The following is a 60,948-nucleotide window of genomic DNA, read 5'->3' as shown; positions in this document are numbered from 1 at the left end:
AAGGCAATGAGCGCAGCTTGGCTGTCACTGCTGACACATAAAGACCTGCCTTTCCATCTGTTTTCCACAACAAAGTTCATCGCATCTTGAACAACATACACCTCCGCTCGAAACACAGATGTATGCATTCCAAGCGCAAAGTGCAGCTTTGCCCCGCTGTATTCCACGTAGACCCCTGAGCCCGAGGCGTGCTCGGTCCTAGAGCCATCTGCGAAAATTCGAAAACAGTGTTTGCCGGGCTCATTTCCTGAGTTTGATCACAGTTGAGCATCTGGTAGCACCACACTCTATCTCTTGTCATGGGGCATGGAGAGAATCGTTGGATCGAAGGCTGTACCGATTCCCATTGTGTTTCCAGATGATCTTCAAGGCCTCTCCTTGGATGAAAACATCAAGTGGTGGTAGACTAATCAGAGCATCTAATGACGGGCCTGAAGTAGTCAGAAAAACTCCGATGCAACGGATGGCCACAGTGCGTTGCAGTCTCGATAAGGTTCTTCTGACTCCCGCGAGAGGGAGTCTACTCAACCAGACCACCGATGCATAGGTTATAATAGGTCTTACTATAGCCGTTTAGATCCATAGGACTTTGCTAGGACAAAGACTCCACGTTTTTCCAAAAACACCTTTGCATTGCCAGGAACCTGTCAGTGCTTTGGATATCTTTGTTTCAACGTGTGATCTCCAGAGGAGCTTACTATCGAGGACTTCTCCAAGATATTTAATTTCCTTGGATAGCTGGACTGTGACTCCTTTTAGCTTGAACAGAACGAGTCCATCAAGCTTCCTCCTTCTGGTGAAGAGGACAATACCTGTCTTGGTGGGATTTGCCGATAGCCTATTCTCACAGCACCAAATGTCAATCATATCCAGAGTTTTCGGCATTTTCCTGCAGATGTTCATAGCCGAAGGGACTGTTACCAAACAGGCAACATCGTCCCCATATGCTTATGCGTAGACTCCCGAGTCGTTTAAGGTAGTGAGCAGAGGATCAATCACCATGCACCAGAGCAATGGAGACAGCACACCGCCTTGGGGGCAACCTCTACTAACCCCGGATGACACCAGCAGATATTCCTATGCGCGCACCGAGACGATTCTTTTGGCCAGCGCCGAACGAATACAATTCACTAGCAACCGGTCTACGCCGTGTCTACTAACAGAGCTGCACATACTGTCAAAAGTGAAATTTTTAAACGCCCCCTCTATGTCTAAAAAGATGCCCACAGCGTAGTCCCTCCTGTCGTTGGCCAGCTTTACCCTAGCAATGAGGTTTTGCCGTGCCGACTCGCAGTATTTTCCACTTTGAAAGGCATGCTGAATTAGAGACAGAGGGTGATCCTTCAGCAAATTCTGACGTATGCACAACACCACCAGTCGTTCGAGACTTTTCAGCATGAGAGAAGTCATGCTGATGGGTCGAAAGCTTTTGGGGCTGGTGTAGTCATCTCTTCCAACCTTTGGAATCAAGGCGCTCCTCGCCATCCTCCAAGACCGTAGTATATAGGCCAGTGCCAAGCATGCAGGGAAGATTTTCTGGTCCGAACGACTTGGAGCCGCCAAAAGATTTATGGCAAATCGACCTCATTCCCCACAGATCTTTCAACGTAGCAGTCATGCCGAGAAGATGTAGCAGCTCTGACAATCGCCTCTATCAATAAGGGCTGTTGACGGCTGACGCTTATCTGATTACCTGGAAAGTGAGAGTCCATCAGCAAGCTGAGGGTCTCACTTTTTCTCTCCATGAAGGAGCCGTCAGATTTCCTAAGTGACCCCAGCTTTGCAGCTGGGCTCCTTTTCAGGATCCTAACCAATTTCACCGTGTTACTCAGAGATCGGTACTGAATCTCTGCAGAATTCCCAAAGGAGGCTCTTTTCGATTTCAAAACATTCAGTTACGGCAGCGTTGAGTTTCTCCTGGCAGCGTTGAGTTTCGCCTGTTCTTTCCGAAGTCTTGGTGGCGTCACGTCAAGGTCCCGCTACGCCCTCCTAAACTTCTGTCAGTCTGTTTTCTGGGTTTTCTAGAGGGTAATGGCATTTGTGCCTCCTCGCCACCCTGAAACTCAATGTACCTGTAGTCTGAGCACGAATCTTTGACAAGGACTCTTCGGTGTTTGATTGACCGCCCATGTTTTTAGTCCGATAGGGTGAGATCAATCACCTCCTGCCTTCTAGCAGTTACAAACATAGGCTGTGCGCCTCTGTTATATATTTGTAGCAAGAGGACGCAATAAATTCGAATATCCGAGAGTCCAGTTCATTGAACTTGCTGCTGCCCCAGATGGTATGCTGAGCATAAGCATCGCAACAGAGGATAAGGCTTAGATTGCGCCGCTCACAAAACCTCACGAGCCTAGTGGCTTTCCCAGGTGGTGGCCCTTCCAGAGCATCGTAAGGAAAATAAGAAGATGCAATCACAAACTTCGACCATCCGTGTCTACCCCTATAACACACCTCAGCCGATACCAGGTCATGACAACAGAATTGCTCAAGACCCGTCACAGTGAGATGGAATGATAATATAAGACCGGTCGTAGGTCTACTCAAACTCCTATCATATAGTAACGTGGCGCCTTTCAACGCGCTTAAGCCACAGAGGTGGCCCCTAAAGACCGAGGGTACTTGCACTGTTGTTATATGGGGTAATGTGTTTAGCTGGGTAAGCCTTCTACTTAGTAGTACAGTAGCTGCTTTGGATGCTGCAAGTTAATCTGTGTGACCGTCAAGGAACGGTAGCTACAAGAACCGTCCAAGCCAATCATTTGGGAAAGACGTGGAAACTTACCGTCCCAAAGAAGAAATTCAGACGGCTCCCGTACCGTGAGTCCATGACATCAGTACTGGCCTCATCCACTTGCACCACAAGAGCAGCCCCTTCCATTCCTTCCCGGTTTCTACTCTTGGTGTACGAAAGGAATCGCCAAAACCTCGTGGTGATGCCCGAGTTCTGGACACGTAGACAAGATAAGACATCCGCCGTAGACAGGTCTGGATCCGGAATCCAGCAGAAGGCCTTCCTGAGGGGTACGCTGTAGAGCGCGAAGCGAGTGGGCCCCATGGGGGAACGTTATTGACTACGGTCCCGATCCACTCGAAATTGGCCAGACTCGCGCACGTCACCCTTATGGTGCCGTCCTTTGTCTCATAGCCCTTCGCGTTGGCTTCAGGACCGGAGGCCATAACCTGACGAATCAATCGACTTTAGCAGTATTTGATTTCTGCATCCGTCAGCTGATAGTCAGGCCCCAGTTTTTCAACCACAGCCATAAGTCGTGGGCCAGCAGTCTTCTCGCTATAGGATGGCTTGGCCGCACCCTTGGATGTTCTTCGGTGAAGGTCCAGCTCCCCATCCTCCACTGACGAAAATTTTACCGGGCAGACAGCTGTGCTGGACTTTTTGTCTAGACGCCGATAGGGACGTGGCTCAACAGAATCTTTTCCCGACACATTGACTAGAGCTAAGACCACTCTAGTACTTTAGGAGGACGTGGCTCGGCCATTACCGGCAGCTGCAGGGCGGGGAGGTGTACTGCTTTCAGCCACCGTCCTTCTCCGCTAACCTCGAGAGCGAGACAGTTTGGGAGCGCTCGTGACCACCGAAGACTCGGTGGCTTCCGTGGGTGGCACTTCCGCCGAACGAGGTCTTTTGGAATACACAGACGCAGAAGGGCCGGCAGAGCCGCATGAGGATTTCTTCCTCATGAGCCTTGCCGCCGCTTCCTTATTTCCCTCCTTGCTACGCTCATCGATTTCCCGACTTCTTTGGGAGTTCGTGCAGCCACCGATGGGACCTCACAACTCAGGCTCTCCGAAACTGGGAAACGTATTTCAGTCTCTGAAGAAGAGGGGATTGCAATAGCAACCACCGTCTCCTCCAGGATGCGCTCTCGCTCATATAGCTTAGAGAATTTGGTAATGGTTGGGCCAGACTACATGACCGTGCCGCAGAAGCGGGTAGATTGCCACTTGTATGGGTCCAGCTGGAGTAATATTATTATGTTATCCATTACCCAGGATGGTTTTTATTCGGGACTCCTCCCAAGCCAGTTTGGTTCGGGGATGGCACTCTGATTCTATGCCAACTTTGAGTCATCACACGAGTGTTGAACCTACCCCATCAAGGAAGACCACTCTTGTAATGCCAGGGATTCCCTATACACCACCTGGGACGCGCCCGATGTGAGATCAGGCAACTCCTCTCGTGAAAAGAATATTGCGTGGTTACTTTGGTGGCCAAATTTTATCGTCTATCTATCTATTATATCTAAATTACAAGTGGTGTTCCACTGGGCTCGGTTCTCGGTCCATTACTGTGAAATATAATGTACGACGGTGTTCTTCGTGTCAGAATTTCAGAGGGAACTAGGGTAATTGGTTTTATCCACGGCATTGGCGGAAGAAAATACCAAAGCAGTCCTTATATCTAGCCGAAAAAACCCAGAAGAGATCTCTTTTAGATTCGGTGACTTCCACATATTGAAAGTTCCTGCAATCAAATACTTGGGAACAATGATAGATAAAAAGCTGTCTTTCAAAGCACACTTTGAATACGCCAACGAAAATGTATCCACCAATACGACGGCTCTGTCGAGGCTGATGCTAAACGTACGAGCACTAAAATAGAATCGCTGTTAGCTTCTGGCTAATGTCGTGAAAAGCCCAATTTTTATGTGATGCACCAATTTGGGCGAATAAAACGAATCATGTCTCATACTTTCGAGGTCTACAGTCTACCTACCGGTTGTGTGCACTACGCATATGTAGCGCATTTAAAGCGGTGTCCGACGATGCAGCCTTAGTAATATCTGGCATGTACCCGCAGGACATATTAGCAATGGAAGCTGCCCAAATAGCAAGAGCACAGAGGCCCATAAGCTCGCCTACTCCTGCGGCATTATGGGAAGGGCTTAGAATGCACAAATGCATTCTCAACCTAAAGCTTTGGCTAACCAGGTCACATGGAGAAGTGGAACACTACCTAACCCAGTTTTTAGTGGGCATGAATGCTTCGAAGCCTATTTATACAGGTTTAACCACGACGACAATCCCTATTGCTGTCACTCAATCCGAGCGGTTATCTTTTGATCTTATTCTGTGTTCTTTCAGCATTCTTACTCACGTGTTTTTGACAACGTGATTTCATAAGGTGTTAACTAAGTTATTTTTCCAAGTGGAACAAGTTACAAACTAAATTCAATTGTGTTAACTACTGTGCAACAATGGCCCAGGACATCCCCCCCTTGGGTCTCTTCATACTAATCGGTTTGCTTTTCTAGCCGATAGTTCGAGAGTCAAAAAAAAGAGGTAAAAACCTAAACAAAAACCGACAAAAAATGGATATCTCTGACTTCTTTGAATTCCCCAATTTACCTTCAGTTAAACATAATATAAATGACCTCAAATATATCACCATTGAATCGGCTGAACAAAATAAACCTATATTACAATACAATTTTACTGTTTTGCGATAACCAAGGCCATACCTTTATGTGCACTAAGCACTGAAATCAATACAGTGAGTGAGCTTCGGGATGGCAAAATTTTGTTACTAGTGTACCGACAAACTCGCTTGTTTTTCCGGCGGCAATGCTGAGAAAAACTTTATAAATCAATGAACTCCAAAAATATACTGTTTTATTTTGCATATAGATCTGCATGCTTATATACATACACACATACTTAATTCTAGAAGAAGGGGACCAAATCACCTGATGTTCATGAGTGCGGGAACTGCAATGCAGGGGCGGATCAAATGATGCGGATCAAAAGGGCGCATATAATATGACCAAACATCCCGGGCCCGTTGAAATGTATTTCAAGCAGGTAGTACAGCTATTTTATGAACTGGTCGGCGTAAGATTCCTCATAAAGTTTCAACATCAACGACTCTAATGCGATTATCACTGCCAACTATGCACTTAATGATACGTCCCATAGTCCATCGCTGCGGAGGTGCGTTCTCGTCTTAGATAATCATTAGCAATCCTTCGAATTGGTCCGCGCTTGCAAACTGTTTATATATTCATGTGGCCATCTTCGCCAAAACAACTGTTTGATCGCAACAGTGCGAGCTCATTTGCTAATATGATCCATGTTGGTGCACATTTCCTCTCGCTCTGGGATTGCTTTAAGAGAGCTGCCTATTAAAAAATGGCCTGGAGTCAGTGCTTCAAGGTCGTTTGGGTCTGATGACAAAAGTGAAATTGGCCGTGAATTTAGTATCGCTTCGATAGAAATCACCACTGTGTTCAATTCCTCAAAGGTAAGGCCACCATTCGCCACACTGCGATTCAAAATACCCTTTGCTGACATCACAGCGGCCTCCCATAGGCCTCCAAAAGGCGGAGCCCTAGGGAAAATAAAGTGGAAATTTATAAACTGAGTAGTAGATAATTTATAATTGACTCTTGATGTTTTTGATGAAATAAAAACATCTTCAACTTTTGAAGTTTCCTGCTGACACCTACAAAATTAGTCGCGTTATCGCCGTATATATCAGTTGGTAATCCTCGCCTGTCGATCATACGCTTCAGTGTGGCCGGAAATGCATCTGTTCACAGGTCAGATACTATTTCTATCTGCACTGCCTTCGTTGAGAAGCACACAAATATGGCTGTATATGTTTTGTATGGTGTTTTGCTTCGAATACGCATGTATGTTTCAATTGGTCCGCAAAAGTCTATACCACACCGTGCGAACGGCCGTGATGGCGTAAGACGTGATACAGGAAGATTGCCCATCGTCTGTTGAAATAATTTCGGCTTATATCTTACACAATGTATGCAAGATCTCACAATACGACGTGCCACATCTCTTGCATTTATGACCCAGAATTGAAGACGTAGTAATGCCACCAGTGCTGTAGCACCTGCATGGTAATGCGTGATGTGTAAATGTCGAATATAGAGCTCCACGAAGTGGCATTTTTCTGGCAATAAGATAGGGTGTTTATGAAAATCTGCGAAATCTGCCAGCTCAAGACGCCCACCCACTAGTAGTAGAAGGAAACCACCATGAATCTGCAGAAACGGGTTGAGAACTTTAAGTGGCCCAGATATTGTTTTGTTTTGGTTGATCAGCCGTATTTCGTCAGCGAAGTGCGGTTGTTGCACATTCCGAACAATGCACCACAGCGTTTGCTTCGAGTCTTGAGGCGATAGATTTCCTTGGTCTAGGTGAGTTTCAAGCGGCCTGCTTGTTAATTGATGAAAACGAAATAGCCAGGCTATAACTCGAAAGCAATGAGTGTATGTACTGTTTCTCTCAAGCACCTTCAAAATGTAGCTTTCTCCGATGACTGCTTCAAAATCTGACTTACGTTTTTCTCGAGAAACTCCTTCCATATCACGTTGGCCATACTGATTGCTGCGCCAGTTTTCGGGTTCAAGTTGTAAGAATGATGGTCCTGAAAACCAGTAGACGTGCCAACAGCAAGGCGCTACACAACTCGAGTTTAGGTAACGATTGCTTCTTAATTGGAGCTACATGCGACTTAGCAGTCAATAAGGGGACAGTAGGTTCCCCTTCTGTTGCTTTGGAGCGAAGATAAATAGCACAGTCATAGGCTCGAATTGACGAATCACAAAAACCACGCATTTGTAAAGAGTTGTGATTTGTTCATCCAGAATACCTTGGAACTGAGAGCGCACTGAGATGAGCTATGTCCTTGAGAAATTATTCCCAAGCCGTTTGTAGGTTCTGCGGCACCGGCTCGTCCCAATTCAGCTTCAAAAGCTGATACAATATTTATTGTAATATGATATTTGCAGTAATAATAACGGGAGCGAGAGTGTGTAACGATATAATCGAAACCGTAGTAGCAAGATGTATAGATCGTTCTGCAGAGTAGGCCCCACAGCAAGAATATCGTTGAGTGATCTTTGGGTTGTACTCTTGTAGGAGGCATCGAATATTACCCTGAGCTTAGTTTGTGTGCTAGTTGGCTTCAGGATATAACGATGAGGCACATAGTAATGTGGATTATCGAAATCCACAATTTTAACGATGCTCATATGTCCAAGGTGGGAGTACTCTTCCATAAATGCGATGTATTGTTTGTGAAGGTCAGGACAGCGCGTTATACGCCGCTCCTGAGCAATAAATTTCGAAGTGAAGTTGCGTACGACTGGCCAAGACAATGAGGGACCTCTTTAAATGGTAGCTTGACAACAACTCCCCTCTCGTTGTTTCTCTGCACGGTTTGCATGTAACTTTGTTCACAATTCCTTTGCTCAGTGGTCCACATGTCTGCCTTTGATGGTTCATCCAGCTTCCAGAGACGTTGCAAATTGGCATCCACTGACTCCTCAACCGTAAGTAGGCAAATTGATGATGAATTCTCGGTAGGTCGTTTATATCGGCCAGAGACGACCCAACCTAATAAAGTCTTCTGTAGTGACGGTAACCCAGGTGCTAACTTTATTTGCCCAATAGACAGAATGTCGGAAAAGATTTCTGTGCCGGTAATAAGATTTACTTGGGAGCAGGAGTCGAATAGCGCTCTACTCAATTGAAAACAGCCAGACGCATCTCGGATGAGCACCACTGCAGTTGCTAGTATGACTTGGTCTTGTGGCGATTTTTCTCGATGTGTGTGCGCTGCTGCAGTACTTACAGGTTACGTTGGTTGCTCAAGGGATTATGCAGAAAGCGATACTGACTGCATTTTGTTTGAAGTAGGAGCATGATGTTTACATCTGAATGCGGACGAGCAATGTGCTAGTTGGTGTTTATTAGACAAACAATTAAGCCACAGTCCTAAGCTTTTTACCTCTTTGAAGCGGTCAGCAATCTCCATTTGCTTGAAGCGAGAGCAACTGTCAATCAAATGGTCTGAATTAGAACATAATGCGCAAGAGCGATTTGTACATGAAAACGAATAGCCCTTACGTGGTGGCTTATTCCTCTTTGTTGCTGGATTTACCAGAATCACCAAACGAGAGGGAGCCCGATGCTGACTCTAAAAACTGACAGCGTCGTTCAAGGACCTTTGCGCATTGTTCCCAAGATGGTAGCGATGTGAAGTCTATCGACTCCCTTCACTTTTTTTGCGTTTCTTCATCAACGTTGTCCATTACAAGGGGAATGAGCAGTAAATGCGAACAATTGTCAACAGAGAACTATAAAGTGCAGACACGTTGTCGACCAAACTTTGTAACTGAGAAGCACCACCTTTTGCAGCAGAAGGCAGCTCGAATAACGACTTCGTGGTTTCCATGATGAGCGTGCTATTGTCGTAACGGGACTTTAATCTGTCAATTGCCTTTGAGTAGTTCTCGCTGGTGATTTGGAACGCCTTCACAGTCTCCAAGGCCTGTCCTTGTAAACAATTGAAGAGATGGTTGAACTTCTCAATATTAGACAGCGTTGACTCATTTCCGATGACGTGCGGGAATGATGCGATGAAATTTTTATACTCTGAGTACCTGGCACAGAATACGGGTAGCTATAATGATATTTTTTGTTGCGAGACAGGAATTGCTGCTGTTGATTCACGGAACGTTGAATTGTGTTCATCTTCACCGAGCTGCATTTCGAGGTTTGAACGGATGGTGACCTAGAGGTCTTCCATTCGAAAGTATTTTCCCAGTTTTACTTTCACTTGTCTCCACTATTGTCCTTATGCGGGACATATTTTTCCGGGTTAGTAAGCGGTGCTGCTTGACTTCTTCCAGCTATGATTCACCAAACAAATTTAACGAAAAGGTATGGATGTGTGATTTGCGAAACGACAAAATGATGAAAATGGTGAGCCGAAAATTATTTCGTGGTTGGTGAATCAGTGCAGCAAAACTTAAGTTTTATGCTAAACAGAAGAAGTTGAAAAAAATTCACTGTTGCGAAAAATGTAATTGCTGAAGCAATATTTAATCCGTTTATCAGCAATTGCCAGTAAAAATTAAAAAAAAACTATATGTCGTGCCTCACGTTGGGCGCCAAAAAATGTACGGACAAACTCGTTTGTTTGTCCGGCGGCAATGCTGAGAAAAACTTTTTAAATCAACGAACTCCAAAAGTATACTGTTTTATTTAGCATATATATCTGCATGCTTATATACATACACACATACTTAATTCTAAGAGAAGGGGACCAAATCACCTGATGTTCATGATTGCGGGAACTGCAATGCAGGGGCGGATCAAAAGGGCGCATATAATATGACCAAACATTTGCAGGGGCAGATCAAATGATGCGGACCAAAGGGGCGCATATAATATGACCAACCAACTAGTAGAGAATAAAAAAATAGCTGAAAGCTTCATTACTTTAAAACAACTTCCTGGAATTTGTTATATTAAAGCCAAATACCACGAAACCCTAAACTGCACGAAAGGCACAGTGTTCGCCCCTTTCTTATCTAACGACAGCGGAACTGAAATAGTGATTGACTTTAGTTCGCAAGGCATATTCGCGGCATATAGGTTTAAAAGAAAAAATGAAAATAACCAATTAACCACAACCGGAGTCGTGCTGCTAACGTTCGACTGATACAATTTACCCAACCAACTCGACATTGCCTGGCGGAAGGTTAACGTTAGACAATACATTCCCAACCCCATGCGCTGCAAAAATTGCCACCTTTTGGGGCATACTATCAAATATTGTAAAGGGAAAGCAGCCTGCAACAATTGAAATTTGCCTCCCCACAACCCAGAAACATGTACACGAGCTACATACTCTCTTACTTCTAAGAGTATGTCCAGTTAATAATAAATATGCCTACTTAGCCCCCAATCTGAATTTTATTGTAATTTTCCGTCTTTTGTTACTGTTGCTCTAACTAACTTAAGCTAGCCAATATTTATTCGATTAACGAGTAAGAGCATTATTAAGAGAACTTCCGCTGTTAAATACAAAGATTACTCTAGCTGCAAGTGTGTTAATATATAACATCGAATTTGAAATACTAGCTAACGCAACTTATATTTAGCTCTTCAGTTTCAGTTTTAGTAGACACACCTGTTAAAACAGGGGTGGCTTTCTGTAATTCGATATCGAGCAAAAACGATATTCGAAGTATATTCGAAGTATCGTTTTTGCTTTCTGTAACAAAAAATGTCGTAGCATTACATCGAACGTTCGATAGATACAGCTCGACATCACTTTTGCTCTCGTTTTCATTTTTCAGCTGTTTATTTTTTCAAAATGTAAGTTAAAAACTAAAATTTTTTTTTAATTTTAAGTTTTATATAGTTGTTTGCATAGGTCTCAACAAACAAACGCTGCTCAACTAAAGATAATGGTGGAATATATGGAGAAGCACGATTCATTAGCTAAAAATAGCTTACAGAGTGCAGCTAATGGCTGTTCGAAAAAGAAAGAGTTATGGGATAAGCTAACGGAATTGTTAAACAGTAACGGACCTCCCATGAAGCCAACAAAAGCATGTCAGAAAGTTTGTATTAACATTTACCATTACTTTTAAACATTTTCATTTGTGGTAATAAATTCTTGTAATACCCCTAGGTATGGACTGACTACCAATATATATAATGCAAAACGCAAGCTTACCCAGCGCATGAAAAGTATGACGAAAACGAGTGGTGGTCCATATGATGCGGTTTCATTGAACCATATGGAGGAACGGATAGTTGCCGCAGCCATACTAGGCGAGCACATATCGGGAGTACCAGGCGCAACTTCATATGGTTGCCATACAGACGGACCCAGCTGTTCTACTGCGGCTCCACAGGCAGACGATACTTTCGTTTGTGAATATTCGGCCCAAATCTCGAGCGCCGATAATTCTTCTAGTGACGACGAAGGCAAAACATCAAGGAAGTCTGTGCCTACAAAAATTAATATACGCGAGGAAGGGGAAATCGACGAGGTACAACCTGCTAAAACGAAAAGATGTTCAGACCCCAAAATCAAAATAATTGAAAAGCAAGAAAAATTTCAAAGTGAAGTGTTGAGGCTTTTCGAAGAGAGCAATGAAATCGCAAAGAGGAAACTGCAACTAAAGGAGACACAAATTGCAACTGAAGTGCAATATAAAAAAATGAAGATTCGAGTCTTAGAGCTAGACTTGGAAAAACTGAAATGTGAAATCGCATTGCTAAAACGAAAAATGAATAATTAATGAGTTACTTTATGTATGTGATAACTTTAAGCTTAGTTTTTTACCTTTTATAAAAAGAAAGACTGATACCTGAGAAATGAAGTACAATTTTTTGTTATACTTAAGAAATTTTATTTAATTTATCAAATGAAGAAATGAAGTACAATTTTTAGTTATACTTAAGAAATTTTATTTAATTTACCAGCAATAAAATGAAATTTTTACATTGCTGATTGAGAAAGATGGTCTTTTATTCTATTTCTTATCCTCTCTGATAATCGATTGTTTATGTCCAATGGTGTACATTCTAACAGTCCTTCTTGTCTTTGAGTTAGAGTTTCGTTGCTGAATTGATATGGAATATTCCTATCGATGCATACATTGTGAAGAGCGGCGCACACGTTTGCAATTTTTGCAACCAATGTTGGGTTGTACCTTGGCTTTCTATCGTCCGATAATATTCTCTAGCGGCCTAAAGTGAACAATGCAATTAATGTTAGTGTATTTACATTTGATTCAATAAATACAGGAACCTTTGTATACGCCAATGCTTCTTTCGACAATGCTTCTAGCCTTACTGTGGATGTCGTTGAAAATACATTTGCCTACGTCGGTCTCATTTTCGCGTAATCGATACGGGGTCATAAGCCATGGCTCAAGAGGGTATCCAGAATCCCCTAAAAATATACATATTTATTCCCGTATCTTAATTTTTTCCTATTTAACTACTCACCTAATAGCCACGAACTTGTATCTCCATTATTATAGCGCCGCTCCGTTACATTCCTCTCATTTGAGGCTTTCCAAACAAAGGAATCGTGCGCAGCTCCTCCGTACTGTGGGCATATAGCTTTTATTCTTAATTTATGGTCACATATCTGCAATAAAAAATGTAGAGCACGATAACTCCAAGAAAAAAGGATTAAGTGCTAGTGTAAGTATATATTTACAATCATCGCGTTTATACTATGTTTTCCTTTCCTGTTGAAGTATATATGCTCGTTCTCAATAGGCCTCAACAGCATTAAATTAGTACCATCTACGGCACCAACAACTGCAATGAATTAAAATAGTAAAATATTTAAATTTCGTTAATATTGCACTACTTACTTCCCGGAAAGTTATATTTTTCATGGAACCACTCTTTGCACGGCTGGAAGTTTTTTTCGAAAGATATCCATTGGTTGCATAGAGTTTCTTCCATCGACGATAATGTGCTGCGAAATATCTTCGACAGAGTACTATGCCCCATTGCTGCTGTGTGTGCGCCGCCAGTTTGCCACTGGTAACCGCCACCTGCTAATATCTCCAGCGTTGCAGCTAGCCTCAAAATTGGAGGTATATTTGTACTCCTAAGTCCTTCTCTAAGGTTTATTTCACAAAGGACGTACATAAAAACCTCCTTGATCAGTCGGTATTTTGTTTGGAAGCTGTGCAAAAGAAATACTTTGATATTTACTTAATGAAATTTGTATTAATCTTACTATAAATCGGGCAATACCATTGGATTCGACGCATCGCGTATTCTCCTTCTATTTATTGAAGAATTTTCTTCATTAAAATCTTCCAATATTAAAAAATAGCGCCAATTGTACATATTTACTTTTAATTTTTATTGCTTTCGTGCACTTTTTGACAACTATAAACCACTTTCCAAACACTTCCGAAAATATGAAAACGATAGTACAAATATCGAAATACGGGAACCAAAATGGGATCGTCGCGCATTCGATATCGAATTAAAGTGTCGAGCAAACGAGTGTCGACTATCGAATTACAGAAAGCCACCCCAGGTCAACACACAAATAATCGTAGTTAGGAAAATTGTTGTGGTTTTATTAGCTACTAATAAAGGCGATTAATAATTAATCGAATATCATCAAATACTTTTAAAAAAGTATACTTTGTGCTAAAACATTGTGCGGAATATATAGAACGTATTCCGTTTGTGGCGCAGTCGGCAGGATAGAAATTTTCAGACATTGAAAATAGTACCGCTTGCTCCGTTATAAGAAAAAAAAAAAATATATATGTATATAAAGCCACCAAAAAGCAAAAACAATTGATTTACTTTTGCAAGCACAATACATATGTGTTTATGAACAAAACGCGACAAAGTTGTTCGACGAAAATAGAGAATTACAATAATAAAAATAGATAAAATGATGGACGAATTGAATCAAAAGTTAGCAGCAATGGAATTAGCTATGAAACAACAACAAACTGTAATTATGGAACCACAACAACAAATAAGTATGCACAGACAAGAAGAAGTAGTGCAAAATCAATTTCTTCAACTAAGTACTAAGGACGTTTTACAACAATTTCGTCACATTAGACCGTTAGATGGCACAAAACCAGTATGTTCTTTTTTCAAGTCCGTTGAAAATGTACTACAGCTTTGTGGAAGCAATGTGGATTTGACACGTTTTGGAATTCAAATTATAAGAAACGAAAAAATTATGGGTGATGCTGGCAGGAGTATACAAGAGTTAGAAGATGCTGCTGACTGGAACCTTATCAAATCGCAATTAAAGCAGCATTTCAGACCCCGACGAACATATGGAGAAATTTTCAACAGTTGCAGAATTGTAAAAGTAATCACCCTTGTCACGTCGGTCTCCTTGCCGCGGGGATGAGGCTTAAGTGGTGATTTAAGTGGTGGTGAAGGGCAGCTCCATATAGGAATTGGGTATCCACCCATCCGCGGAATTGGTGGCCACCCAAGTACTATGTGGAGAGCACCGTACCGACAACCTGGCAATAGCTATAAAATGCATTTTTCTACAATGTGGAGATTAACGATGGAGGTTTCTGCACGAGGTAACCCATTTTCGGGAAATTCTACCTTCGAGCAATCGACGGCTCGGGCACCGGATGTGCAGGACCGAACCCCACACCCCCTATGACCGGAACTGACATCCAGGGTTCCGGAGGAAGCGAACTACTAGTGGGGAAACACGGTACATTTGCAATGCCAATGGAGAGCCGAGTGAGTGTGAGCGATACACCGTGTCCGAAATGATCCGAAGCAACTGAACAAGTTGTGGAGGATGTGGAGATGGCAGACAATCTCTCAGTAGACTCATATGGATCTCTGGTACCGAGTAAGTCTTTGACAACGGTTAAGCCTGGTGTGAATCAGGTAAGTACCGGTAAAAAGTGTGTAGTTATTGGAGATACGAAAGCAGGTGTTGGTCCATCCGCAAGGCAGATTAAACGAAGAAGACAGAAGGTGAAGAAAGCCGAAGTATCACCTAAGGTAAGTACTCAAGCTTCGTCAACTTTGACACCTGTAATAGAGACGGGAAAGCGTGGCAGAACAGAGGATTCGAAGTACGGGTGCCGTCCTCACCTACATCTGGGGCGGATCCATTTCTGTGTCCAGGATAAGGTGGACGCCAAGGCGTAAATATGCTCAGTCTCATGATTGAAGTAATATTTACACAGATAAATCTGCAGCATGGCAAAGCGTCTACGGCTCTCCTGAGCCGTAGGCATGCAAAACTGCAAACAAACCCACACATAATACTAATACAAAAACCAGGGGTATGTCACAAGCGTATCTGTGGTCTAGGTGCTATGTCGTGGGGACAAATACTTCATGGTGAAGGGAATGAGAGACCACGAGCATGTATTATCATGCTGAGGTTGATCGAACACACGATGTTAAAAGAGCTATGCTCCGGAGATATCGTTGCTGCAAAAATAAAGTACTTGAAAAGTGGGAGCAGTGTCGAAGCTATCATAGTTTCGGCCTACCTACCCTACGACTCTTTACAACCACCTCCTTCAAGGGAGCTAAGAGAAGTGGTCAAGTATGCAGAATCCAATAATCTGGGGCTAATAGTGGGCTGTGATGCAAATTCACAGAACATTGTGTGGGGAAGCATCAAATGGAACCCCAGAGGTCTCAAGTTACTGGATTTTATCCTGTCATCCGATTCGGTCATTCAAAACACTGGTAACAAACAAACTTTTGTGACCAGAAGGAGACAAGAGGTGATTGATTTAACACTTACCAATAGTTCAGTTGGAAATCAAATCAACGGATGGCGAGTTTTGGAAAAGGACTCTCTTTCCGATCATTGTCTTATCGAATTCTGATTGGAAATTCATACAATATCAATCCCTTCTGGTAGGAATCCTCGAAATGTGGACTGACACTGGTATGGTGAGCTTGTAACAGAGCGATTACCAAACCTGAAAAAAGTCAAATCAGTAGAAATGATTTAAGATACTACTAAGAAATTTGAAGGTACTTAAATCAAATGCTTTGAGGAACTGTGTCCACTCAGACAAGATAGACAGGGGAAAGCGGTTCCTTGGTGGAACCCTGAATTGTCGAAGCTTCGTGTACGGTCCAGAAAACTTCTTAATAAGGCCTTAAAGACCCAAACAGAGGAGGACTGGGCTAATCATCGACTTATACAGAGAGAATATAAGAAAAAAGTACGGAAAGCCAAACTTGAATCCTATAGAAATTTCTGCAGTAACGTCGAAGAAATGAGGGAAACAGCGAGACTCTGTAAGGTCCTTCATTTAGACCGCTCAGTAAGGCTGGATTCCATTCGAAAACCTGATGGTTCATACACTATTTCCAAATCGAAAACGTTTAATGCTCTACTCGAAACCCATTTTCTGGACAGTAGAACTATGTCTGAAGAAGAGAGTGGCATGAGCAATAACGGTAGCAACGGTGGAACCTCTAGGTACAGTTGGTATATTGCTAGTCGGATAGTGACAAAAGAATCGATAAGGTTTTCCTTGTCTTCCTTTGAGAACTTTAAGTCTCCTGGACCTGACGGAATATATTCAGCAATGCTTAAAAAAGGAGGAGACAGGCCGACTGTGGCCCTGAAAAGGATCTTCACAGCCTGTCTCGCATTTGGTTATATACCATCCCAATGGCGACGCGTAAGAGTAGTATTTATTCCGAAACCAGGAAAAGATGACTATTCCCTAGCAAAAAGTTTTAGACCAATCAGCTTGACATCGTTCACGTTGAAAAGTCTGGAACGAGTGGTGGAGAAACATATTCGAGTGGGGGTATTGCCGAGAAGTCCACTGAGTAGAAATCAACACGCTTACCAGAGTGGAAAATCATGTGAATCAGCCTTGCACGATCTTGTAGCAAGATTGAAGCCGGGCTGGAAGCTGACGAATACACAATGGGCGTGTTCGTGGACATTGAGGGGGCTTTTGATAATGCCACTTTCGGCTCGAACGACACGGAGTTAATCAAGCCATTATAAAATGGATATATTCCATGCTCTTTGAGAGGCTGTTAACCGCTGGTGGGAGCAGTGACGAACAAATCACAGTCAGGGCCAAGCAAGGATGTCCCCAAGGGGGTGTTCTTTCTCCGCTGCTGTGGTGCTTCGTCGTAGACTCTCTATTAGTGGAGATGCAGGAACTCGGTTTTCATGCCCAAGCATATGCGGACGATGTCTGTGCGCTAACATCGGATAAATCCCTAAGAAGGCTTTGCACGAAAGTGCAGAGGATTCTTGACAAAATCGATGACTGGTGCATGAGACAAGGTCTTTCCGTTAATCCGAACAAAACAACCATAGTCTTGTGTATGAGAAAACGGAAATTGGATGGACTCAGTCTTCCAACACTGAAAGGTGTGACACTTGGCCTTTCCAACGAAGTTAAATATCTTGGAGTAATCTTGGATAAGAAGCTGACTTGGGAGACGTTTCAGTGAAGGTGAGTCGTGCATTGAAAATTTTTCAGCAATGCCGTAGAGCCTTTGGCAAAACCTGGGGTCTGAAACCTGCTGTGGTCCTATGGATATACACAGCACTTATCAGACCAATCATCACTTACGCTTCTGTGGTCTGGTGGCGACGGAGCGTGGTTAAGTCCACAACCGGGAACTTTACAGGCTGCAAAGAAGTGTATGTTTATGCATCACGGGTGCCATGAGTACAACCTCTGGTGATGCCCTAAATGCTATGCTTGATTTGCTCTCCCTGGACCTTAAGATACAACAGGAAGCAATAAAAGCAATGTGTAGACTCCATAAATATGGTTTCTGGCACTAAGATGGAACTTCGGGACACAGAGAAATCTTTAGGTTGCTATCTGAGTAGTATCCTCTGTTTTTGGCACAAAAAGACGACCTGATACCCACAGTTTCATTTGGAAGAAAATTTGATGTCAGATTTCCATCGCGTGAACAATGGTGCAATCCAGAATGCATGCAGGGAGGTTTGACGGATATTTTCTTTACCGATGTGTCCAAGAATGAAATAGGGTCTGGAGCCGGATGCTACTTAAACGATAGTAATAAGTATCACTTTGCTATGGGGAAATGGCAACTGTTTTCCAAACAGAAGTTTTTGCCATCCTGAAAGTAGCCGAATGGATAATCGAGAGGAGATGGAGCGGGAAACAGATTGGAGTTTTCAGTGACAGTCAGGCTGCACTGAAGGCCCTGGAGAACGCTAAGCAAACCTCAATAATTGTTCAAGAATGTAAGAACAAGTTTAATTCTGTTGCAAGGCAAAGCAGGCTTGTACTTATAAGGGTTCCAGGACACTCCGGTGTTCAAGGAAACGAAATTGCCGATGAGTTGACCAACCGTGGATCAGGGGTTCCCCCACAAGCGCCAGAGCCAATAATCGGAATCAGTTCTGCAGGAATCATGAATTGGATGAGCAATTATGTAAGCAATCTGCATAAAGAACGATGGTCCGATCTAGAACGCTACAGAACTGCAAAGTGTTTTGAGACAAGTCCGAACAGAAAACTGTCAAACTTTCTACTAAAACTTAGAAGGAAATACATTCGGTTGATGGTCGGTATCATTACAGGACACAACCCATGGGGTCAGCATATGACCACCATTGGAATCATTGAGGACCCAGTGAGCCTGTCATGCTTGGAGGAGGCGGATAGCACTGAGCACTTTCTCTGTGAATGCCCTGCCTTTGCTAGAGCACGGCTACGAGTTTTGGGTTCCGATGTCATGAGAATGAGTAATATTTGTTCTCTAAAACTGGAGGATATTTCCAGATTTGCCAAAAAATCTGCAAAATTCTCACAGGACTAACTATCTCTATCTCTGTCTCTATTCTTTCCTATCTCTTTCTCTGATACTTTTCTCCTTCCCTCCTTGACTATCAACCCCCTTTGTAGAGCTTTAAATACAATGGGCTTTTTAGCCTGAGTGTTTTAGGAGCCACCAAATCTCCTAGTGCTCCTTGGCTCGACCTTTTCAAATTTCAATTTCAATCTCATTAAGAGAATTATCTTGTTTTTTTGAAAAGGCCAAATTTGACCTAAACGAACTATACGAGTTTGATGCTAAAAAGTCAAAACTTTTACCTCCTCAATGTATGAATGAGGTTATTGTAAGGTACACAAATTTAAAACTGCTGGACGATACCAGATGCATAGATTTTAGGCATAGAAGGCAACAAACAAAAATTAAAAGCAATTCGAAATAAATCTGCAATATGAGGGAGAAAATGTTAAACAATCGTTTTAAATAATAATAATATGTATACATTTCCTGTAAATAAAAGTGAATTACAACAACGCGATGCTCAAGTTAGAAACTATCAATATAAGCAACAAGATAGTCCAGCACAGCAACACCATAAAAACACGCATAAATTATATGATAATAGCAATTCTTCGCGGTTCTGGAATAGGGACTATTCAACCATGAATAGCAATAATCGTAATAATGGAGTTGAACCCATGGATATTGCTAATATAGACGAGGCTGTAAATTTTTGCGATGGCCTCGATATCCAAACTTACCCATACAGGGTTTGATTGAAAATAATGAGACTCATATATTTTTAAGCAGTTTTATAAAACCTTTTGGCTTATGCAACTATTATTTTTCAAAATAGGGCCCTTGAGCGTCAATACACCGCTGGTAGCGGTCATTCCACTGCAGGAAACATTTTTTAAACTCATCCGCCGGAATCGCGTTCATTTCGGCTGTCACGGTTTTTAGGATCGCTTCGATGGAGTCAAAACGCGTTTTCCGGTCACGATTTCCCGCACATTGTAATAAGTTAAATTTAACTCTTCACTGATCTCACGTAGACTAGCAGGACGGTTAATGTTCAAAAATTCACGAGCCCGGTTCACATCTTCGTCTGTTTGCGTCGTCGAAGGCCTTCCAGATCGCAGTTCGTCTTCGACGTCCTCCCGGCCTTCCTTAAACGACCTGTGCCACCGTTTTATCTGGGCTCTGGACAGAGATTGGCCCCCTAAACCTCCTTGAGTAGCCCAATGGTTTCGGTACTCGTTTTGTTTAGCTTTACGCAAAATTTGATCGAGTAACGTTGCTCCAACGATTGCTGCATTTTCGCCACTGCAAAATCCTAACACACTTTTAAAAAAGCTTTCACGCGCGGAGCGATGTTAACTGCACCGCTGTTGCCAGCGAACTGGGAGCGATTTCTAGTGGAAGGGGTCCAACGATCATTTTCCCCCATTTGGATCACCTTAGCAGTGAAGAGCACGAAAAGCTGGGAATGTACGAAGACTTATTTTATAAAGAAGGAGAGAGTCTGACGGCTACTCATTGCATCCAGCACAAAATAGTTACGCAAACTAACAATCCCATCTACTCGAAAATTTATCGATATCCCAAAGTTCACGAAGAAGAGATAAGTCGCCAAATAAGTGATATGCTTAAGTAAAATATCATAGCGCCATCTTCGTCCCCGTATAACAGTGTGGATTGTGCCCAAGAAAGAGAATAAAACAGGTTCGAGAGAATGGCGAATTATTACCGATTATCGGAAGCTGAACGAAAATACAGTGGCCGATAAGTTTCCAATTCCTAGTACAGACAGTATATTAGAAAAATTGGGAAGAGCAATATACTTCACTTCATTGGACCTTGCGAAAGGCTTCCATCAAATTGTAGTGAAACCTTAAGACAAGAAAAAGGCTGAGTTTCAACCCGTCATGGACATTTTGAGCTCATCAGAATGCCATTTGGGCTTAAAAACGACCCATCAACCTTCCAAAGGTTAATGAATGTATGTAGTTCTCCAAAAGTACATAAATAAAATATGTTAAACCACACACCACCTAGACCATATTTTGATTTTTAGTACCTCTTTGGAAGAACATTTAAACTTGAAACTTATATTTGAATCATTAAGAAAAGCCGGTCTTAACCCTAGAAAGATAACCTACGTCGCAGAGGCGTCTGCGAAATAAACATATTGCTATCTCTTTTTATTAGGCGCGCGTATTAACATGTCGTTCTCAGTCAGCTCAGTCGTCGGTCTACTCTGTCGCGGGACGGTTGTGTCTATGCTGTAAGTACCATAGTTCAGCGGCTATGACTAGTTGATGCGCTCGCGAGGCGTATGGTTATCTTTTATTTTATGGTTTTATGGTTATTTTTTATTTTTCTGTTTTTCTGGTGGCACTATAAGATCTAATAAACGCGAGATCCCTGAGGAGTTGAAAAACACTCGATCTCGACCAAACGGCACATCAATGTTCTGTTACGATGAATGTTTGACACTAGTGCCATACAAGCCGAAGCCCTCGAAGGTGGTTTATCTGTTATCATCGTGTGATGAAGAAGGTGTCATCAACCCAACAACCGGCAAGCCTGAAATAATAATGTATTACAATCAGACTAAGGGCGGCGTTGACATATTTGGTCAAATGTGCTCAACATCGTCCTGTTCGAGGAAAACGAATAGATGGCCAATGACCATGTTTTATGGTATACTAAATAGAGCATTTATCAATTAATTTGTCATTTACTGTCACAATGTTCTAACAAAACGTGATAAGACTTTGAATCGGAGAGAATTCATGAAAAAACTCAGTACTCAACTGACTGCACCGTGGATGACGCAAAGACTGGAGGCACCCACTTTGCCAAGGCATGTGCGAAGCAACATTGAAAATATTTTTCCAAAATCTGCTGTACAGGCTTCCACAGATGATGAAGAAAAACCCTCAGCCATAAAAAGGCGTTATTGCAGTCTTTGCACGTCTAAAAGAAAAAGAATGTCAAAGATGACCTGTGCCAAATGCAAAAAGTCAGTTTGTGGTGAACACAAGAAACACGTTTGTCATGACTGTCTCTAAAGAAATTTTTTATAATATTATAGTTTTTTTTACTCTGTAGTCTACTAGTTTGTAAGGATAAACCACTATTTTTTGTGATATTTTACGGGATTTATTTATTTATTTATTTATTTATTTATTTATTTATTTATTGTCTTTGAATGGATACATTCTTACAGACTATATTAAGCTAATGTACAATAGTTTATTAGTTACTAAGAAAAGAACGATTTAAGATGATTGACTAAGATGCCATACGGCCATGTAAAATCAGCACCAGAAGAATTGAAAAACATATTTAAATCTGAACATGCCCTAGGAATCGGAGCATTCATCCCATAGTTGGTTCTCGAGAAGCCAATTTTAAAGGTTTCGTACTGTCGGAGCCTCATATTGGGTATATTAAATTGAATTTTACTTAAGAGGGAAGGACAATCAATAGATCCAGAAATAATACGAATAATAAATGAGCACGATAGAATAGACCGTCTGCTATCAAGTGGTTTTAAGTCAATTAGTAAACATCGAGAGCGGTACGATGGTACAGGTTCAGAAAAGTTTAAAGATCGGAGCGCAAAACGAAGAAAGACTTTCTGCACTCTCTCAATCCGATTAGACAGACCTATTTGGTACGGTCTCCAAATAATAGCGGCATACTCTAATCTTGATCTAACAAAAGCACAATACAATGTTTTGAGAGTGTCCCATAAACCGAAGACTGTTGATTTTTGTTAATTTTTCATAGAGGTCTAGTAATTTAAGTTTAAAATTACTTTAAATATAAAAAAAATATAATATAAAAGCATTTTATTTTTACAATAATGCCAAACCTTTAACATGATGAAATAAATATCCATTGTTAGTATAAAATTGATGCCTTAGAAAAGCATGCGCCTCTGAAGCGTATGATTATCTTTTACGTACGTTGTCATATGGTTATCTTTCTACGGTTAAGATACAGATGAATAAATGTAATTTTTTATCTAAAGAAACAGAGTATTTACGCCATATCTTAACTCATGAAAGAGGGAAACCTACTGACAACAAAATTGATGTAATTCGAAACCTTAAATTACCAACTACTGAGAAACAGATTAGGTTATTCTTAGGTATTACCGTAAATTTGTAAAAGATTACGCGAAAGTAGCGTATCCGACGATTTATTATCTGAAGAAAGGAAGAAAAATAAATCCTAATGATTCAAATTATGTCTCAGCGTTGGAGAAATTGAAAATTTTAATGACAGATCATCCTATTTTACGCTACCCCAATTTTAACAAAAGGTTTAAAGTAACTACCGATGCAAGTAACTTGCTTTTGGGGCTGTTTTATCCCAGGATGGCCACACTGTGTGTTTTGCTTCGAGGACACTTAATGATCATGAGAAACATAATTCGACGGTCGAGAAAGAGTTACTTAGTATAGTTTGGGTGGTTCACTATTTTAGGCCGATTGTTTTTGGTAGAGAATTCGATCTGCAAACGGATCATCAACCGCTTAAGTGGTTACAAGTGAAGTATAGGGGTAAGGATATTAATCCACGTCTGCAAAGGTGGCTAGTCCTATTAGGAGAATACGACGCGAAAATCGAATATATTCAGGGAAAAGATAATAAAATTGCCGATTTTTTCAGCCGAATAAGTTCCAACACCAACGAAATTAATATGCTCAGTGAAGAAAATGACAATTTTTCAACCATGCCAACCATACATCCCCAAGACCACTTCCCAATATTAGACACGGTTGTGAACCGCTTTAAAACACAAATTATTTTATTAAAAGAAAAATCAATCGAAAAAGAGTACGTACTCGGAAATAAGCGAATATATATTCAAGAAAGTGATATCCCTGATTTTATATCCGACATAGTTAGGCGAAGCGTGCTATCGGGTAAAGTAGGAATACTATATATTGCGAGCTCAGTGATTCAGTTTACAATACCGTCCAGTTAAAGTTAATCGAATTATTGGAAAACAGTAAAAGTGAAATTTGGTCAAATGCTCATACATGGCTAAAGATGTAAAAAACTGAAGAAGAAGCCATACAGCAAATATCTGTTTTTCATACTAAAGAATCTGGCCATTCGGTCATAATCCCTAATTACGAAAGTTTAAAGCGAAAAATGTGTTACCCAAATTTAAGAAATATTATCAGTAAAGTAATAAATAATTGCGATATTTGCGCAGCATCAAAGTATGACCGAAATCCCATAAAGAAAAAATTCCATATCACGGAAACGCCTTCCGATAAAAGAGAAATAATACACATAGATACCTACGTTAATTCCAAACATTCGTTTATAATTTCCCTTGATAAATTTTCAAAACATGCTGTAGCTTTTTTCCTTGAAGACAGAAATAGTCTTACTCTTGTAGAAAAAATAAGAATGCACATTTCGGTCTTTGGTAAAATGAAAAAAATCGTTTGCGATAACGAATTTAACTCTATTAACGTAAAACAATTTTGTAAAGAGGAAAATATAGAATTGCATTTATAAAAGCTAAACAGCCTTACAGGCAATTCTGATGTGGAAAGGCTTAAGAACACTTTAACTGAAAGAATCAGAGCCTTAAATTTAGAAAGAGAGATGCCAATAAAAGACTAAGTAAGTAAAGCAATAAAGCTTTACAACAACACTTTCCATTCAACGATTGAAAATACGCCCAACAATGTCCACAACAACAAAGCGGACACGAATAAAGTAAAGGAGAAAACTGAACAAAAAAAAATTAAAGAAAATATCCAAAACAAATAAAAAAAGAGAGGAGTATGTAGATAATAGAAGTGAGGGTTTTGTCAAAAATGATTTAAATGTTCGACACAAAGAACAACCAAAATTTAGAAATATGAAATTAACGAATGTTCACGAATCAAACGGCCGTTTAAGCGAAGTGCAAGCCGATAAACAATTTATTACAAATTTAAATTTTTTTTTTGATCAGTACAATAATTTTTTTTTCTGTCCGTAAATATACTGCTGCTATAATTATTGAATTGCTATTTTTATTTAAAGTATCCCATATTTGACTATTTTGCACACAAATCGTTATATACTAAGTGCATATGTACATTTTACTTATTCATATATTGCGTAGTAATACATGCCTATTTGCCTTAAATATATCTATACGGTATACTAAAAATTCATAGAGCTATGTGAAATCATACATATATAAATACAAAACTTAGAATAAAGAAAAGTAAAAAGACTAAACGTAAAATCCCGGAGTATTTTGAAGTCATGGGAGGGAGGTGTTACATACTCTCTTACTTCTAAGAGTATGTCCAGTTAATAATGAATATACCTACTTAGCCCCCAATCTGAATTTTATTGTAATTTTCCGTCTTTTGTTACTCTTGCTCTAACTAACTTAATCAGTAAGATCATTATTAAGAGAACTTCCGCTGTTAAATACAAATATTACTCTAGCTGTAAGTGTGTTAATAATATATATAACATCGAATTTGAAATATTAGCTAACGCAACTTATAATTAGATCTTAAGTTTCAGTTTTAGTAGACACACCTATTAAAACAGTTCAACACACAAATAAACGCAATTAGGAAAATTGTTGTGGTTTTATTAGCTACTAATAAAGGCGATTAATAATTAATCTAATATCATCAAATACTTTTTAAAAAGTAGGTATACTTTCTGCTAAAACATTGTGCGGAATATGTAAAACGTATTCCGTTTGTCACGCACCTTTTGCGCTAGCTGCTACGCCGATCACCCAGCCTATTTCAACAAATGCCCCAAATATAATATATTGAAGCAAAAAAAAATGCAAACAATAAAAACAACAAAAAAAAAAAAATGCAAATGCAAATGTTATTAAGATAACCAATTCAACAGCATCGTTGCCCTAAAACCATCCATCTTTCTCCCGCACTGTTTCTCGCCCCGCAAACAAACATAATAGACTAGATAATTCAGCTCTAAGTGACATTCATTCCGTTCCTAATTCATCAAACTCATTTACATCTCTCAACACTCAAGATAACTCAGCTCCAAGTGACATTCATTGAGTTTCTAATCCATCAAATTCCTTTATCTCTTACAATACTCAAGATAACTCAGCTCCAAGTGGCTTTCATTCCGTTCCTAATTCATCAAATTCAGTTACATCACTCAACACTCAAGATAACTCAGCTCCAAGTGAAATTCATTCAGTTTTTAATTCATCAAACTCATTTACATCTCTCAACACTGAAGATAACTCAGCTCCAAGTGACATTCATTTAGTTTCCTATTCATCAAATTCCTTTATGTCTCTCAATTCTGAAGAATCCTGTAATATTTACACTCAAACAGCCATTAACACATTCACCACGAATCATTCATCAACGAATCAGCGACTCAAATTCCCGAGCTTTACTCGCATTCTCTCAGTACGCCGCAGCCCCGTGAACAAGAACCGAACTATTACTCACTCAACTTCAACAAACCTATCCTCCCACACTCAACAAAACACTCTTCGACTCCAGGTTAAACTCAGCGCCAAATACCTCTATCCATCTCTCGAATAACAACACCACTAATCCAATAAGCTCAAGTTGTGATAACACTTCTCAACACACTAACGATAATGTAATGTCAACAGAAGTTTACCCAGGTATGTCTTCTGATGACGAGTAACTACACAATAAACTAAATAAGAAAATGTATAAACTAAAGTAATACAAACTTCTCAACTCTCATTCGCTTATTTAAAATGTATTAAAAATCATGACTTAAATTTTACAATGAAACATGAAAGGAGTTTATAATAACTACCATGAGCTTCGGGGTCCGCTCCTTTGGTAAGCCTTTCTTGCAGCAAATTAATGAGATCTCAGGCATCGAGATAAAGAATTTGCTGCTATATTTAGACCTCACTAAATGGATCTGACTTAGAACGAAAACAAAAAAAAACAAAAACTTCATTATACGAAGACGGTGGTAGTAAAACAATGATGGTCACTAATTACGATTATTTCAGGGGAACTACTCAACCACTTCAACAACAACCATGAGCTTCAGCTCTTGGTGCAATCTATTTCGCCTTCAATAATCTTACTAAATGAAACCCATTTAGCGAGTAACACAACTGCATTACACTTCACAGCCTATGTCAGCATATTTCATAACCTCCCAAACATAATTTTAAGTAAGCAAGGTGTTGCTATTCTGATCAAGAAAAGCTTACCTTTTAAAAGGATCGCCATACAATCTAATATATCAGCTATTGGTATTGAAGTCAATCTTAATTTAAAATTGAATGTAATATGCGAACCCACATTATCCTTAGAGGTAATCTTAACGCTTGGAGCCAAATAACAGAGGAATACATGTTGAAGACACATTGCTATTTTCAGATCTAATATGTCTTAACAATGGTAGTGGAACACACTTGCTGCAACAAATATGGAATATGATATAAAAGCCTTCTCAGGAGGAAATAAACGGTATAGAATCGACTTTATTCACTCTGCAGAAGGACCTATCTAAAATCCACAAGACATTGCGGAAAACTTTTCTTCTAAGTTGTTTGGAAATTGTAAATCCAATATGACTGGAAAAATACCCGGTTCAGATGATATATCATATCATATCCTCTCCAAGAAACCTAAAATCCAGGCTTACAAATCTATATAATAGTATACTAGACCAAGCCGTATTTCCTCAAAACTGGAAAAGCACTTAATACCCTCTATGTCTAAAATTCTTGAAAAAATTGTTTGCAAGAGGATCGTTTGGTATGCCAAACAAAAAAGAGTGATCAGTCCCAACCAATTCTCATTTAAACCGGGTTTAGGTGTTATCAATTCATTGCTCTACTTTGAATACTGCGGTATAAACACAAAATCTGCCAAAAACCACTTATCCGTTCTTAGTCTCGACTTTGAGAGAGCTTTCTATAGAATAGGAGCCCATGTAGTACTACAGGAATTTAGAAATGGAGCATTGGGAATAAAAATTATAGTTTTATCAAAGCATTCCTTTCTAGCCGAAAACTCTCTGTAAGTGTGAACAATCACAACTCCACCACCTAAACCCTTCTCTCGATAACACTTTTTTTATAGCGTTTATCAGCCAGCTACTTACTACCCTCAAATCCATATTATGTAGACTATTTAATTTACGCTGACTATGTTTTAATTTTCTCAGCTTTGAAAGACTTGGCCCAAGTTAAAACTGTTTTTATTGTCAATATTGTCGATTGGTCTAAGACATCAGGGACCCAAATTTTCGCAAATAAACCCGCACCTTCCACATTTGCAAGAAAAGAAACTGTACCTTACCTAACCTCTTCGTTGACAACACATAAATCCCACATACTAACTCATTAAGAATACTAAGTATAATTTTTAATAAAAAAACTCACATATAAAAACCATTGCAAACATCTTAGAATAAGCGTACTCACTAGACTTAGTTTTGAAAGATATCTTTCGTCAAAACATTGATGTTATCTAAAATTTACTTTGGCTTTACAATGTATGGACACTGCGCTAAACCACACATCGCGTTAATTCAAGCACCTCACCACACAGCTGCAAGAAGATGTATGTATTCGCGCATTTTATACATCTCCAACTAAAACAGTGTTAAGCGAAGCAGGCCTACCAGACATCCATCACAGAACAACACACAACACAATGATGCTTACTAATAAAATCCTTCAATGTAATATTAAACTCCTGTTTGATACAATAAAAGTACCACAACATGCAACAAACACGCCATCAGCAATCATGAGATGCTCCATCGTAGATAGTCTCTATTAAGACTTATAAGCCAAAGAGGGGAATCATCTACACCCATGGATCAAAATCAGACACCCACACAATGTTTGCAAAGCAGTGCCTCACAAATTGCAAAGAAGTAAGTCGGCCGCCGTAACCGAATGGGTTGGTGCGTGATTACCATTCGGAATTCATAGTGAACGTGGGTTCGAATCTCGGTGAAACACCAAAATTAAGAAAAACATTTTTCTAATAACGGTCGCCCCTCAGCAGGCAATGGCAAGCCTCCGAGTGTATTTCTGCCATGAAAAACCTCCTCATAGAAATATCTGCCGTTTGGAGTCGGCTTGAAACTGTAGGTCCCTCCATTTGTGGAACAACATCAAGACGCACGTCACAAATAGGAGGAGCTCGGCCAAACACCTGAAAAGGGTGTACGTTGGTTTAAACAGCTGACGCACGTTTCGTGTTTTGTTTCACTGTCAAACATTTTCAGTTTGGTTTATAATTTAACCAGGATACGTCTTACAAACGAACAACGCTTGCAAATCATTGAATTTTACTATAAAAATGCGTGTTCTGTTAAGAAAGTTTAAGATCCACTTTTTTATCGAAAAATTGTGTTCAGCGACGAAGCTCATTTTTGGATCAATGGGTACGTAAATAAGCAGAATTGTCGATTTTGGAGTGAAGATCAGCCAGAAGAATTGTGAGTTCGGTGAACATTTTATTTCACGTTCGGGACCTGTCAATTGGCCACACAAATCATGCGATATAACGCGTTTCGATTATTTTGTATGGGACTATGTCAAAGCGCATGTCTATTCAGATTATTCAATTAACGCATTGGAAGACAACATTAAAGTATTTATATGTGAGATACCGGCCGAAACATTGGAAAGAGTAGGCCAAAGTTGGACTAAGCGGATGGGCCATTTGAAGCGCAGTCGCGGTCAACATTTGCATGAAATAATCTTCAAACATTAAATTAGATGGACTGTACTATCGATTTAAATAAACATTTCATGCATTTTTCTGAATTTTACGTATGTTTTTTGAAAATCTTTCCTATAGCTCTTAAAAAATCACCAGTTACGTGCGCAACTAAGTTCTCGCTGTTGATGAAAGCACAACTTTAAGCTGAAGAAATGTTTACAAGTGAATCATTTAACGTATTACCATCTTTCTGGTAGATCTCGTATACCGTCGCGGTAAAACTGTTCGTCTTTTGAGGCTATCCACGGATCAAACCATTTTTTAATGCCTTCATATGAATGGAACTGCTGGTCAGCCAGACCATGTGCCATCGATCGAAACAGGTGATAATCGGACAGCGCAATATCTGGAGAATATGGCGGGTGGGGTAGGTTTTCCAGGTAGGTTTTAACGGATTTGGCAACGTGAGGTCGAGCATTATCTGCTGTAGAATCACTTTTTCATGCCTCTCCGCGTATTGCAACCGCTTTCCGCGCAGTGTTCGGCTCAATCGCATCAATTGAAGTCGATACCGATACCCAGTGATGGTTTCGCTTGGTTTTAACAGTTCATAATAAATAATACCAACTTGGTCCCACATAGCATAACCTTCGCAGCGTGAGTACTCGGCCGAGGGGACGACGTAGAAACATGACCAGGCAGTCCCCATGACTTTCTTTTCTTTGGAGTGCTGTAAAGAATCCATTTTTCATCACCCGTACCGATGCGATGAAGAAAAACCTTCCTTTTTTGCCACTGGAGCAGTTGTTCACAGGCGAAAAAACGACGTTCAACATTCCTTGGTTTAAACTCATAAGGAGCCCAGGTCCCATGTTTCTAAATCAAGCCCCAAAGCATGCAATCGCTTGGAAATGGACTGGCGGGTAACTCCTAATACTGAAGCAAGCTTTTCTTGCATTTGACACGGATCCTCATTGAGTAATGCCTCCAATTCATCGTCTTCGAAGGTTTTTGGCCTTCCTTCACGCGAACGGTCGTCAACATTAAAATCACCGAAGCGAACCAATCTCAACACATTGCTTCACTTAAAATAGCATCTCCATAAACTTTCTGTAGCTCTCGATGCGCTTCAGCCGCAGTTTTTTTCGAATGAAAGAGGAAAATCAACACTTCCCGCAAATGACGATTGTTCGGCAAAAATCAGACATTTTCACAAAACCAAAAGTATATGATACCAAAACAAAATCACTAATGTGTCGAAACAGTTTGTTTACCATATGTCTAAGCTTGGTCTATTAGTGCAGGCGCTAAAGGACATTGAGTATGCAAAATGTGAGGACCGCATTCTATAAATAGTTTTGAACTCAGAAAAGCTTGCAGATTATGATTCTGGATGTTGCCGGGAGATTTGATGGTCCATTTTTTTTTTACCCCACCCCCTTAGTATTCAAGGAAATGGACTGAACAAGTGCTTTGAAACCATTTCAATGATTGTTTTAGTGATAAAGTTCAATTATTTCTTATGACTAAAGATAATTTTAGTTAGTCAATAAAAAAAAAGTAAAAAATAAAACACATATTTTTGATAAAAAATGATTTAAAGGAAAAAGAACATTTTAACATAAGTCATACCAAAAAATACAAATAATTAATCTCTTTTATTTTGGAAGTTATTATTAATACATTTGCACAACGAAATGCAATTTAGTTGTAACTTTTTGCAAGAACAAGCCTTTGTTTGACAATTAGATGTACATTTGCAGGGTTGAATTAACAATTCCGGTAATAGTCGCTTCGTCAATTGTCGTGGATACAATTTACCATCTTTTTTTCATAGCCTAATAAGGTGTAATCAATAGGCTGTAGTACTGTTTGGTCAGAATTTATCCATATATATGTTTGTGCTGAAGCTCTTAACAAACGTAAATGTAGAGCATCTGATGTGCAAATTACTTTTAATAAATTTAAGCCGAAGCCGATATTTTGACAAATTAATTTATAGCGAAGTTCACCAGCAGTTAATGTTTTTTTGAGAAAATATAGGTGCAAATGGTTTCTAATTCCGACTGTTCGACTGTTAGGTATGGATTTCCTAAATGCCTTAGATCATTTTGCACAAAATCTAACGATGCAGCTTTTAAACTTTGTTTTTTTGAGTCTAATCTGCTAGTCGAATCGCAACCACTTAGAGAGTGTAATGCTGGCAAAATACGAGAAATGATTTCGCCAAGGGATTGAGCAGCTAAATGACACCCTGAAATGTATTTTTTCTTATAAGAACCTTCAAACCATAGACATTTCTTCATTGAAATCATTATTATCTATAGCTCCATGAAGAAATAACGACGAATCTCAAACTATATTTTTAGGAGTAAGTAATTTTCTGTCTATATCTGCACACACAATTGACGTTAGTACTTCTTTATCGATGTTTTTTAATGCTTTGTAATTAATGCAATGACCAAATTTATTCATCACATTGATTAAATTTTTCGATCGAGTCAAATAATGAATAGATTGATCTAAAGCAATATGCTTTAGAGTCGGTTTCTCAGTAATCGTGAAGTATATATCATGAAACACTGATAACGCTTGTCGATTGTAATTTTCACTTAATTTTTTATTTTTAGCACTTGCATAAAAATTTGCCAATTATTCGGTAAATGATTTTTCTTTAAAAATTGTTCAATTAAAGTTTCATCACATAAAAACCCATTTGGTATTACTTCAGTACTTAATATTTCTTTACGAAGTTGTTTTGCCACTTGAACAATGGAGTTTGTTGAAGTTACGGTACGAATATGTTCAATGACTTGATCCAGTGATATGTTGCCCATAAACACTAATGATGATTTCGATCGATCATTTAGATATGAAAATAAAACGTTTTCACCATACTTATCTATTAGTAGTGATTTAATATCACGATTTTCTACAACTGCATATTCTATGTCAGTGAGTTCAGCTAGTCACTTAGCTAATGATGCCACTTCATAAGAGTGAGTTGTTAATTTATGTTTTATTTCATTAATCAGCTTCTCAAATGGCTCTATAAGAATGTCATGTGGTATTTTATTTGGAGGTCTACCTGCTGGAGTTGCTGAGTTTCTTGGTAGTCGTAGATAACCACGATAACAGTGTTTATGATACCGTACATCCATTGCAAATAAATCGGCTGGATGTTCGCAAGTGTCAATTTGTGTAAAAACATCATCTTGCAGTATTTAAAATTTGTTCCGCTGCTGACATTTCGGAGCACAAATAAAGTGTTTTGTTTTTATTTCTTGTTTGTTTACCACAGATTAAACATTTTAGATTTTTATTAAATTTTAAATTTGTTCTCGATGACCTTCGAGTGCCTTGACTCCTGCCACACTAGCTTCTGCAGAGCAGGTAGAAATAGAAACATTCTCCTGCTTTTGTAGTGCCAATTCTCGACGTCTTATCTTCTCTTCGCTAATGCAACTTGCCATACAAGTTCGATGCCAAGTAGATTTGTATTCAGTAAAGTCTGTATTATTTTTAATTTTCTCACTAATGTCATCTTTTCTCCGATCTGCTGCTTTCTGAATATTTATAAATGATTGTGGTTTTGGATTCATCACTAAATTACCCGTTTCATCACAAAACAAACACGAAATTTCGTATAGTTTCCGTTTCTTTATATTTATCACTTCTAAAGACATTGTCCATGTGTTTATTTAAACAAAACACTAATAAAACACTGAATTATAAGAAAATTTAGCTAAAATAATTATGTGATTACGAAAAAATAAACCGTCCTGCGCCACGAAGTATTTTCTACTGACTAATACGAGTGCTATGACGCAATAACGCTTGGACAAGGTGAAGGGCGGGGGAAAGGGAAGGGGCCATCACAACTGCCAGCAACATGTTTTTTTTTTGTGTAGGGTCTCAGGTAAAAGAATTTCAGCATTGTTGCCGGTCCTCACATACTCAATGTCCTTTAGCGCCTGCACTATACTTGAATACTAAGGGGGTGGGGTAACAAAAAAATGGACCATCAAATTTCCCGGCAACATCCAGAATCATAATCTGCAAGCTTTTCTGAGTTCAAAACTATTTATAGAATGCGGTCCTCACATTTTGCGCACTCAACTCCATACAGCCCCCGCTCTATATGACGTGTAGGTTATGTTAGAATCGACTAGCCCACACTGCTGGCGGCATCTTTTGACAAGCACCGAGAACTTCGTTGCGCACCTAATATACCTATACATACCTATATAGGAAGTCGACAATTGATTCGTTATTGAACACAAACAATAATATGGATTTGATCAATCGTATAAAGGAAAATTTGCACGAACATAGAAACACAATCAAAATCATGTAGATAGCTGGTCATGCTAGAATAAAAATTAACGAATTTGCAGATGCACGAGCTAAAGAAGTAGGAATTGAGCCAAAAATATTATAAAGGGTGGTTAAGTTTCAAGGGCCGGTGTTGATTTTGAATAAAATACAATTTTTTTAGGAAATTATTGTCACTTCTCTTTATTATGATAATATTGGTATGGATCACTTACGTATGGAACAATATATTGGCCAAATGATCGCCGCGGCTTCGGCGGCACACCTCCATCCGATGGTCCAAATTTTCGATGACGCTGAGGCATAATTGAGGTTCTATGCCGTTAGTGTGCCGAATTATCTCATCCTTTAGCTCTGAAATTATTGCTGGCTTATCGATGTACACCTTTTCTTTCAAATAACGCCAAAAAAAAAGTCCAACCGTGTCAAATCACATGACCTTGGCGGCCAATTGACATCGCCGCGATGGGAGATTATTCGGCCATCAAGTTTTTCGCGCAAAAGAGCCATTGTTTCTTTAGCTGTGTGACAAGTGGCACCGTCTTGTTGAAACCACATATTGTCCACATTCATATCTTCCAATTCGGGCAAAAAGTTCGTTATCATCTCACGATAGCGAACACTATTCACAGTAACTCCCTGACCGGCCTCATTTTGGAAAAAATACGACCCAATGATGCCGCCGGCTCATAAACCGCACCAAACAATCACCCAGGTATTTCGGCAATCACTCTTAGATTATCATTCGCCCAAATGCGGCAATTCTGCATATTGACGAATCCACTGAGGTGAAAATGTGTCTCGTCACTGAAGATGATTTTCTTCGATATATCTGAATAATTTTAACACGTTGCTCGATTGTGTATCTTTCCTTGGTTCAAATTGAGTTAGTCTGAAATAGAAAAGTGTCAAATGAAATGCAGAAAAAAACTTGACATTTAGGTGTGGTTCATATTCAACATCGACTCTTTAAATTTAACCACCTTTTATTTCCACTTCACTAAAAAAGTCATACGCCATTTAGTAAAAAAAAATGTAAGATATTATAGTTTGCAGTAACATTTATGTTTATTTAAATTTGTAGTAACATGAGCTGAAAGCCCTAGTAGCTAGCGCTATTGTAAATAAATAAATAAAAAATTTGGTAAAAGTACTTATACATATAGACACTTTACGCGCTTACAATATCGTGATATAAAACAGCTATGTAACGAATAAAAAATTATTGTGTGGGCGAAGATATGCGGAACCTTGCTGCAGTCATGGTCGAGAGGTGCCTGGCGGGAACCGGTGAAGAAGAAAAAACTTGTGGCGAAGCATCCTCGTACATATGCAGCTCCAGAAAATCCTACTGATTAAGTGAAGCCATCCGATTGGACACATGATGACAGATTAGTGGATGAAGGTAGATGAAAAACTGATGCAAGCCATTGTTGCACGGATCGTAAACGAGCCGGATAAATTCTCACCCTCATTCGAAGGAGCGGGATGGTTCAAGGGCTTAAAAATCTTGAAGTGCAATTATGATGCGACGCTAAAATGGCTCACTGCGACACTAGAGGGTTTATGGAACGGCGCAAAACTGGAGATAGTGGATAGGGAAACATTCTAATACGAACCGAGAGCTAATGTCCGGGTATCTAGCACTGTTAAGCCAGAAGTTGAATCACTGCTTTTCTTACGCCAAAATAACTGACATTCCGACGGCAGACTTGAAACTTTTCCACGCAGGGAAACCAGATGCCAACAAAGATCGTGATCTGGGCATTCAAAGAAATGACCAGATAACAAGAGAAGCTAATGCAAAGTTTCTGTGGTGACACAGAACACGCTTCTAAAGCATTAGAACTCAGGAAGATTCTTGCCAAATCTCCTATGGTTCCAACATTAATCTGCAAAGATACAGGAGAATGGGCACTAGATTCCAATAAAGCACTAGAAGTACAAATAAATACCCATTCTCTCAGCCGCAGCGCCATTTCCAATGATTATACAGTTACGCACAGTACAAACAGTTACGAGTCGGGGTCGCTGATTACGAATTTGATCTTAAAATTTTGAAAATCCACCCCCTTCCACCCCTATTAGCCACCCCCTCACGTGAAATAGCGTATATTCTAGATCATAATCAAGATGCATGTTGATTTATATGTTTTCGGGGTCGCTGATTACGAATTTGATCTTAAAATTTTGAAAATCCACCCCCTTCCACCCCTATTGGCCACCCCCTCACGTGAAATAGCGTATATTCTAGAACATAATCAAGATGCATGTTAATTTATGTTTTCAGGGTCGCTGATTACGAATTTGATCTTAAAATTTTGAAAATCCACCCCCTTCCACTCCTATTGGCCACCCCCTCACGAGAAATAGCGTATATTCAAGAACATAATCAAGACGCATGTAAATTTATATGTTTTCGGGGTCGCAAGGTAGCAAGTGGTAGCAGCTGAATCTTGTTTTATTCAGTAACCATTACTTTTTTGAGTAACCTTTAATAGGTTTCAAAGCAGCACATGACGGCGTTGTATTACTATACAGTTTGAAAACTCAAATTTTATAAAAAAAATTGCAAAAAATGTATCTACGTATTGCTGCAGCTAAAAATTTTGTGTCGAGGTATTGATATGTACTAAAGATTTCTCGTATTTTACTAACCTTCCGAAGATGATTCCATTTGGTTTTGTTCAATTTACTCCATTACAAAATCTTTCAAATGTGTACAACTTTCACTATTCATCGACAGTAATACGATGCTCAAACGAAGGCCACGTTGCGACTGAAAATACAGAGGATACTTAGGGTACAGGACGTTGCTATGAACGGTTTTCACTACTCAAGGCATTACTGTAGCCAACCCAAAGACAAAAAAACTCTATCTAGAAACTTTTTTTTCGACTTTTGGCCAGCTTTTTGGGAATCGGCCGCACTGTGCAGCGCTGCTGCAGAACAAAGTCTGGGTACTGATACCGAGGCTGGAAAAATTATTCGTTTAGTGTTTGAGACTAAATTACGTCTCTAGAAGCTGCAGATTAGCAAGGGTTGTTTTTATGCCTCAAGCCGGCAAAATCAGTCGCTTATATCAACAAGAATATAAGCCAATAAGCACAACATCGTTCGTATTGAAAACGTTCGAAAGAGTGCTAGATTCGTACATTAAGGAAAGGACTGAACCTAGCCTACTATCAGCAAATCAGCATGCGTAGACGAAGGGGAAGTCCACTGAAAGAGCTCTTCTCAGAAGCAAAAGCGCTGCATTGTGGAGAATATGCGATGAGAGGCTTCCTTGACATATCTTGCCTTTAATAATGTGTGTACCTACGGAAGATTTGATAGAGCGCCTGGATTCAACAAGTGTGGAACCTGCTATTCAACACTGGATCGGCAGCCTATTAACCTATCGGATAGTAATGGGTCCAGTACAATCTCAAAAAAAGCAAACAGAGAAACTCCACAGTGAGGAGTCCTTTCCCTAGTGATAAATCAGATTCTCATCAAACTTTGGGAATAGCGGACCGAAACTGGCGGCATATGCTGACGCCCTGGCAGTTATCATCTCAGGTAGATGTCCACAAACGATGAGTGAAATACTCACAAGGACGCTTTGAGCGATCTGGAAGTGGACGGAAATGGTCGGACTAAAAGTAAATCCAGACAAGACGAACTTAGCACTCTTTACAAGGAACTGCAAGATTCTTAACTGGTCACCTCCGAGGCAGGGAGGAGTTAAGTTGACACCAAAAACATCTACTAAATATATAGGCATTGTTGTGGACAGCAAAAATAATATGAAACAGGAAACCAAACAATGGATCCAAACAAAAATCAGGCAACGCTGGAACGGCACAAGCGGCCTTAATCATTCCAAAAAGTTTTTGAACTTCAATACCAACAGAGGAAAATCTGCTCTAATCCTAGATAAAAAGTGCCTCAGATTACTCTGTGGAGCACTTACAGGTCACTTTGCCTGTAATAAACACTTTAACACAATAGGTTATCTAGTACAAGATCATGCAGGTTCTGCTGTGATGAAGAGGAGTCTCACCAACTGTGAGGCATTAGGCCACAGGCGACACATATTCCTGGGCTCGTAACTACTCTCTCACTTCCCCTTCTTTGGGAAAGTTGTTTGGGTACATGCAACCACAACTTGATAGTTTGTAACAATTGATACAAGTTATTAGCTTCATGAAGGTGCCTAATGACTAAAAAGGTATAAAATTTGCTATAAAGACGTTTTATATCATTTAATAAAAACATGCATACGAACAGTTGGCGAATTACCCCGAGATGTTGTATTTGTTCGTCAAACATAATCGCTTACTTGAAGCTGCCGAATTACCCCACGAAATGATTAGCGCAATTATGGTAGCTGGAAATTGAATGCTAATTCAGCAGTGCGATTGACTAATTTTCAACGATTCGAAAATTGTTATCTTTGTCTACAGTACTAGCCGTTTGCACTAACGATTTGGTTATTCACGTACTAAAAAAATTATTTTGCCGCTTGCCGCTCCACTTGGGTCATAGGAAACCTTAACCTTTGCGCAAAACATGCAGCGGTTGATTGCATACGTTGATAACATCTAGTTGTAAAAAATCGAGCCAAATGGAAAGTGTTGTCCACATCCCAGAACAAAGTTCGATCCACTGTTTAAGGGTTCACTATCTCCTCTCCATGTGATAAATCACAGGCCAAATACTCCAAATACATATACGCGATGTTTTAATAAGTTTTGTTAATATAATTTCATTTTAATTCAAGCTACTAATTATTGATTTCTCGTTTTATTTAAACACTCCGAAATTGTTGTCGTTTAGTTTGCGATAATCGACAAGTTAATCAAAGACCTGAATTTTTTTTTATCAATTATTGTTATGAAATCGGTTACCGAATTCACAATCGTTAAAATTGAGTCAGTGAATCGCACTACAGATATCGAGTATAAGACGGGGTGCATAACAATAATTAGAATAATAGGTATGAAAAATCATTTGCATTTTGTATCATAGGTGCTCACAGATTTAAAGGACATCATATAGACCTACATATGTCGATACGGCACAGCGCACAGCAATGATAAACCCCAAATGGATTAAATAAAATTAAAATTTAAAGTTTAAAATCTTATGTTCTTAAAAATTAAGTTTTTCTTACATCTATAAAAAAAAAAATCCTCCGTCATCTTCGATTCGGAAATCAACTTTTTATAAATGTTCATGAATTGAGCAACGAGGGCTTCTTTTACATATGTTTAGCGCCGTTTTGCATGCGACGTTCATACAACTAAAACTTATAAACAACTACTAACTGTTTAACCCTAGAACACACACCCAGAAAATACCACGTAAACACACACCCGGGATACGTTTGTACCCGGGACCTTATTTTGCGTTTTTTTTAATGCTTATTCAACCAATTTCTATGATTTTTTTTTTAAATGTATATTTTAATATATAACAAGTATTTTGTCTTTTGTTTTATTCGAATATTCCTACTGGTTCCAGCGATATGGGCAAATAAAGTCAGGACATGCAACAGTGGATTTTTGTTTTTGTTGTTGTCCTGATAAACGCAACACAAAATAATATAATTTATAATAATATACTTGTAGAATACACATTTTGGTTTTTATTTCATTGAAATATTCTACCTGGTTCAAAAGATATGTGCAAAAAGGTCGCGCAAGGTATGGGTGCGTAGGTAGCAAATACACTGGTATAACTGGTTTTTGTATTTTATATGCAGCTGCAAGGGTTGTTTTCACACGAGGTGTTGTTATAAATGCTGCCTGTTGATATTTTTATTATTGTTTTGGTGCTCAAAGAAAGAAGTGAAAATATAAGTGAAAATAAATATAACTGAAACTATGAATAACTGGATACGAAATGACTTCAAGAAGAAACGAATATTTATCAAGTGCAACATATAGAAGGTAAAAAATGTAAAATAAGCAACAATGTAAACATATACTAATTTTTTTTATTATGCAGGCTAACTGAGGAACAGCGAGAATCATATATACAATCTTTATTTGATGAAATTTGTGACGATGACGCTCCCTATGACTTTGACTCAGAAGATGAAGAAGAAATTCAATTCAATGACATTGAAATTGCTGATGACGATGCTGAAGTTTCGCAAAGTGCCGCAGAAGTATTACCTGATTATGCGGACTATGAGGATGATGAAGAAGACGATGAAGAAGCAGAAGTAGAAGAAAATAATGTGGCGAAAAATTTTTTGCACGTGATGGTACTGAGTGGATGAAAGAACCAAATGTAAGTCGTCAGGTACTCAGACAAAATATTATAAGAGAACGTTCTGGACCAGCTAGATGCACTGAAATGTTGTCAATAGAGCAAACATTCAAATGTTTCATGAACGTTGAAATGGCTGATATAATTATGCGCCACACAAATAAGTTAGCAAAAGAAACTTATAATGCTTACAACAATGCGCATCCAAACACAACTCCTAAGTCATGGACGCCTGTGTCAATAACAGAGCTGTATGCATTTTTTGGCACACTTATTATGACTGGTGCGAACCATAGCAATGGAGAACATGTTCGAGATTTATGGAGCGTCAAAAACTATCCTTTATATCGCGCCACAATGGGAGTCAACCGTTTCTGTTCGATATTGCGGTTTCTAAGATTTGACGATAAAAACACTCGTGCAACACGCTTACTAACTGATAAAGCAGCACCGATCAGTGAGTTGTGGACGATGATGAACAATAATCTTGTTGCACATTACAAGCCCAGCTCATGCTTGACGTTTGATGAACAATTATTTCCTTACCGTGGACGCACACGGTTCACGCAGTACATACCGTCAAAACCTGCTAAATATGGTGTCAAGGTTTGGTGGATTTGCGATGCCACAAATGCATATCCACTGCATGGACAAATATATACTGGCCAAGCAGAAACTGGTAGGGAAGCGAACCAAGGCGAACGAGTGGTGAAGGATTAGTCTGCCAAATACCAAGGAAGTGGCCGAACGACATTTGGCTTCAAAAATAATGTGACAATGTGCTCTTATGATCCCAAAAAAAATAAAGCAGTAATTTTGTTTTCGACCATGCATAATGATGCTGAAATAGCTGACAGTGGGAAACCGGAAATAATTGAATATTATAATCGTACCAAAGGTGGTGTTGATCGAATGGACCAAATGTTTGCGGAATATCCAACACAAAGACAGACAAAACGATGGCCACTAGCGATGTTCTTCAACATGTTGGACATTACAGCTCTTGCAGCCTACATTGTCTACGATTTGAATAACCCTATGTTGCCTTGGAGAACAAACAACAAGCGTTGACTAAAATTGCTATTGAAGCATATTTCAACCGACCGCTGGAATCAATGGTGTCAACAGCAGCATCAACATCCGCCGCAGCGCGCACGCCAAAACCTGTGTCCGGATCTTGCTATTTATGTTACGCACAAGGGGAAAAACGCCGTAGAAAAACCAGAAAGCGGTGCGCCAAATGTAAGAAGCCAATGTGTCTTGAACATTCGGTCACATCAACAAATTGCTCCATTTGCCATGATTTTCCTTAGATATAAGATGCATTTTTATAATTTTTATAATAAAAATCAATAATATAATGTGTGAAATGAATATTTTTAATTTTTCAAATAAAAAAATAATATAAAAAATGTTTTTTTTTGATTATTATGAGGATTTTTACTATTGGGGTACAAACGTATCCCGTGTGTGTGTTTACGTATATAATGTGTTTGGAAGGCTGTAGCTCCTGAACCAATAGTCCGATCTGGTTCAAATTTTGAATTTGAACTCAAAACTAAATAATCTTCCTAGATCCGAAGTTAGCGGTATAGAGGTATAGCGGTTCAAAAGTTACAACACTTCAAAGTTGAAGTGGATACATTTGTACCCGGGTGTGTGTTCTAGGGTTAAACATGTCTAAATGCGTGACAGAGTGGCAGCAGTCGTAACGAATGGTGATTGTTTTAGCTGCTGGGTATAAATGCACCCAGTATCATAGGGTTAGCTTGAAACAAGTTTACGTCTTCGACATATCGTACTATTGAAAGTTTCAAATCCATTCCTTTTTGTTCCCTTATGGAAGATAACTACTTAATTAAGATATATCTTCAGATATGGGTTCTCGACAAACGCTGGTTTAAGGCGATCAGTAGAAACAGTTTTATGTTCTCCGTTGCTGTTTACCTTAAAGTTTTCAGCTCTGTGTTCTAAAACTTTAAATGGGCCATTTAATGGTGCTTTATGACCGCCAATACGGACGAAAACAAACCTTGCTTTCGGCAGATCTGGATGTATGAAAACTGACTGCGAATCATGAAAAGATGTTCACTTTGTTCAGTGATTGTTTTAATGAAGTTATAAAATGATTGTCGCTCGTTCTGATTATAAGGTCCTTGAAAACCGTCCTGTTAATGTGAGTGTTTTAATAAAAACAAGCTCAGCCGGAGATGCTTTAAGATCGTCTTTGACATCTTAGCGTAACCCAAGTAAAATCAAAGGTACTTCAGTGATCCAATCACAGTCTGTTAACTTTGCTTTTAATGCAGCCTTCAGCGATCGATGCCAGCGATCAATTATCCCATTAGCTTTTGGGTTGTAAGGCGTCGATCTGATATGCTTCATATCAACGAGCAACTTGTTTAGTTCTTTGAATTAAACGGATTCGAATTGGCGGCCTTGGTCCGTTGCAATGCGCTTAGGCATGCCAAAGCGAGAGATCCACTGATAACAAGGTGTTCGCAACCGTTTCGGCAGAAATGTTCGTAATCGGAAACGCCTACGGCCAGCGGGTTGCCCTATCGATGCAGTTATGTAAATATGTAAAATCGATCGATGTTGATATGTTCAAGGGGCCACATTTGGTGTTGTAATGTTCGATTGGCGATCGTGTGTGGCGATGAATTTTAGCTTTCTGGCACGCAAAGCAATTACGTAGCACGTACTCCTGAATGACTCAGACTGTGGAATTTTCCTATAACGAGATTTCGAAATTTGTTAGGAAAAAAAAGCGAATACGGTTACCAGAAATATCGCATGTCAATTCGGTACTGGTACCAAGAACTGTGATTTGACTGAGTTGAATGCTTGTACTGTTGTTGTGGCGCGGTGAGTTGAGTGACTTGTTGTTTTCTTGTTCGACGGCCATTTTTTCAAAATTTATATCTCTTAGTTCAATAAAGTCTATTCTTGAGAGCAAAACCGGAATTACGTTGTTCTTTCCTGGAACGTGGCGAATGGTAGTTGCGAATTCACTGATATACCGTCATTGCGCTACACGACGTGGAATAATTTTTTCGATAAATTTACTGAATGCAAATGACAGCGGCTTATGATCGAAATAAACTTCAAAGTCGCGCCCGTCCAGTAAGTGTTCGAAGTATTTTATTGAACGATAAATCGCCAGTAATTCTCTGTCGTACGTCCAATAGCGGGATTTGGTGTCGCTGAGCCGTTTTGAGAAAACCTTCCTTGATGAACAACCCTTCCAATAGCAGTGGAACTGGCGTCCGTTGCCAAAATTAGTTTAACATTTGCAGCTGGGTGAAGCAATAACGAAGCATTTGATAACTGCTCCTTGTATTGCTGGAATGCCTGTCTTGCATCTTCACTCCACGAGAGAGGAGTTTTAACGTTTTTCTTATTATTCTTATTTAGACTTGTAATCGTTGTTGCGTTTCAGCTGCATTTCTAATAAAGCGATGGAATAATTTAATCATTAATATGAATCGTTTTAAATCTTTCGCGATAGTCGGTTCTTTGAAGGATAATGTTTCTTCCACCTTTTCAGGTAGCAGCTTAACATCCTCAGCTGTGACTTCATTACCTAAAAATGTTATTTTGCTAACAGCAGATGTACACTTTTCAGCGTTGATCCCAAGATCATAATGACACAAGCGCTTGAACACGTTTCGAATATTGTTCATAAGATTCGGATGCGATAAAAATGTCATCTATGTACACAAAAGCATAATAGATTCCCCGTAGTACTTCGTCAATTAGTCGTTGAAATGTTTGTGACGCATTTCGCAATCCGAATGACATAAAAACAAACTCAAATAAGCCAAATGGGGTGATGAAGGCCGATTTTGGAATATGCAACATTTCGATTGGGACTTGATGGTAAGCTTTGCGTAAGCTGATGCGGTTGAACATGCGCTTTCCGTGCAGGATATTTGCAAAATCTTGCAGGTGGGGAATCGGATATTTATCGGCTTTTGTACGTGAATTTTACCGCCGATAATCACCGCATGGACGCCAGTCTCCATTAGTTTTTGGTGTCATATGCATCGGCGAGGCGTAGTTGGACTTTGAGAGTCTGCAGATACCAAGTCGGAGAAGTTCGTTCAACTTCTTTTTAACAATTTCTAGATTATCTAGTGATAATCGTCTTGCTCTTGCTGTGACCGGTGGTTCCGTAGTTTCGATAAAAACCGTTACATTGGCTCGTTCTTTAACTCGCAAAGGGGGTTTATCGTTAAGTAATTCCTTAAATTCAGATAAAAGAAATGAAAATTTGTTAGTCGCATCGATCGTAGTTACCTGATGTGAAATCGAAGTAAGTACTTACTCTGTATTGATTTTTTTGTAGTTGCTGGGTATGAGTTCTTTCATGCGGTGAGTTGGTTTTAGAATTGAGTGATCAGCACCTGAATCGATTAGGAAATCATGCTCAGATTGTATTATAGATCGTGTATGAACAGTTTGTCTTCTGATGCGGCCAGGACTGTTCTCGTTGTTTGCGGCAATTTTATTAACCATAAGTTCTTGGTAAAATCGTCTCCAACATCTTTTGAAGCGAGTGATTTTATTTTGTGTAGTGCCTGAGAAGGCTTTATATCATGCAGCGGTTTATTTGAAATCAACTTCTGAAATCTAATAGTCGCAGACTCGGATAAATTGATATGAGTTGCTGCTTCAATTTGTCATACTTTTCGTCCCAGAAAGGCTCTAGAAGCAATTCCCTTCCTTGCAATGCAACTTTGCTTGATAAGTTTGCAACTGTGCAAGTACTTCGACTTGCTTGAGGTTGTTTTTCGGGCCTCAAAGTGTGACTCTACGATGACAGACCAAAGTTCCTGGTCGTTTTCGTAAAACTGCGTGATTTTGATTTCCGAGATCGATGTTATTTGGCTTGATGTAGATGAATTGATCTGCAGATTGTTTTGCACCGATTGCCTCGTTTAACTGAATTTTAAGCGACTCAATCTCTGTAGAGAGCCCCTCGTAGTGAGGCATTTTGATACCATTCACGACCAACTAACGTATTTTTAATAAAATGTTCTAATGTGGGGTCATCAATTTTGGTGCATAAATGATAACACGTTTCGTTTTTTATTACAAACCTTTTATTAAGATAATGTTCAAAACATAAGTGCACAATTTAATAACTAATTAAGAACTTTTGACTTTTTTACCACGCTGAAAGAAAGTCTTGTCGGAATGCAAAAATTAAAGGAATGAGAAAAATGACGGGAGCACAATATGATCTGCTGTCGTTCGTTAAATATAATATTACTACCAGGAGTTGCCACAGGATGACAGTGTGCCCGTATACGGACATTCCAGTATTGAGTGAATGTATTCGATTCCTATGGTTTGGGCTGCCTTTTTGAACTATGACCAAGTTCTGCCAATCGGAGGAGCTAACCTCTTGAAAAGGTTCTGGGTTGGAACAAGCCTGGCTGGGGACCCAGATTTAAAATTCGTCCAGTCGCAAACGGCGTGCTCTGGATACCTGGAAACCTCCGGTTTAATCTAGTTTTACCTGTGTACACGGGCCTCTGTGCAGGTGGACCTCTTTTTGTCCTATACTCGAGCGACAAAAAATGAGCGCGATCACTGCTTCAGTCTCGAGAGGTCAGACCACCAGTGACAGGAGGCAGAGGGAGATTCAGCGATATGGCTGGTCCCAGTACGAGTGCTTCAGGAGGCATCGGGGGGAAAGGAGGACCGGGAAACCGGCTCCAAATCGTCTTACGGTGGGAGTTGTGGATTCAACTCCACCTGGGGCAAACATACCCCATTCCACCCCAACATTAGTCGGAAGGCGGGGGTGGCACCTGCTATAAGGCGGCCATGAGGGTCTCTTCTAATCTCAGAGATCTACCAGCGGATCAATTAAAAGAGGAGCAGGCCTGCCATCACATAACTGGAAGATAGGGAAGATTGACGAGCCACTAGAAGGTAGAAGGCAGGTGTGGTTGCTTCTCAACGCCGAAACTATCGTACCACTACCGAAAAAAGGTTGGAAGGTTCGATTTGGGTTAGTTCAGGTAATTGCTTGAATTTACCGAAGAGACGAAACAGCTCTTAACTTGGTGAAGAGGACGATAGAGCTTACTCGAACAGTGGTGACGAAGAACGGTTCGTACAGACTTACCGGTATGCGGCCGTCGTTTAACGAAGATGATGTTCTCGCTAACGATACCGAGGGTGAGGAGATCGCTGAGGAAGCCGTCGACGTTACCATCGTAGAGGCCAAGTTGACAGATTCTAATGAAACTGATCGAAATAGACCTCTAGCATTTTAGGCCCGCGTCTGCGAACCTTTCTTCCCTTTGGCTGCCGGTAGACAACAAAATTTTCGGTTTGGAAGTGAAGGTCTTCAAATTTATTGCCAGTCAACACATGCCTAAGATTCGTGCTTGTATACTTGCAAAATATACAATAATATAAATATCTTCTTGCTTCCTCAGCTTAGCAGCGGAGATTTGGTGGCGGGAAGCATGGAGCTGAGCAAAAACAGCTTGGAGGTGGCCTGCGCTTACATGGGGCACGAAAAGGACGTCCCGCCAGACGGGATGAGGAGTCAGCTAAATCGAAAACGCACCTGGTTGTCTCCTGCGACGCAAAAGCCCACAAGAAATTGCAGGAGAGTACCAACACTATTAACAGAGGTGTGTCCACTTCCGAGGCAACAAGCCGGTAGAGCCTATTGAATCTAAAAACGGGGGGCAATCAAATGGTTTTAAATGAGAAAATTAAATAGGCCATTAGCACTTTTGGTCTATATAAATTACAGGGACTAGAGTCTCCTTCATGCCTTAGGCAGGTAGGTCCTAAAGACTTCAGACCTATCAGTCTCACGTTTTTCCTCCTACACTCGTTTTTTGGATTCGTGGAAAAGTGCCTGGCAGCAAAAGAGTTTGCTTTGGTAACTTTCGAGACATTGGAAGACCTTTAACAATATTAATACAAGCGCCATGATGGATGCTCTAGGATTGCTACTCTGATCGAGAATATACTTGTAAGAAGAAAGGTAACTGCAAGATTAGGCAATACAATAATAACACAGGTTTACAGAAATATTCCTCAGGGAGGGGTCCGCTCCCCTCTCCTTTGGATTTTGACAGTCAACTCCCTGCTGCTGACCCTAAAGAGAGGGGGTTGCCGCGTCAGTTTAGAATTCACCAAAATCATAATGGGAGTGCTACTGTGGCGATAGCTGTTGGTTGTTTATAGGTAGGTAGGTAGGTAGGTAGGGTGGTTGTCGCAAGACACACTTAGACCTTCGGCAGGTCCATTGTGATACCACTGGAGCTTATCCTTACTCTACGTGTTCCCTTTCAAACCATCCGGTTGCTTTAATAAACGAGCAGAGCTTCGTTAGTTTTAGATGGGCTATATCCGCTACATCGGTTAGAAATGCTGTATCGAGGGTGCGCAGCCTTCTCCTAGCTAGGCTTTCACACTCACATAAAAGGTGTCTGACTGTTTCCTCTTCTTCTGTATTTAGACAGCTTCTACAGAAATCGAAGTATGGGAGTCCTAACCTTCTAGCGTGGCTGCCTATTAAACAATGACCTGTTAATACACCTATCATTTTTCTTATAGATTCCCTGTTGAATCTTAGCAAGATCTTCGATCGACCGCTGTTCCAGTTCGGCCATGTCTGTCTGCTTAGTTCGCATGTTATGAGGTTTTGCCAGATTGTGTTTACCTTTTTGATGGTTTCCCTGTCTATAAGTAATTTACAAGTGGCTATAGGCATGGGTATCAGCGCCTTATCCGGTTCGAGATCGAGCGTTGTACCGGCTCTTGCAAGTTCATCCGCCTTACAATTTCCTGGAATGTCCCTGTGGCCTGGTACCCAGATAAGGTGCACCTTGTAGCACTTAGATACGTCATCTAGTAGTTTAAAACATTCTAGAACTGTTTTTGACGAGTGTGTCTTTGATTCCAGCGCTTTTATTGCTGCTTGACTGTCCGAGTAAATGAAGACTTCATTTGTGGATAATACTCTCGTTTTTATTTCTTTAAGCCCCTCTTTTATGGCAGTGACTTCCGCCTGAAACACACTGCAATGATCAGGTAAGCGGAATGATTGGCATACTCCGAGTTTGTCGGAGTAGACCCCTCCCCCTACTTTGTTATCCAGTTTTGAGCCATCTGTGTAGATGTTTACTTCATTTATCTTAACAATGAGCCCGTTATCCCATTCCTCTTTGGAAGGAAATACTGTGACGAAGGATTTATACAAATTGATGTCCTTGGTCCTACAGAAATCCGTTGTGTGGGGAATGCAGGGGAATTGTGCTAAAATTGAGGAGTGTCCTCTTTGGTTCATTCTGAGTAGGCCTGAGAGTTGCTTTGGCAGCTGTTTGCTTACCGTACTGCTCTATTGGTAAAATGTTAAGCATGATATTTAGTGCATCTGTGGGTGTGGTTCTGAGGGCCCCGCAGATGCAAAGACTGGCCATTCTTTGTACGTGTGCCATGGTTCTTTTAATGTACAATTTATCTAAAGCTGGCCACCATACTAATATGCCGTATGTTAGGATAGGTCTGACAATTGCCGTGTAAAGCCAGTATACGATAGATGGGGAGAGACCCCAACTTAGTCCTATCAGCTGTTTACAAGAGTATAGTGCTATTGTCGCCCTTTTTACTCTATCTTCGACATTTGCCTTCCATGTTAGCTTTCGGTCTAGTATTAGACCTAAGTAGCGGGCCTCATCACTAAATGACAGTGCCGTTCCTCCTAGAGTCGGAGGAGTTATATTCGGTATTTTGTGTTTCCTGGTAAATAGGATTAGTTCAGTTTTATTGGGGTTGACGCTTAGCCCATTTGCTTTTGACCAGTTTTCAACCATATTTAGTAAATCCTGCATGACTTCTATGAGTGTATTGGGGAATTTCCCCCTTACTACCATTGCAACATCGTCCGCATATGCTACTACGTGTTGTCCTCTCTCCTCTAGGCTCTTTAGCAATGAGTTAAGTGCCAGCACCCATAGGAGAGGGGACAGCACGCCGCCTTGAGGTGTTCCTCTGCTAACTTTTTTCTTGATCTCTGAGGCCCCTAGGGTTGCGATCACAAATCTGCTTAAGAGCATGTTTTTGATGAACTCAACCAGAGCGCCAGAGATCCCGAAATCCGTCAGTGCCTTTATTATGGTATCCGGTAGGATGTTGTTGAATGCGCCCTCGATATCTAGGAAGGCTACCAGTGTGAATTCTTTGTTATAAATTGACTTCTCGATTTCTATAATAAGTGAGTTAAGTGCTGTTTCAGTAGATTTCCCTTTACAGTACGCATGTTGTGAGATGATGAGCTTATTAGGGCTGATGTTAGCCCTAATATGTTCTTCTAAAATTCTTTCAAATGTCTTTAGCAGAAAGGAGGATAGGCTTATTGGCCTGAAATCCTTAGGTGTTGTGTGTGAACTTTTTCCCGCTTTAGGGATAAAGACCACTTTTACATCTTTCCATGTTGATGGGACACTTTTCAGTTTCAGAGCGGCCTTAAATATGGCCGTCAACCACTCCATGATGTAGTTGAGTGAATGTTGTATTTGGGCCGGGAATAATCCATCTGGGCCCGGTGATTTAAATGGTTTGAACGTGTTCACTGCCCAAGTTATCCTAGTTTCAGTGATTATTCCTTCAATGTCAGATTTTGATCTTTCTGTACCATTGTCGATTACTACGTTAGATGATTCGTTGCAGGGAAAGTGTGTGTCCACTAGCAACTTCAAAGTTTCGTCACTCGAAGTAGTCCAACTCCTGTCCGGTTTCTGGAGGTATCCGGTGGGATTGTGTTTTTTTGAGAGGATTTTGCGCAGTCTGGAAGCCTCTGTGGTTCCTTCGATTTCTCCACAGAACGTTCTCCAACCAGACCTTTTCGCTTTCCTAACTTCTTTTTTGTAAATTTTTAGTTTACGGTAGTAGCAGTCCCAGTCTTTACTCTCTCGTGTCGCTTTCGCTCTATTAAACTGTTTTCTGCTGTCGTTTCTTAATGTAGACAGGTCTTCTGACCACCAGGGCGGCTTTTTCTTCCCCTTATACCTAATTAAAGGGCAAGCCTTGTTTAGCGCAGTTCTACAGACCTCAGTAAGGGTTTGTACGTGTTCGTTCAATGATTCTCTGTCTTCAATGGTAATATTTTGGGAATTTGGAAGTCTTTCCTTAAGTTCCCGTTTATATATATGCCAGTTGGTCTTTTTCAAGTTCCTGTTGGCGGGTGGAGCCCGTGGGTTGTTTCCCCCAAATTTTATTTCTATGTAGCGATGATCGGAGTAAGAGTGTTCATTCAGAACCCTCCACTGCGTCATCTTTCCGTAAAGGGTTTGACTTGCTAGCGTAATATCAAGAACTTCTTGTCTATTGCGCGTAATAAATGTAGGTTCGTTGCCTTTGTTACACACTAAAAGCTTACTACATATAATATAATTAAAGAGAGACTCACCTCGTTCGTTTGTATCCGAGCTCCCCCATATGGTATGGTGGGCATTGGCATCACCTCCTAGTACTAGTTTGCGGTTGTGAGATTTGCAGTCTTCCACAAGGCTTCTTATTAGCGGCGACGGCAGTGGACCTGTGTCGTCTCCGGCAAAATAGAACGAGGTTAGCCAGGTGTTGCTTCCGCTCACTTCCCAGCTAACCGTCGTAGTATCTGCGTTACTGAAATTTTGAATCATAAATATATTAAGATGTACTTTTGCCATTATGCATGCTCTTTTAGTACCTTCACAATTAGTCTTATATACTTTATAACCTGATATCCTCAGACCGCAGATTTCGCCATTCCGTACCCAGGGTTCCTGGATGAGGACTACATCCGGCTGATCTTCTGCCAGACGATCCAGGAGGGCAAGGCAGGCTTCTTTACAGTGGTGTAGGTTTATCTGAAGAAGATGCATTAGCTGTTAACGTTACGTCTGGGTCTTCTTTGCTTTCGCATAAAAGTTCCCTTTCGGAATACTTACGCTGTTGTGTGGGATACTTACCCTCCCGTTCGAAGTACAACCTCCCTAAGCCCATTTCTGAGCCTGAAGAGGCGTATTCTTCTTCGGTGGGCTGGTCGTCTTCGCTCATTGGCTCGGTTTCGCTCATGGGTTCCAGTTCCCTCATGGGCTTTTCGCTTTCCTTCGTGGCGAGGAACTCAATCGCATCCGTGTCGGTTTTGTAAATGTGGAGCTTCACCTTTACAAAACCGTATCTAAGTTGCCCATCGCATTTCGCTAACGGTTCAATTGAGTTCTCTGTGAGGAGCAGGAGAGCCTGCATGGTGGCGCGCTTCTGCTCTTTCGATTCATCCGCGCTGTTTTGGTTGGTAATAGTTTTGACGTACCTCCACTCCTGCGTTGGGATGTCCGGATTGCAGACCCGGATGAGCTTCATAATCTCCACCGGGTCTTCGACGGTTGAAGGTAACCAAACCCTTGCTCGCGGCCTGGACGGAATATCCTTCCTGTCCACGACCACTAGCTTGGCATTTGGGTACACTGGTTGTTTATAAGTTTAGTTCATTTAGTTGTATGTATGAACATGGCATGTAACACGGCGCTAAACATAGAAGAAGCCTTCGTTGCTCAATTTCGGAACATTTGATGAAGGATTTTAAATTTTTTCTTAAAGATATAAGAAAAACTTGATTTTTATAATCTGTACTTAGAATATAAGACCTTAAACTTTACAAAATTAATTGAAAAATAAATTATTTAATTTAATTTGAGTTTTTTTTTTAATTTTATTTAATCCATTTGGATTTTATAATCTGCTGTGCGTTGTGCCGTATTGATCTAGGTACAGTATGCCAACAATGACTTTTGACATAAAAAATAATTTCAATTTTTCTACTTCAATAGCAAAAAATAGCACTCTTTATTTATATTTGACTTCTTTTTTGTACTGATTCACAGCATTGATTATATTTGTTCACAACATTTAAAGGTAACTATATAATAAAAAACTTCAAAATGTTTGGAAAAACAACAACTAAAGCAATAAAACCCAATAATAATCTATTTCGACATTGTCAATAAACAGTTTTTACATATTGCCGTTTCAATTTCTTTAAAACGTGTTGCGCGATTAACTTCGATTTACCGTTCCGCTTTGCAATGACCACTTTCATGCTTTCGTTTTACGATTCAGTGAAAATTTTTGCTTCATTCGGACTAAATTTAATTAATATATTTTCAAAATGCCGAAAGATTATCCTTTGATATTACGCAATTATTATATTATAATTCCCACTTGGGTAGAAGTGTTCGGGCATTGTCTGAAATGTTCTCAGTAACACGTCAAATAGTTTATAATGTTATAAATCGAGCGGAAAAGAGGGTAGATTAGAGAAAAAGCGTGCAGGGTCTAAAACAAAAATCACTGGACGTGCAGAATGCTTGACGATTCTAAAATTGGATCAAAACCTGAGAATTTCCCTCAGAACACTTGCAAAGGAATTTAACGAGGAGTTTGGCATTGTTGTCTCTCATGAAGTAGTCTCTCTCAAAAATATTCATTGAGATCAGCACGCAAGAAACCATTTCCGTTTCCACAAAAGAAACGCCTGTCTTTTGCTTTGAGCCACATCTCCGAGCCAGAAGATTATTGGGACGACTTTATATTTAGCGATGTGACAACGATAATGCTGTATTTAAACGATGGATCGCACAGCTTTACAAAATCGAAATATAATTCCCACGGTTAAATTTGGAAAAGTTACCGTTATGGTTTGGGGGTGTATTTCAAGTAAAGGAGTAGGAGATTTGGTATTTATTGACGGCAATAATACTTAAATATATTGAAAAAAAACTTAGTCGGCAATACTAAGCAATTTGGTTTTATAACTGAGAATATGCCAAATTTTAAATTTTACCAAGATTCAAAGCACAAGGAGCATAATGAAAAGCTCTGCTAGTAGGCACGGCATAGACCGGGTGCTAGTGAATTGGATTCGTTCGATGCTGGCCCCAAGAATCGTCTCGGGGCGCGCAGAGGAAGATCTGCTGGTGTTATCCGGGGTTAAAAGACGTTGCCCCGAAGGCGGTGCGCTGTCTCTATTGCTCTGCTGCATGGAGATCCTTGGTGCTGTGCGAATAGCTTATCGGCAAATCCTACCAAGGCTGGTATTGTCCTCTTCACCAGAAGGAGGAAGCTTGATGCACTCGTTCTGCCTAAGCTAAAAGGAGTCACAGTTCAGCTATCCGAAGAAATTAAATATCTTGGAGTAGTTCTCGATAGTAAGCTACCCAGGAAATCACACGTTGAAACAAAGACATCCAAAGCACTGACAGACTTTTGGCAGTGCAAGGGTGTTTTTGGAAAAACGTGGAGTCTTTGTCCTAGCTAGGTCCTATGGATCTAAACGGCTATGATAAGACCTATTATAACTTATGCATCAGTGGTCTGGATGAGTAGACTCCCTCTCGTGGGAGTCAGGAGGACCTTATCGAGACTGTGGCCATCTATTGCGTCGCAGCATTTTCGACTACTTCAGGCCCGTCATTAGATGATTTGATTAATCTACAACCACTTGATGTTTTCATCCATGGAGAGGCCTTGAAGGTCTTCTGAAGGCTGAAGCACAATTGAAATTGGTACAGGCCCTGTACAGCATTGGACAACAGAGTAGGCATGGACTTTGATCCAACGATCCTTGCCATGCCCCTTGACTCCATGCCATCCAGAGTCGTGCTTGACAAGAGATAGAGTGTGGTGCTACCAGAGGCATATTCACGGATGACTCCGGGAGCGAGCAGGCCTCCCGCTCTGGGGTCTACGTGGAATCCAACGGGACAAAATTGCACTTTGCTCTTGGAATGCATGCATCTGTGTTTCAAGCGGAGGTGCACAGCCAAGCTCTGCTCATGGCCTTAGACAGCCCCCAACCACTTGAAGGGTAGACGAGTCCTGTAAATCCAGGCTGAACTATGTCGGTAGATATAACAATAACCTGATGCTGACATAATTTCCGTGCCACGTGGGTATCGCGGGTAACTAGATCTCTGGCTCTTTAGCCAGAATTGGCTCTGAGGCCTACTTTTTTGGCTGAGAGAGGCTCTAGATAGACAAAACTGATGTTACCTGTCACGTCCAACCGACTGTCGCCAACCCTCCTGTCACTAATCAGAGGGGACTGTAGCTGGCTGGTTGGACTGATGACGGACAGCTTTCTATGGGACATGGAAAAGGTGGGAATCTTGTTAAGAAGCGACCACCCTGGCTCCTTGGCACCACAAGATCTATTCAGATTTTTTCGGAAGTCGAATAGATTAAAGAACATTAAGAAGGGAATCCGAGCGTGTACAATGGATTTAATTGTGTCTGAGTGCTGCAATTGCCAGTCTGTTCCACCAAAAAAAATAAAATGCACAGATGTGGTTTCTCTGCAATTGCGGTAGAGTTATCAATGTTACCGACATAAACGTGATTGCAAGTTAGTGAACCTTTGAGTCACCAAAAGACATCCAAAGAATGCAGCAGCATGAAAAAATGTAATAAATGAGGAATAGAAAAGTATACCGAGCGTTTACGACGGAGTGGTAATTTTTGCTATTGAATTCGAAAAACTGAATTTATTTTCAATGACAAACTGTATGGTAAGAATCTTTAACTCCTAGTTGGAGCATAGGACGTCTAATGGTAATTTATGGTAGGTATAAAATTATCTTCCTTTATGGACATAAATATTTAAATGAAACAACTATAAAGTGGTTTATATAAGAATCATCCGAAATTCAAAAATAGACAAATCAAAATTTTTCCACAGCATCATTCGGACGACACGACCCAGCCAATGTAGACGCTGGATCTTTATTCGCTGCGTCATCTATGTCCTCGTAAAGCTCATACAGTTCATCGTTCCATCGTCTGCGATATTCGCCGTCGCTAACGTGCAAAGGTCCAAAAATATTCCGCAGAATCTTTCTCACCAACACTCCAAGCGATGCTTCATCGGATATTGTCATCGTCCACGCTTCTGCGCCATACGTTAGGACGGGCATGATAAAAAACGAAGTCTTTTACAACCCCGCAATCTTAACAGTCAATAGTGACGAGTGCACCGACTGCTTGTTTTATGACAGGAGGTACTACGTTTAGTCCTCGTTCACCACCAGACCCATTCGCTTTGCTTCTTTATTCAGTTTAGAGAAGGCAGAACTAACAGCGCGGTTGTTAAGGCCGATGATGTCAATATCATCGACTTCAGTTCTCCGGCTCGTACGATCCTTTCCAACATCAGGTTAAAAAAGTCACACTACTGCGAGTCACTCTGTCTTAAACTTCGTTTGGTATCAAACGGCTCGGAGAGGTACTTCCCAATTCTGACGACGCTGCTGGTATTGAGCAATGCCATCTTGCATAGCCGTATTAATTTTGCGGGGATACCAAATTCAGACATTGCGGCATACAGGTAACTTCTTTTCGTACTGCCGTATGCAGCTTTGAAGTCAAAGAAAAGATTTGGTGTGTCGATTCTCCTTTCATGGGTTTTTTTCAAGATTTGGCGTATTGTGAATATTTGGTCGATGGTAGACTTTCCAGGTCTAAAGCCACACTGATAGGGTCAGTTGGTTGATGGTGGACTTGAGCCTTTCACACAGTACGCTCGCTAGAACCTTATAGGCGATATTTAGAAGACTAATCCCGCGGTAATTGGCACAAATTGCAGGATCACCCTTCTTAAGGATTGGGCAGAGCACACTTAAATTCCAATCGGCAGGCATACTTTACCAGCTCTTCGCCGATATGTGAGAATGGCTCAGCCGGCAGTTTGTCGGCGCCCGCGGCTTTGTTTTTCTTTAGCCGAGTTTTCGCTATTCTTACCCGGTCATGGTCGGGTAGCGGAATGACAATTCCGTGGTCAATAATTGGGGTATCGGGATATTCACAATCTCTGTGACATGCTCAGCTACCACTATTTAACAAGTTCGAGAAGTGTTCCCTCCATAATTAAGTACGTTCTGGATGTCAGTTACCAGATCGCGAACTTTGTTCTTAAAAAAAAACGCCCCGGTCTTAAAACCTTCTGTAAGCCGCCGAACTTTCTGGTAGAATTTTCGGGCATTGTTCCTATTGGCCAGCATCCCAAGCTCCTCACACTCACGTTTTTCGGCCTGTCGTTTCTTTTTTTCGATAATTCGTCTCTGGTGCTGCAGACTAGCATGTTTCGGGCCGCGGCGAAGTCGATAAGCCTCTGTCCGTGACAGGATGTTATGGTGTGCAGCCAAATTTTCCGACTGTGAGGTCAAAAATTCCCTCCTTGCCCACCCTGGCGTTAAAGTTGCCAAGCACGATTTTTATATCGTGGCAGGGGCAGCGGTTATAGAAGGAATCTTTGCTCGCATCGACCTTCTCTTCCGTCGGGGCGTGGGCGCAAATGAGCGAGGCGTTAAAAAATCGGGCGTAACGACAGTACCGGAGTAAACGACAGCACTTGGCGACGAAGTCTCTCTCCCACAACAAATCCGACACCGAATTCGCGCTCCTTTACATGACAGCTGTAGTAGACGTCGCAAGGTCCTACAGTTTTCTTACCTCGCATCTCTTGAATGGCAGTACGACAACATCGTATTCACCAGATTTTGCTTCCTACGACTTCTTCCAGTTCCCAAGATGGGAAAGACTCATTATAGGACAGCGGTTTGCGATAGTTGCGGTAATAAAAACCGAATCGCTGAGAAAGCTCAAGGACATATCAAAAAGTGTATCAGGACTGGTTCGGGGATTGGAAAAAACGTTTGCATAAGTGTATTATAATTGAGGGAGACTACTTTGAAGGAGATAAAATAAAAATTGATTAATAAATAAATATTTTTTAAGAAAAATGAAAATTCACCCTATTTTTTTCAGACACCTTAAATACGAGCAAAGCATCGTTCCTCGCCTCTATAGCTCTTCGCGATGTCCTATCTCTTTTTTTCACCCGACCGACCTCATTAATATAGCCGTTTGCCAAAAAGTGAGTGATTGTGACTCTATCTTATCACTTGCTAAATGGCTAAACGGACCTTCTTTCTAAAAATATTTCTTTTAATTTACTTTCGAATGCATCTCCATCTAAAAATCAAAATATTATAAATCGAAAACGAGTTAGTTATACCGCCCCCCACGCCCAATAGAAATACTAAGGTCCCACCATTATAACGATGAAAGTCCCAACCTCCTATGGTCTTTATAGAACCCCCAGGAAAAACTTAAAAATAAGGTTTTATACGACCGTATTTGCATCTTCTACTGAAATCTCGTTGAAGAGAAATGTAAAGAAAATTGCCAGATTTTTATTCCAAATTGTAAAAATATATATTTAAAATTCAAAAATCGCCATTTAGTAAAATATATACAATACAATATTTTTTTGTAACATTTATATATTATATGTACATTTCAAGCAAACAAATATTTGTAAAAATATAAAGGGTTTTCCAATAAGAGGTGTTATTCTCGTAAAAGATCAATGGTTTCGTTGCTTGTGTGGCACGTAGCTCCGTCTTGTTGAAAATAAACGTTGTCCAGATAAATACCATCTAATTCCGGCAATCCATTCACCGTAACTGTTGCTCCAGCTTCACTTTCGAAAAAGTAAGGTCCAATGACACCGCCGGATGATCGACCGGCCTGAGTTCTTGTGTTAACTGGACTTTATAAGCCTTAAGACCCGAATCTTTATGCAAAATATGGTGTAATCACGTTTTTGGAATGCCTAATTCCAAAGAACGACGAGGAATGGCCAAACCTGGGTGTTCTTTAACACTTTTGGCTACAACAGCAATATTTTCGGCTGTTCTTGAGCGACGTGCACGGGTTTTATTCTTCACATCACTAACTTGTCGCAACAGCTCGAATTTTTTCACTAATTTCTGTATTGCGGTCCGTCAAGGTGCTTCACGATGACTCAAAAATGTTTGAGTTTTACGAACCATCTCTGCCAAATTTTCACCACTTTTATAGTGTATTTTAATAATTTCAATGCGTTGTGTAAGCGTGTATCGTTCCATTTTTATTAATGGCGTAGTTTCTACTTGTCAAAATTACAGCTTCAAAAGTGACATCTACTGAAATAGCGAGGTATTCAAATTAGCACCTGTTATTGGAAAAAAAGCGCCTTTTTTCGTTATATAATATGTATGCATATATATACATTTTCAAACAAAACAGGGGCGCAGTCTAAAATGTCGACAAAAAAATGACTTTTTATTCCAAATTTTCAGTAGTTGTAAAAATATTTTTGTTTTTGTAACATTTATATATGCTTATTTCAAACAAAAAAGACTCGCAGGCAAAATGTTATTTTATCTCGATTTTTTAGTCCAAATTTTCACTATTTTTGAAAATAATGATTAATCTATTTCTCGCGCGATTTTTTATTCAAAATTTTCAATTTTTATGAAAATATTATTTTATCGCGATTTTTTAGTCCAAATTTTCACTATTTTTGAAAATAATGATTCATCGAAGGCCAAAGGCTAATTCAACTCTTTTAAAAACTACAAAGTTCTATCGAACCTCATTGTTGGTCAACTTGGTTTTTTCGGTTTCGCTTTATTCTTGTCTCACTTTCGTTCGTCCCGCACCTTTATTTTCGACGGTATTGCAAACGTAGAGAGATATAGAGAAGTCTCACGAGCTACAAATAGTGTGAATAGTCAAAACAAACCTCGTAGACTTTCTCACCTCGTCCAACTCGACAGCGGGGAATTCTTAAAAGGCTTCTGTATGAAATCAAATTGCTGACGGCATTTGAATGTGCATTTATTTGTTCCTTTGGCAAACGAAATTTTTTTCAATTTACATTTTATTACAGGGAATAATATAGTATAGAAATAGTATGTATGTATGGCGGCCGCCGTGGCCGAATGGGTTGGTGCGTGACTACCATTCGGAATTCAGAGAGTGAAAGTGGGTTCGAATCTCGGCGAAAGATCAAAAAATTAAGAAAAAGTTTTTTCTAATAGGGGTCGCCCCTAGGCAGGCAATGCAAACCTCCGAGTGTATTTCTGTCATGAATAAGCTCCTCATAAAAATATCTGTCGCTCGGAGTCGGCTTGAAACTGTAGGCCCTTCCGTTTGTGGAACAACATCAAGACGCATATTACAAATAAGAGAAGGAGCTCGGCCAAACACTCAAAAAATACGCGCCAATTATATACATATACATATACGTATATATTAGTGTATATTGTCTGTGTATACTCTGTAATACTTATCAGTAGTATGTATATTCCGGACTACAGGACAATATCAAAAATGTTAAAATTTTAACATTTATTATCATTTTAACTCAAAATTTTAACATTTTTACCATTTAACATTTTTTTAACTTACAGTTACTCAAAATTTTAACATTTTTTAACATTTAACTCATTTTTTTAGCTTATATTATCTCAAAAAAAAGTTAAAAATTTTTAGTTGGGTCGATGAGTCCAACCTTAAATTATAGTTACTCGTAGTTAATATTTTTAAGATATTAAAGATATCTATTTTTGATGTACTCGTAATCAATATTTAGGGTTGGTACACTATTAAGGTACCAACCCTAAATTATAGTTACTCGTAGTTAATATTTTTAAGATATTAAAGATATCTATTTTTGAAGTACTCGTAATCAATATTTAGGTTGGTACAGTTAAAATTTTGAGTTGGGTCGATTATTATTGATTGATAATTTTAAATATTGATTACAAAATATTTAAAGTAATCTATTCAAAAAAAAAAAAAAAAAAAAAAGGATACATTTATTTTTTAAAGTACCTTTCAAAAAAAAACGATGAACTTGCAACAAAATTATTGTTTTAATTCCAACTGCTTAACCAACTCATCTAAACCGTATATTCTGAAGTAATGTAATTATAGTTGAGTAGTATGTTTCACAGTTGATCTTATCAACACTGCTCACAATCTATAAATAGAATAAGCTTTATACCATTGACAGAGTTAATATATCAAAGCTTTTATATCAATGCTTTTATATCAAAGCAAGCTTAATTGTAAGATAAGCATAATATTTGATCTAGAATATTCAATTAAGCTTTTATGCATCAACACATGTTTCGACTCTGTCGAAACCGTTTGACTTTGTCAAACATGGTTACAAGTGCAGTAAGTATTTAGCGTTAGAAGAGGGTAGACGCAAAAAAATAATTGAAACTTTAAATTTGAACTCTTTGAAGTTCAAATTTATAAAATTTACCCAATATTGGTTCATAATTTAAATCTCTTATTAAATAATTATGTTATTGGATTAGATGGATAAATTTTACTAATATAAAATATTTCTCGAGTCCAATTATTTTTATATTTGTTTTCAAATTGTTTTTTATGTGATTGAATTCTTACTTTTTCTCCAATTTTAAAAACTGGTTTTTCTAAATTGTTTCTATTAATTTCAAAACAATTATCAAAAATTAATTGTTCATTTTTTTCATTTACTTCACAATGTTTCATACCAATAGTTCTATGTACATCTTTGTAATTATATTCATATAATATTTTATCAATTACATCAATCCAATTAGTATTTTTCTGAATTTCAAATCGTATTTTTAGTTTTTCATTAATGGTT

General features: G+C 39.8%; 1 protein-coding gene across 1 annotated transcript; it reads right to left on the bottom strand.

Annotated features, from left to right (window-relative positions):
* Nucleotides 1-12,316: 12,316 nt before the first annotated feature.
* On the bottom strand, nucleotides 12,317-46,629 carry LOC128870002 (putative nuclease HARBI1). Its single transcript, XM_054112598.1, has 8 exons — nucleotides 46,540-46,629; nucleotides 44,392-44,645; nucleotides 13,173-13,492; nucleotides 13,013-13,116; nucleotides 12,964-12,968; nucleotides 12,796-12,920; nucleotides 12,596-12,739; nucleotides 12,317-12,534 (listed from the first exon to the last, which is right to left on the bottom strand). The coding sequence occupies exons 1-8, from the start codon at nucleotides 46,627-46,629 to the stop codon at nucleotides 12,527-12,529; spliced, it is 1,050 nt and encodes a 349-aa protein (XP_053968573.1). The 3' UTR covers nucleotides 12,317-12,526.
* Nucleotides 46,630-60,948: the final 14,319 nt, after the last annotated feature.

Source organism: Anastrepha ludens, chromosome X, assembly GCF_028408465.1.
Source record: "Anastrepha ludens isolate Willacy chromosome X, idAnaLude1.1, whole genome shotgun sequence".
NCBI classification, from domain to species: domain Eukaryota; kingdom Metazoa; phylum Arthropoda; class Insecta; order Diptera; family Tephritidae; genus Anastrepha; species Anastrepha ludens.
Note: the sequence above shows the minus strand (reverse complement) of the source record. Positions and strands in the feature narration are given on the sequence as shown.

Coding starts and splice junctions, on each gene's coding strand:
- LOC128870002 (XM_054112598.1), bottom strand. CDS start 46,629: ATGGTAACGTCGACGGCTTCCTCAGCGATCTCCTCACCCTCGGTATCG. Junction 13,493..44,391: donor CCATGCGGTGATTATCGGCG/GTAAAATTCACG, acceptor TCTTTTGCACAG/CTTCCAAACAAAATACCGAC. Junction 13,117..13,172: donor AAAATATAACTTTCCGGGAA/GTAAGTAGTGCA, acceptor AATTCATTGCAG/TTGTTGGTGCCGTAGATGGT.